Genomic DNA, 60,852 nt, shown 5'->3' on the forward strand with positions numbered 1-60,852 from the left:
TAGGGGCTGGAGGAGGTTACAGAGATAGGGAAGGGTGTACGGGCTGGAGGAGGTTACAGAGATAGGGAGGGGTGTAGGGGCTGGAGGAGGTTACAGAGATAGGGAGGGGTGTAGGGGCTGGAGGAGGTTACAGAGATAGGGAGGGGTGTAGGGGCTGGAGGAGGTTACAGAGATAGGGAAGGGTGTAGGGGCTGGAGGAGGTTACAGAGATAGGGAGGGGTGTAGGGGCTGGAGGAGGTTACAGAGATAGGGAGGGGTGTAGGGGCTGGAGGAGGTTACAGAGATAGGGATGGGTGTAGGGGCTGGAGCAGGTTACAGAGATAGGGAGGGGTGTAGGGGCTGGAGGGGTTACAGAGATAGGGAGGGGTGTAGGGGCTGGAGGAGGTTACAGAGATAGGGAGGAGTGGAGGAGGTTACAGAGATAGGAAGAGGCTGGAGGGGGTTACAGAGATAGGGAGGGGTGTGGGGGCTGGAGGAGGTTACAGAGATAGGGAGGGGCTGGAGGAGGTTATAGAGATAGGGAGGGGGTTACAGAGATGGGGAGGGGCCCCAAGGTGCTTCATAGCGAGAAACCATTCCATTGGTGGAAGGGTGGAGAACCAGAGGGATACAGATTGAAGGCGATTGGCAGAAAGGCGACACGAGGATAAACCTTTTTAGGCAGCGAGTGGTTAGGATCGGGGACGCGCTGCCCGAGAGGGCGATGGAGGCAGACTCAATCGTGGCTTTCAAAAGGGAGTTGGGTAAGTCCCTGAAGGAGAGAGATTTGCCGGGCTCCGGGGAAAGGGCGGGGGGAGTGGGACTGGCTGAGGTGCTCTTGCAGAGAGCCGGCACGGGTTCGAGGGGTCGAATGGTGGTCTCCTGTGCTGGACAAACACCAGCGCTACCTCTGCAAGATCCTACAAGTTCACTGCCCGGATCGGCGCGCCAACGTCAGTGTTCTCGCTCAGGCCAACGTTGCCAGCATCGAAGCACTGACCACACTCAGCCAGCCCCATTGGTTGGGCTGCATTGCATACCCAACACGAGACTCCCAAAGCAAGCTACTACACAGCCAGCGAACCCCAGATGGGCAGAGGAAACGTTACAAGGACACCTCAAAGCCTTTTTGATTTAAAAAAAAATGCAACATTCCCACTGCCACCTGGGAATCGCTGGCCCAAAGACCGCCCGAAGTGCTTCCGGGAGGGCGCTGAGCACCTCGAGGCTCTTCACTGGGAGCCCGCAGAAAACAAACGCAGGCAGCGGAAGGAGCATGCGGCAAACCCAGGCCCCACACCCTCCAACCATCATCAGTCCCGCCTGTGACAAGAGACGGGTGGATGTGTGGCCTGGGTTTGTTTTCTGTGTGCTCCCAGTGAAGAGACTCGAGGTGCTCAGTGCCCTCCCTGATGCTCTTCCCCCACTTTGGCAGATTGGGTGTAATGTTGGGAAAAAAATCAAACAGCGAGTTATTAATTAAATGGGGAAAGATTGCAAAGTGCTGCAGTACAGCGGGACCTGGGGGTACTTGTGCATGAAACACAAAAGGATAGTATGCAGGTACAGCAAGTGATCAGGAAGGCCAATAGTATCTTGGCCTTTATTGCAAAGGGGATGGAGTATAAAAGCAGGGAAGTCTTGCTACAGTTATACAGGGTATTGTTGAGGCCACACCTGGAGTACTGCGTGCAGTTTTGGTTTCCATATTTACGAAAGGATATATGGAAACTTGCTTTGGAGGCAGTTCAGAGAAGGTTCACTCGGTTGATTCTGGAGATGAGGGGGTTGACTTATGAGGAAAGGTTGAGCAGGTTGGGCCTCTACTCATTGGAATTCAGAAGAATGAGAGGTGATCTTATCGAAACGTATTAGATTATGAGGGGGGCTTGACAAGGTGGATACAGAGAGGATGTTTCCACTGATGGGGGAGACTAGATCTAGGGGGCATGGTCTTAGAATAAGGGGCCATTCATTTTAAACAAAGGAGAAGGAATTTCTTTGAGGGTTGTAAACCTGTGGAATTCGCTGCCTCAGAGAGCTGTGGAAGCTGGGACATTGAATATATTTAAAGCGGAGATAGACAGTTTTTTAGCCGATCAGGGGTTATGGGGAGTGGAGCTGAGTCCATGATCGGATCAGCCATGATCGTATTAAATGGCGGAGCAGGCTCGAGGGGCCTTATGGCCTACTCCTGCTCCTATTTGTTATGTTCTTATACCCTTCCAACAGCCCAACCCTGGGGGGAGGGCCGGCGGGTGCCATAAATAGAGGAGGCATCGGGCAGAAGTTGGAGTTGGAACTGAATCTCAACAGGATGTCGTGGGGGGTGGGGGATGTGAGACACGCTATCACGGGCCGGCCCTGATGCAGATCTAATTGGGTTCCTCAGCAGGAGATGTGACGCTTGGCTTGCGATGTTAGTAATCGAATGAGGAATGTAGGGGTAAATGAGGTTGAAAGGGTAGATCTGCCTTAGTTAACAGTGCAGAGTATGCTCAGTACAAAGTTCCTCTGATGTTCACTGAGCTTAAAGAACGAAAGACTTGCATTTATATAGTGCCTTTCATGATCGCCGGATGTCTCCACAAGCTTCACAACTAATGAAGTACGTTTGGAGTGTGGTCACTGTTGGAACATGCAGCCAATTTGCGCACAGCAAGCTCCCACAAACATCATCATCATCATAGGCAGTCCCTCACAAACAGCAATGTGATCATGGCCAGATAATCTGATACGTTGGTTGAGGGATAAATATTGGCCCCAGGACACCGGGGAGCACTCCCACCAGCTCTTCCAAATCGTGGCTGTGGGATCTTTTATATCCACCTGAGAGGGCAGATGGGGCCTCGGTTTAATGTCTCATTCGAATGATGGCACCTCTGACAGTGCGGTGCTCCCTCAGTACCGCCCCTCCGACAGTGCGGCGCTCCCTCAGTACCGCCCCTCCGATAGTGAGGCGCTCCCTCAGTACCACCCCTCCGATAGGGCGACGCTCCCTCAGTACTGCCCCTCCGACATTGCGGTGCTCCCTTAGTACCTCCCCTCCGAAAGTGCGGCACTCCCTCAGTACCTCCCCTCCGACACTCCCTCAGTACCGCCCCTCCCACAGTGTGGCGCTCCCTCAGTACCTTCCCTCCGACAGTGCGCCGCTCCCTCAGTACCGCCTCTCCGACAGTGCGGCGCTCCCTCAGCACCGCCCCTCCGACAGTGCGCCGCTCCCTCAGCACTGCCCCTCCGACAGTGCGCCGCTCCCTCAGCACTGCCCCTCCGACAGTGCGCCGCTCCCTCAGTACTGCACTGGAGTGTCGGCCTAGATCTATGTGCTCAAGTCCCTGGAGTGGGACTTGAACCCACAACATTCTGACTGAGAGGCAAGTGTGCTGCCCACTGAGCCACACCTGACACCGAGAGGAATTGGAGGCATTCGGTGTGGGCATCCTCGAACTCGCTGAAAACCAGCAGTGCCGCAAACCTGCCGGTGGTTATCGGAGAACAATTAGCTGTGGGATGCTGGGTGAGCGTGAGAAGCAGCAGAGGAGGAATCATTTTCAAATGATGTGGGAGCATTTTTTAGCCATTTTTGACTTCCCTCTCCAGTCATGCCCTGGAGCACGTTAACTCCAAAACTGGTTGCAGGAGAACTTGTGAGACAACTTGCCTTCAAGACGTTTCAACACCTTGGTGCCATCGTAAAGATTGCTCCCAATAAAGGCTGGGACTGCCCTCAGATCAAAGGTCGTTTCTTCAATGGATGGAGCAGGCACTAATGGATTACTTGTTAATTATGTCTTCCAAGAACTGTTTCCGAGAATGCAAGAAGTGTACAAGGAATTGACTAATATTTATACTGCTTGCCTTTCACTCATGATATTTTTGTGTGGGTTAAGATGGAATATAAGGGTAAATTCCATGATTACTCATTCCCAATGAAGTTTGGAGATTTGGGGCGATGTTGTTGCATCCTAATGCCCGAAGCCCTCGCTCTCAAATTGTATCTTCATGCAGTGTCAGCTGTGGCTCAGTGGGCAGCACCCTCGCCTTCTGACTCGAAATGTCGTGGGTTCGAGTCCCACTCCAGGGACTTCAGCACATACTCTAGGCTGACACTCCAGTGCAGTGCTGAGGGAGATGGTCCCACGCTGCCCGGCAGGAGCTGGCTGGGAAAGATCTGCTGGAACTGGGACGAGGTCCGAGCGCTATCGCCCGCTGACGACACTTCGTGTGCCTAGGTCTTAAACAAATTTCCTTCGCTGTTCGAACCAGGCATCAGGAAATTCCAAAGAGCAAAAGTGCAGATCCACCTAATTCCGGGGGGCGCGACCCATCCATCACAAGGCGAGAGCAGTACCGTACATGATGAGAGAAAGGGTAGAGATCGAGCTAGCACGCCTGCAAAGAGAGGGCATCATTTCGCCGATCAAGTTCAGCGAGTGGGCCAGCCCTATCATCCCAGTCCTCAAGGGAGACGGCACCATCAGAATCTGTGGTGATTACAAAGTAACTATCAATCGTTTCTCCCTGCAGGACCAATACCCATTACCAAAGGCCGATGACCTCTTTGCAACACTGGCGGGAGGAAAGACGTTCACGAACCTGGATCTGACCTCAGTCTACATAACGCAGGAACTGGAGGAATCATCGAAGGCTCTCACTTGCATCAACACGCACAGGGGCCTTTTTGTTTATAACCGATGCCTGTTTGGAATCCGCTCAGCGGCGGCGATATTCCAGAGAAACATGGAGAGCTTGCTGAAGTCGGTCCCGCGCACCGTGGTCTTCCAGGACGACATCTTGGTCACAGGTCGGGACACAGTCGAGCATCTGCAGAACCTGGAAGAGGTTCTTAGTCGACTCAACCGTGTGGGGCTCAGGTTAAAACGCTCGAAGTGCGTTTTCCTGGTGCCTGAAGTGGAGTTCCTAGGAAGGAGGATTGTGGCGGATGGCATCAGGCCCACCAACGCGAAGACGGAGGCAATCGAGAACGCACCGAGGCCACAGAACGTGACGGAGCTGCGGTCGTTTCTGGGACTCTTGAACTACTTTGGTAACTTCTTACCGGGTCTCAGCACCCTGCTAGAACCACTACATGTTTTACTACAAAAAGGGGGCGAATGGGTTTGGAGCAAAAGCCAAGAAAATGCCTTTGTAAAAGCGAGAAAATTGTTATGCTCAAACAAATTGCTTGTGTTGTATGATCCATGTAAACGTTTGGTACGAGCATGTGATGCATCGTCATATGGCGTCGGGTGTGTATTGCAACAAGCTAATGATTTTGGGAAACTGCAATCGGTTGCTTATGTATCCAGGGGTCTGTCTAAGGCTGAGCGAGCCTGCAGCATGATTGAAAAAGAAGCGTTAGCGTGTGTCTATGGGGTAAAGAAAATGTATCAACGCCTGTTTGGGCTAAGATTCGAATTGGAAACTGACCATAAGCCACTTATATCCCTGTTTTCCAAGAGTAAAGGGATAAATACTAATGCATCAGCCCTCATCCAGAGATGGGCGCTCACGTTGTCCGCATACAACTACGCCATCCGCCACAGGCCAGGCACAGAAAACTGCGCCGATGCTCTCAGTAGGCTGCCATTGCCCACCACGGGGGTGGAAATGGCACAGCCCACAGATCTAGCCGTGGTTATGGTTTGAGAGTGAGCAATCACCCGTCACTGCCCGGCAGATCAAAACCTGGACAAGCCAGGACCCCTTATTATCTCTCGTCAAAAGCTGTGTGCTTCACGGGAGTTGGTCCAGTGTCCCAGTCGAAATGCAGGAAGAGATAAAGCCGTTCCAGCGGTGCAAAGATGAAATGTCTATACAGGCAGACTGCCTTCTATGGGGCAATCGAGTAGTGGTCCCCAAGAAGGGCAGAGACACCTTCATCAACGACCTACACAGTACCCACCCAGGCATCGTAATGATGAAAGCAATAGCCAGATCCCGTGTGTGGTGGCCCGGTATCGATGCGGACTTAGAGTCCTGCGTTCACAGATGTAACACATGCTCACAGCTAAGCAATGCACCCAGGGAGGTACCACTAAGTTTATGGTCTTAGCCCTGCAAACCATGGTCTAGGATCCATGTCAACTATGCAGGCCCGTTCTTGGGTAAAATGTTCCTTGTGGTTGTAGATGCGCACTCCAAATGGATTGAATGTGAGATAATGTCGGCAAGCACGTCCGCTGCCACCACTGAAAGCCTGCGGCCATATTTGTCACGCACGGCCTGCCCGATGTCCTTGTGAGTGACAACGGGCCATGATTTACCAGTGCGGAGTTCAACGAATTCATGACCCGCAACGCGATCAAACATGTTACATCGGCCCCATTTAAACCAGCATCCAATGGTCAGGCAGAGAGAGCAGTGCAAACCATCAAGCAGGGTTTGAAGAGGGTAACCGAAGTCTTTTCTTGCAGGCCTCTCCAACCGGTGAGGCCTCCTTAAATATCTGTGCTCCCAAAGGATTATGGGATCCCTTAGGACTCCAGGGGATGAACCCCCTGGTGGCTGTATGGAGTATATACAAGTTTACATATATAACAGCACTGGAGAGGGTACAGAGGAGATTTACCAGGATGTTGCCGGGACTGGAGAGTTTTAGCGATGAGGAAAGATTGGATCGGCTGGGGTTGTTTTCTTTGGAACAGAGGAGGCTGAGGGGAGACCTGATTGAGGTGTATAAAATGATGAGGGGCCTGGATAGAGTGGATAGGAAGGACCTGTTTCCCTGGGCAGAGGGGTCAACAACCAGGGGGCATAGATTGAAAGTAATTGGGGGGAGGTTTAGAGGGGATTTGAGGGGAAATGTCTTCACCCAGAGGGTGGTGGGGGTCTGGGCTGGAACTCACGGCCTGAAAGGGTGGTAGAGGCAGAAACCCTCACCACATTTAAACAGTACCTGGATGTGCACTTGAAGTACTGTAACCTACAGGGCTACGGACCCAGAGCGGGAAAGTGGGATTAGGCTGGGTAGCTCCTGGTCGGCCGGCACGGACACGATGGGCCGAAATGGCCCTCCTCCCGCGCCGTAAATCTCTGTGATTCTATGATTAATTGTCACCGAGCAGTTTATTTAACGCTAATATATCTGAGCCTCTAGCTGCTTATATATAGCGGCAGAGGGCACAAAATTGTGCTTTGTGAATCTGAGGGGGTGTTAAACGACAAGAGGGCTGTGTAATAGAATGGCAGGAAAGGTTATACTGTCTGAATAAACTCTGAACGACCAATGCAACTTGAGGGCCTCCAATGTCATTTTAAACTAAAGTGAAACGTGAGCCATTTAGGTCAAGTTTGATCAGTGTTTGAAGACCAGGCCCTCAAATCTGGCACCAGGCTCATGGTCTACAGGGCTGTAGTGATACCCGCCCTCCTGTATGGCTCAGAGACATGGGCCATGTACAGTAAACACCTCAAGTCGCTGGAGAAATACCACCAACGATGTCTCCACAAGATCCCACAAATCCCCTGGGAGGACAGACGCACCAACATCAGCGTCCTCGACCAGGCCTAACATCCCCAGCATCGAAGCACTGACCACACTCGACCAGCTCCGTTGGGCAGGGGCCACATTGTCCACATGTCCCCCAGACACGAGACTCCCAAAGCAAGCGCTCTACTCGGAACTCCTTCACGGCAAACGAGCCCAAGGAGGGCAGAGGAAACGTTACAAGGGACCACCCTCAAAGCCTCCCTGATAAAGTGCAACATCCCCACCGACACCTGGGAGTCCCTGGCCCAAAGACCAGTCCGTCCTAAGTGGAGGAAGTGTATCCGGGGAGGGCGCTGAGCACCTCGAGTCTCGTCGCCGAGAGCGTGCAGAAACCAAGCGCAGGCAGCGGAAGGAGCGTGCGGCAAACCAGTCCCACCCTCCCCTTCCCTCAACCACTGTCTGTCCCACCTGTGACAGGGACTGTGGTTCTCGTATTGGACTGTTCAGTCATCCGAGAACTCACTTTTAGAGTGGAAGCAAGTCTTCCTCGATTCCGAGGGACTGCCCAAGATGATGATGGAGTTCACTAAATACAACCAAATACAGTCAGCAATGGTCACAAGTGGCCAAGCCCGGGGTCCCGGACCACCCCTCCCCAAAAACACACAGTGCTGTGTAAACAGAGGCCCACAAGACTCGCATGTCACCAGCATACAATGTACAAAAGCAACGTTCCCACCCGAGCTTGGAAGTACCCGAACCAGACGGGCGAGTCCTAGTGCCAAAGAAACGCTGAACAAAACAAGGAAAGAAAGACTGGCATTTGTATAGCGCCTTTCACAACCACCAGATGTCCCAAAGCACCTCACGACCAATGGAGTACTTTTGGAGTGTGGTCACTGTTGTAATGTGGGAAACGCAGCAGCCAATTTGGGCACAGCAAGCTCCCGCTGTCATGTGTTTAACCATCTTGCAATGACAATAGTTATGTAACTGTAACTCCTGCACACTGTACCTGTACCCTAGAAATGCACACCCTGACCACAGGGGGGGGGTGAGCTTGAGGGAGACACTCCTCACCTGGGTTTCCAGGTATAAAAGGGGAGGTCCCACCCAGGGTCAGCACTCCTTGGTCCTGGCAATAAAGGTGAAGGTCACAGAGTGACCGTGTCTGATGTATACATGCCTCGTGTGAGTTTGTAGTAAGGTGCAGGGACACTACATTTGGCGACGAGAAACGGGAATCACTGAACCACGAGGATGGCCACCGGTAGCGCAGAGGAACGTTACTGTGTGGGTGAGGACTGGGATGACTTCGTGGAAAGACTCCAGCAGAGCTTGGTCACGAAGGACTGACTGGGAGCGACAGCGGCTGACAAGCTGTGGTCCACAGACATATGCGCTGATGAAAGACCTGCTCGCACCCCAAAAGCCGGCGGACAAGTCCTTTGAAGAGCTCAGCCAGCTGATCAGTGAGTATCTCAAGCCGGCGAGTAGCGGACACATGGCCCGGCACCGGTTCTACACACACCGGCGTCGGGAGGGACAAAATGTCTCAGACTTAGTGGCGGAACTGCGGCGCTTGGCCAGTCTCTGTAAGTTCTCCAATGCCTGAAGAGGGGAGATGTTAAGGGACTTTTTCATCGAGGGCATTAATCATGCCGGCATTTTCAGGAAGCTCATAAAGACTAAGGACTTGACTTTAGAAGGGGCGGCGTTGATTGCTCAGACCTTTATGGCAGGGGAAGAGGAGACCAAGCTAATTTATGCGCGCAGCCCTGGTACAAACGTGGCGATGGACCAGGGAGTTAACATGGTGAACACAGCCCGCAGACAGGCAAGGGCATTTCGAAACCGCCCAGGCAGCATCAGGCTCTCGGGTGGGCCTGCAACAGGGACAATGGAAAGGGGATCGGCAATTCACGCCATCACAAGGAACAATGCGTCCCGCGATGGGACCATTAACACCCATCATCAGAAACAACCAAATGGGCAATCAGAGGGGAATGCCTGGTAACGGTCCTTTTGTTAACAACAATCTCAGCTCGTGCTGGAGGTGCGGGGGTAGACACACTGAGAAAAGCTGCAGGTTCCAGCAATATACCTGTAGGATTTGTAATGTCAGTGGACACTTGGCCAGGATGTGCAAAAAGGCAGCAGCGAGGCTAATCTGCGAGACAGAGGAACCAGACGAGGGGTCTGCAATGTAGGATGAGGCCTGGGGTAAAGCCATGGATGCTGAAGTTCAGTGGGTTCATGATGCTGAGGTTCAGTGGGTTCATGTGGCTGACGTCCAGAGCTCATTCATCATCATGGGTGGCGTTTTAGTGTAAGTCTTACCGAATAGCTTCCCGGTGCACATGGAGCTGGATACTGGAGCTAGCCAGTCCCTCATGAGCGCCCAACAATTTGAGAGACTATGGCCACACAGAGCTCGCAGGCCCAAACTGGAACGCATTGAGACGCAGCTACATACGTATACCAAAGAGATCATCCCAGTGCTGGGCAGTGCACACTTGGTGGTAACGCATAATGGATTACAGAACCGGCTGCCACTCTGGATTGTTCCGGGAAATGGCCCCGTGCTTTTGGGGAGGAGCTGGCGAGCTGAGATGAATTGGAAATGGGGGGATGTGCACGCCATTTTGTCCGTGGAGCGAAGTTCATGCTCACAGGTCCTGCAAAAATTCGGGTCACTGTTTCAACCTGGTGTCGGAATGTTCAAGGGCACCAAAGTAGTGATACGCCTCACTCCGGACGCCAGACCAGTGCACCACAAAGCCAGAGCAGTGTCGTATGTGATGCGTGAAAAAAATTGAATGTGAACTGGACAGGCTGCTCAGAGAGTGCATCATTTCGCCCGTTGAATTCAGGGACTGGGCAAGTCCCATTGTTCCCGTCCTCAAAGCGGGCGGCTCGGTTAGGATTTGTGACGACTACAAAGCCACCATCAACCGAGTGTCGCTGCAAGACCAATACCCGCTCCCGAGAGCGGAGGACCTTTTTGCCACGCTGGCAGGTGGCAAGCTGTTCACGAAGTTGGCCCTCACTTCGGCCTACATGGCTCAGGAACTGGCTGAAGAATCCAAGCTTCTGGCCACCATCACGACGCACAAAGAATTATTTATCTACAACAGGTATCCATTTGGCATACGTTCGGCGGCAGCCATCTTTCAGAGAAACATGGAAAGCTCGCTCAAATCCATCCCTGGAACGGTCGTGTTCCAAGACAACATTCTCATCACGGGTCGAGACACCGAGGAACACCTCCACAACCTGGAGGAGGTGCTACGCCGACTGGATCGGGGAGGCTTGCGGCTGAAAAAGGCCAAGTGTGTGTTTTTGGCTCCAGAGGCCGAGTTTTTGGGGCAGGAGGGTTGCCGCAGACGGGATCCGGCCCACTGAATCAAAAACGGAGGCAATCTGCTGGTCGCCCAGGCCCGGCAACACGTCGGAGTTGCGATCATTCCTGGGACTATTTTGGGAACTTTCTGCCGAACTTAAGCACATTGTTGGAGCCGTTACACATGCTCCTGCGTAAAGGTTGTGAATGGTTTTGGGTGGACTGTCACGAACGGGCTTTCAATAAGGCGAGGAACCTGCTGTGTTCCAACAAACCGTTGACTTTGTATGATACCTGTAAAAAACTGGTCTTAACATGCGATGCGTCATCCTACGGGGTTGGGTGTGTGTTGCAGCTGGGTAACGATGACGGCCGACTCCAACCAGTGGCTTACGCCTCCAGGTCGTTCTCCCAGGCAGAGCGTGGATACGGCATGGTCAAGAAGGAGGCACTCGCGTGTGTGTACAGTGTGAAAAAGATGCACCAGTACCTTTTCGGTAGTCAGTTCGAGCTAGAGTCAGACCACAAGCCGTTAACATCCCTGTTGTCCGATAGCAAGGCTGTCAACGCCAATGCGTCAGCTCGCATACAGCGCTGGGCCCTCACGCTGGCTGCGTATGACTACACCATACGGCACCGGCCAGGCACCGAAAATTGCACTGACGCGCTCAGCAGGCTCCCACTGGCCACCACCGAGGGGGCCTCGGAGCGGAGCGCCGAGATGGTCATGGCCGTTGAGGCTTTTGACACCGCGGGCTCCCCCATCACAGCCTTCCAGATCAAACTCTGGACCAACAGGGACCCCTTCCTATCCATGATAAAGAAATGTGTCCTGACTGGGGACTGGGCGCCTGCACACAGGGCCTACCCCGAGGAGGTCAGGCCGTTTCACAGACGGATGGACGAGCTCTCCATCCAAGCCGACTGCCTGCTATGGGGCAGCCGGGTAGTCATGCCCCAGAAAGGAAGGGAAGCGTTCATCAGGGAACTCCACAGCGAGCACCCAGGTATTGTGTTAATGAAGGCCATTGCCCGGTCACATGTATGGTGGCCGGGGATTGACTCAGACCTGGAACACTGGGTTCGCAGGTGCACGACATGTCCCCAGCTGGGCAATGCCCCCAGGGAGGCCCCACTCAGCCCGTGGCCCTGGCCCACCAGGCCATGGTCGCGTATTCACGTCGACTATGCGGGCCCATTCATGGGGAAAATGTTCCTGATCGTTGTCGATGCGTACTCGAAGTGGATCGAGTGCATCATATTAAACTCGTGCACGACATCCATCACTGTGGAGAGTCTGTGTACAGATTTCGCGACCCATGGCTTACCGGACATTCTGGTCAGCAACAATGGCCCGTGTTTCACCAGCCATGAATTCCAGGAGTTTATGTCAGGCAATGGGATCAAGCACGTCCAGACAGCGCCGTTCAAGCCGGCCTCCAATGGCCAGGCGGAACGTGCGGTCCAAGTCATAAAGCAGGGCATGCTACGCATCCAAGGACCCTCCCTTCAGTACCGCCTATCTCGCCTCCTGCTGGCCTCCAGGTCCCGGCCGCACTCGCTCACGCGAGTCCCGCCAGCAGAACTCCTCATGAAACGCACGCACAAGACGCGGCTGTCCCTCATTCACCCAGCTCTGGCAAACATTGTTGAGGGCAAGCACCAGTCCCAAACCGAGCTCCGTGATCGAGGCTCAAGAGAGAGGTGAATAGAAATAGATGACCCGGTATTTGTTCTTAACCCTGCTTTGGGACCCGTAATTGGCAAAGAAGGAAACAGGATCATGGCGGTCAGACTAAACAATGGGCAGGTATGCCGCAAACACTTGGACCAAGTAAAGACAAGGTTCAGTGCAGACACGGAGGAACCGGAAGAAGAGCATGATGAGATAGCACCCACACCACTGCCAGCGCACGAGCAACAAAGACAGCCCTCAGCATGCACAGTCCCTGCGGCCAGCCCGGACAGGCCAGAATCACCTCAGGTGACAGAGACGCGTGCTGAGGCTCAGCCACCACAGCCACAACTGCGGTGCTCCACGAGAGAGCGTCGACCACCTGATAGACTTAACCTCTGACACAAAAAGACTGAAGGGGGGAGGTGATGTCATGTATTTAACCATCTTGCAATGACATAGTCATGTAACTGTAACTCATGTACACTGTACCTGTACCCTAGAAATGCACACCCTGACCACAGGGGGTGAACTTGCGGGAGACATTCCTCACCTGGGTTTCCAGGTATCAAAGGGGAGGTCCCACCCAGGGTCAGCACTCCTTGGTCCTGGGAATAAAGGTGAAGGTCACAGAGTGACCGTGTCTGAATTATCCATGCTGCCCACTGAGCCACACCTGACACCGAGAGGAATTGGAGGCATTCGGTGTGGGCATCCTCGAACTCGCTGAAAACCAGCAGTGCCGCAAACCTGCCGGTGGTTATCGGAGAACAATTAGCTGTGGGATGCTGGGTGAGCGTGAGAAGCAGCAGAGGAGGAATCATTTTCAAATGATGTGGGAGCATTTTTTAGCCATTTTTGACTTCCCTCTCCAGTCATGCCCTGGAGCACGTTAACTCCAAAACTGGTTGTAGGAGATCTTGTGAGACAACTTGCCTTCAAGACGTTTCAACACCTTGGTGCCATCGTAAAGATTGCTCCCAATAAAGGCTGGGACTGCCCTCAGATCAAAGGTCGTTTCTTCAATGGATGGAGCAGGCACTAATGGATTACTTGTTAATTATGTCTTCCAAGAACTGTTTCCGAGAATGCAAGAAGTGTACAAGGAATTGACTAATATTTATACTGCTTGCCTTTCACTCATGATATTTTTGTGTGGGTTAAGATGGAATATAAGGGTAAATTCCATGATTACTCATTCCCAATGAAGTTTGGAGATTTGGGGCGATGTTGTTGCATCCTAATGCCCGAAGCCCTCGGTCTCAAATTGTATCTTCATGCAGTGTCAGCTGTGGCTCAGTGGGCAGCACCCTCGCCTACTGACTCGAAATGTCGTGGGTTCCAGTCCCACTCCAGGGACTTCAGCACATACTCTCGGCTGACACTCCAGTGCAGTGCTGAGGGAGCGCTGCACTGCGCTGTCGGAGGGGCAGTACTGAGGGAGCGCAGTACTGCGCTGTCGGAGGGGCAGTACTGAGGGAGCGCCGCACTGTCGGAGGGGCAGTACTGAGGGAGCGCCGCACTGTCGGAGGGGCAGTACTGAGGGAGCGCTGCACTGTCGGAGGGGCAGTACTGAGGGAGCGCCGCACTGTCGGAGGGGCAGTACTGAGGGAGCGCCGCACTGTCGGAGGGGCAGTACTGAGGGAGCGCCACACTGTCGGAGGGGCGGTTCTCACGGAGAGCCGCATTGTCAGAGGGGCAGTACTGAGGGAATGCTGCACTGTCGGAGGGGCAGTACTGAGGGAGCGCCACACTGTCGGAGGGGCGGTTCTCACGGAGAGCCGCATTGTCAGATGGGCAGTACTGAGGGAATGCCGCACTGTCGGAGGGGCAGTACTGAGGGAATGCTGCACTGTTGGAGGGGCAATAGTGAGGGAGCGATGCACTGTCGGATGGGCAGTAGTGGGAGGGGCGGTACTGAGGGAGCAACGCACTGTGGGAGGGGCGGTACTGAGTGTTATATATGTGGACTTGTATTTACTCTGTACAGCCACCAGAGGGCTCATCCACTGGAGTCCCAAGGGATCCCATAATCCCTTGAGAGCACAGGTATTTAAGGAAGCTTCACAGGTTAGAGAGGCACTCTGGAGACCTGCAATAAAAGACTGAGGTCACACTTTACTTTGAGCTCACAGTGTTCAGTCTGACTCTTTCTCCATACACAACAACTGGCGATGAGATACAGATAGCGAACCCAAAGATGCAGAGAACAGTGGGCATCCTGGAGAAATTCTCGGAGGGAGATGATTGGGAAACTTTTGTGGAGCGACTCGACCAATACTTCGTGACCAACGAGCTGGATGGAGAAGAGAACGCTGCCAAATGAAGGGCGATCCTCCTCACCATCTGTGGGGCACCAACGTATGGCCTCATGAAGAATCTGCTCACTCTAGCGAAACCCATGGAGAAAACATACAATGATTTGTGCACACTGGTCCGTGAGCACTTGAACCCGAGGGAAAGCGTTCTGATGGTGAGGTACCTGTTCTACACCTACAAAAGGTCTGAAGACCAGGAAGTGGCGAGTTATGTCGCCGAGCTAAGATGCCTTGCAGGACATTGCGAATTTGAAGGACATTTGGAGCACATGCTCAGAGACTTTTTTGTACTTGGCATTGGCCATGAAACTATACTTCGTGAACTTTTGACTGTAGAGACCCCAACCTTGAGTAAGGCCATAGCGATAGCCCAGGCGTTCATTGCCACCAGTGACAATACGAAGCAAATCTCTCAGCACACAAATGCTGCTACAAGTACTGTGAACAAAGTGATGTTGTTTTCAAATCGCAACGTACAGGGCAGGTCACACATACCTGCAGCTGCACATCCGCAGATGTCTCAGAGTCCACCATCAAGGGTGATGAATGTAAGGCCAGTAACACCTTGTTGGCGCTGCGGGGGTGATCAGCGTTTCCATTCATGCCGATTCAAAGCGTGCGTTTGCAAGGACTGTGGAACAATGGGACACCTCCAACGAGTGCGCAGGCGAGCTGCTAAGCCTGTTAAACCTGCAAACCACCATGTTGCAGAGGAGGACAGATCCACGGAGGATCACGACGAACCACAGCCTCAGACCGAGGAGGCAGAGGTACATGGGGTGCACACATTCACCATGAATTGTCCCCCGATAATGCTGAACGTTGAACTAAATGGACTCCCGGTGTCAATGGAGCTGGACACGGGCGCGAGCCAGTCCATCATGGGCAAAAAGACATTTGAAAGGTTGTGGTGCAACAAGACCTCAAGGCCAGTCTTAACTCCAGTTCGCATGAAACAAAGGAACTGATTCCTGTAATCGGCAGTGCTGCCGTAATGGTCTTCTATGATGGAGCGGTGTACAAGCTACCACTCTGGGTGGTACCGGGCGATGGTCCCACGCTGCTCAGCAGGAGCTGGCTGGGAAAGATATGCTGGAACTGGGACGAGGTCCGAGCGCTATCGCCCGCTGACGACACTTCGTGTGCCTAGGTCTTAAACAAATTTCCTTCGCTGTTCGAACCAGGCATCAGGAAATTCCAAAGAGCAAAAGTGCAGATCCACCTAATTCCGGGGGGCGCGACCCATCCATCACAAGGCGAGAGCAGTACCGTACATGATGAGAGAAAGGGTAGAGATCGAGCTAGACCGGCTGCAAAGAGAGGGCATCATTTCGCCGATCAAGTTCAGCGAGTGGGCCAGCCCTATCATCCCAGTCCTCAAGGGAGACGGCACCATCAGAATCTGTGGTGATTACAAAGTAACTATCAATCGTTTCTCCCTGCAGGACCAATACCCACTACCAAAGGCCGATGACCTCTTTGCAACACTGGCGGGAGGAAAGACGTTCACGAAGCTGGATCTGACTTCAGCCTACATAACGCAGGAACTGGAGGAATCATCGAAGGCTCTCACTTGCATCAACACGCACAGGGGCCTTTTTGTTTATAACCGATGCCTGTTTGGAATCCGCTCAGCGGCGGCGATATTCCAGAGAAACATGGAGAGCTTACTGAAGTCGGTCCCGCACAACGTGGTCTTCCAGGACGACATCTTGGTCTCAGGTCGGAACACAGTCGAGCATCTGCAGAACCTGGAAGAGGTTCTTAGTTGATTCAACCACGTGGGGCTCAGGTTAAAACGCTCAAAGTGCGTTTTCCTGGTGCCTGAAGTGGAGTTCCTAGGAAGGAGGATTGTGGCGGATGGCATCAGGCCCACCAACGCGAAGACGGAGGCAATCGAGAACGCACCGAGGCCACAGAACGTGACGGAGCTGCGGTCGTTTCTGGGACTCTTGAACTACTTTGGTAACTTCTTACCGGGTCTCAGCACCCTGCTAGAACCACTACATGTTTTACTACAAAAAGGGGGCGAATGGGTTTGGAGCAAAAGCCAAGAAAATGCCTTTGTAAAAGCGAGAAAATTGATATGCTCAAACAAATTGCTTGTGTTGTATGATCCATGTAAACGTTTGGTACTAGCATGTGATGCATCGTCATATGGCGTCGGGTGTGTATTGCAACAAGCTAATGATTTTGGGAAACTGCAATCGGTTGCTTATGTATCCAGGAGTCTGTCTAAGGCTGAGAGAGCCTACAGCATGATTGAGAAAGAAGTGTTAGCGTGTGTCTATGGGGTAAAGAAAATGCATCAACGCCTGTTTGGGCTAAAATTCGAATTGGAAACTGACCATAAGCCACTTATATCCCTGTTTTCCAAGAGTAAAGGGATAAATACTAATGCATCAGCCCTCATCCAGAGATGGGCGTTCACGTTGTCCGCATACAACTACATCATCCGCCACAGGCCAGGCACAGAAAACTGCACCGATGCTCTCAGTAGGCTGCCATTGCCCACCACGGGGGTAGAAATGGCACAGCCCGCAGATCTAGCCATGGTTATGGTTTGAGAGTGAGCAATCACTCGTCACTGCCCGGCAGATCAAAACCTGGACAAGCCAGGTCCGCTTATTATCTCTCGTCAAAAGCTGTGTGCTTCACGGGAGTTGGTCCAGTGTCCCAGTGGAAATGCAGGAAGAGATAAAGCCGTTCCAGCGGTGCAAAGATGAAATGTCTATACAGGCAGACTGCCTTCTGTGGGACAATCGAGTAGTGGTCCCCAAGAAGGGCAGAGACACCTTCATCAACGACCGACACAGTACCCACCCAGGCATCGTAATGATGAAAGCGATAGCCAGATCCCACGTGTGGTGGCCCGGTATCGATGCGGACTTAGAGTCCTGCGTTCACAGATGTAACACATGCTCGCAGTTAAGCAATGCACCCAGGGAGGTACCACTAAGTTTATGGTCTTGGCCCTCCAAACCGTGGTCTAGGGTCCATGTCAACTATGCAGGCCCGTTCTTGGGTAAAACGTTCCTTGTAGTTGTAGATGCGCACTCCAAATGGATTGAATGTGAGATAATGTCGGCAAGCACGTCCGCTGCCACGACTGAAAGCCTGCGGGCCATATTTGTCACGCACGGCCTGCCCGATGTCCTTGTGAGTGACAACGGGCCATGATTTACCAGTGCGGAGTTCAACGAATTCATGACCCGCAACGCGATCAAACATGTTACATCGGCCCCATTTAAACCAGCATCCAATGGTCAGGCAGAGAGAGCAGTGCAAACCATCAAGCAGGGTTTGAAGAGGGTAACCGAAGTCTTTTCTTGCAGGCCTCTCCAACCGGTGAGGCCTCCTTAAATATCTGTGCTCCCAAAGGATTATGGGATCCCTTAGGACTCCAGGGGATGAACCCCCTGGTGGCTGTATGGAGTATATACAAGTTTACATATATAACAGCACTGGAGAGGGTACAGAGGAGATTTACCAGGATGTTGCCGGGACTGGAGAGTTTTAGTGATGAGGAAAGATTGGATCGGCTGGGGTTGTTTTCTTTGGAACAGAGGAGGCTGAGGGGAGACCTGATTGAGGTGTATAAAATGATGAGGGGCCTGGATAGAGTGGATAGGAAGGACCTGTTTCCCTGGGCAGAGGGGTCAACAACCAGGGGGCATAGATTGAAAGTAATTGGGGGGAGGTTTAGAGGGGATTTGAGGGGAAATGTCTTCACCCAGAGGGTGGTGGGGGTCTGGGCTGGAACTCACGGCCTGAAAGGGTGGTAGAGGCAGAAACCCTCACCACATTTAAACAGTACCTGGATGTGCACTTGAAGTGCTGTAACCTACAGGGCTACGGACCCAGAGCGGGAAAGTGGGATTAGGCTGGGTAGCTCCTGGTCGGCCGGCACGGACACGATGGGCCGAAATGGCCCTCCTCCCGCGCCGTAAATCTCTGTGATTCTATGATTAATTGTCACCGAGCAGTTTATTTAACGCTAATATATCTGAGCCTCTAGCTGCTTATATATAGCGGCAGAGGGCACAAAATTGTGCTTTGTGAATCTGAGGGGGTGTTAAACGACAAGAGGGCTGTGTAATAGAATGGCAGGAAAGGTTATACTGTCTGAATAAACTCTGAACGACCAATGCAACTTGAGGGCCTCCAATGTCATTTTAAACTAAAGTGAAACGTGAGCCATTTATGTCAAGTTTGATCAGTGTTTGAAGACCAGGCCCTCAAATCTGGCACCAGGCTCATGGTCTACAGGGCTGTAGTGATACCCGCCCTCCTGTATGGCTCAGAGACATGGGCCATGTACAGTAAACACCTCAAGTCGCTGGAGAAATACCACCAACGATGTCTCCACAAGATCCCACAAATCCCCTGGGAGGACAGACGCACCAACATCAGCGTCCTCGACCAGGCCTAACATCCCCAGCATCGAAGCACTGACCACACTCGACCAGCTCCGTTGGGCAGGGGCCACATTGTCCACATGTCCCCCAGACACGAGACTCCCAAAGCAAGCGCTCTACTCGGAACTCCTTCACGGCAAACGAGCCCAAGGAGGGAAGAGGAAACGTTACAAGGGACCACCCTCAAAGCCTCCCTGATAAAGTGCAACATCCCCACCGACACCTGGGAGTCCCTGGCCCAAAGACCAGTCCGTCCTAAGTGGAGGAAGTGTATCCGGGGAGGGCGCTGAGCACCTCGAGTCTCGTCGCCGAGAGCGTGCAGAAACCAAGCGCAGGCAGCGGAAGGAGTGTGCGGCAAACCAGTCCCACCCTCCCCTTCCCTCAACCACTGTCTGTCCCACCTGTGACAGGGACTGTGGTTCTCGTATTGGACTGTTCAGTCATCCGAGAACTCACTTTTAGAGTGGAAGCAAGTCTTCCTCGATTCCGAGGGACTGCCCAAGATGATGATGGAGTTCACTAAATACAACCAAATACAGTCAGCAATGGTCACAAGTGGCCAAGCCCGGGGTCCCGGACCACCCCTCCCCAAAAACACACAGTGCTGTGTAAACAGAGGCCCACAAGACTCGCATGTCACCAGCATACAATGTACAAAAGCAACGTTCCCACCCGAGCTTGGAAGTACCCGAACCAGACGGGCGAGTCCTAGTGCCAAAGAAACGCTGAACAAAACAAGGAAAGAAAGACTGGCATTTGTATAGCGCCTTTCACAACCACCAGATGTCCCAAAGCACCTCACGACCAATGGAGTACTTTTGGAGTGTGGTCACTGTTGTAATGTGGGAAACGCAGCAGCCAATTTGGGCACAGCAAGCTCCCGCTGTCATGTGTTTAACCATCTTGCAATGACAATAGTTATGTAACTGTAACTCCTGCACACTGTACCTGTACCCTAGAAATGCACACCCTGACCACAGGGGGGGGGGGGGTGAGCTTGAGGGAGACACTCCTCACCTGGGTTTCCAGGTATAAAAGGGGAGGTCCCACCCAGGGTCAGCACTCCTTGGTCCTGGCAATAAAGGTGAAGGTCACAGAGTGACCGTGTCTGATGTATACATGCCTCGTGTGAGTTTGTAGTAAGGTGCAGGGACACTACATTTGGCGACGAGAAACGGGAATCACTGAACCACGAGGATGGCCACCGGTAGCGCAGAGGAACGTTACTGTGTGGGTGAGGACTGGGATGACTTCGTGGAAAGACTCCAGCAGAGCTTGGTCACGAAGGACTGACTGGGAGCGACAGCGGCTGACAAGCTGTGGTCCACAGACATATGCGCTGATGAAAGACCTGCTCGCACCCCAAAAGCCGGCGGACAAGTCCTTTGAAGAGCTCAGCCAGCTGATCAGTGAGTATCTCAAGCCGGCGAGTAGCGTACACATGGCCCGGCACCGGTTCTACACACACCGGCGTCGGGAGGGACAAAATGTCTCAGACTTAGTGGCGGAACTGCGGCGCTTGGCCAGTCTCTGTAAGTTCTCCAATGCCTGAAGGGGGGAGATGTTAAGGGACTTTTTCATCGAGGGCATTAATCATGCCGGCATTTTCAGGAAGCTCATAAAGACTAAGGACTTGACTTTAGAAGGGGCGGCGTTGATTGCTCAGACCTTTATGGCAGGGGAAGAGGAGACCAAGCTAATTTATGCGCGCAGCCCTGGTACAAACGTGGCGATGGACCAGGGAGTTAACATGGTGAACACAGCCCGCAGACAGGCAAGGGCATTTCGAAACCGCCCAGGCAGCATCAGGCTCTCGGGTGGGCCTGCAACAGGGACAATGGAAAGGGGATCGGCAATTGACGCCATCACAAGGAACAATGCGTCCCGCGATGGGACCATTAACACCCATCATCAGAAACAACCAAATGGGCAATCAGAGAGGAATGCCTGGTAACGGTCCTTTTGTTAACAACAATCTCAGCTCGTGCTGGAGGTGCGGGGGTAGACACACTGAGAAAAGCTGCAGGTTCCAGCAATATACCTGTAGATTTGTAATGTCAGTGGACACTTGGCCAGGATGTGCAAAAAGGCAGCAGCGAGGCTAATCTGCGAGACAGAGGAACCAGACGAGGGGTCTGCAATGTAGGATGAGGCCTGGGGTAAAGCCATAGATGCTGAAGTTCAGCGGGTTCATGATGCTGAAGTTCAGCGGGTTCATGATGCTGAGGTTCAGTGGGTTCATGTGGCTGACGTCCACAGCTCATTCATCATCATGGGTGGCGTTTTAGTGTAAGTCTTACCGAATGGCTTCCCGATGCACATGGAGCTGGATACTGGAGCTAGCCAGTCCCTCATGAGCGGCTAACAATTTGAGAGACGATGGCCACACAGAGCTCGCAGGCCCAAACTGGAACGCATTGAGATGCAGCTACGGACGTATACCAAAGAGATCATCCCAGTGCTGGGCAGTGCACACTTGGTGGTAACGCATAATGGATTACAGAACCGGCTGCCACTCTGGATTGTTCCGGGAAATGGCCCCGTGCTTTTGGGGAGGAGCTGGCGAGCTGAGATGAATTGGAAATGGGGGGATGTGCACGCCATTTTGTCCGTGGAGCGAAGTTCATGCTCACAGGTCCTGCAAAAATTCGGGTCACTGTTTCAACCTGGTGTCGGAATGTTCAAGGGCACCAAAGTAGTGATACGCCTCACTCCGGACGCCAGACCAGTGCACCACAAAGCCAGAGCAGTGTCGTATGTGATGCGTGAAAAAAATTGAATGTGAACTGGACAGGCTGCTCAGAGAGGGCATCATTTCGCCCGTTGAATTCAGCGACTGGGCAAGTCCCGTTGTTCCCGTCCTCAAAGCGGGCGGCTCGGCCAGGATTTGTGGCGACTACAAAGCCACCATCAACCGAGTGTCGTTGCAAGACCAATACCCGCTCCCGAGAGCGGAGGACCTTTTTGCCACGCTAGCAGGTGGCAAGCTGTTCACGAAGTTGGACCTCACTTCGGCCTACATGGCTCAGGAACTGGCTGAAGAATCCAAGCTTCTGGCCACCATCACGACGCACAAAAGAATTATTTATCTACAACAGGTGTCCATTTGGCATACGTTCGGCGGCAGCCATCTTTCAGAGAAACATGGAAAGCTCGCTCAAATCCATCCCTGGAACGGTCGTGTTCCAAGACAACATTCTCATCACGGGTCGAGACACCGAGGAACACCTCCACAACCTGGAGGAGGTGCTACACCGACTGGATCGGGGAGGCTTGCGGCTGAAAAAGGCCAAGTGTGTGTTTTTGGCTCCAGAGGTCGAGTTTTTGGGGCAGGAGGGTTGCCGCAGATGGGATCCGGCCCACTGAATCAAAAACGGAGGCGATCCGCCGGGCGCCCAGGCCCGGCAACACATCGGAGTTGCGATCATTCCTGGGACTATTTTGGGAACTTTCTGCCGAACTTAAGCACATTGTTGGAGCCGTTACACATGCTCCTGCGTAAAGGTTGTGAATGGTTTTGGGTGGACTGTCAAGAACGGGCTTTCAATAAGGCAAGGAACCTGCTGTGTTCCAACAAACCGTTGACTTTGTATGATACCTGTAAAAAACTGGTCTTAACATGCGATGCGTCATCCTATGGGGTTGGGTGTGTGTTGCAGCAGGGTAACGATGACGGCCGACTCCAACCAGTGGCTTACGCCTCCAGGTCGCTCTCCCAGGCAGAGCGTGGATACGGCATGGTCAAGAAGGAGGCACTCGCGTGTGTGTACGGTGTGAAAAAGATGCACCAGTACCTTTTCGGTAGTCAGTTCGAGCTAGAGTCAGACCACAAGCCGTTAACATCCCCGTTGTCCGATAGCAAGGCTGTCAACGCCAATGCGTCAGCTCGCATACAGCGATGGGCCCTCACGCTGGCTGCGTATGACTACACCATACGGCACCGGCCAGGCACCGAAAATTGCACTGACACGCTCAGCAGGCTCCCACTGGCCACCACCGAGGGGGCCTTGGAGCGGAGCGCCAAGATGGTCATGGCCGTTGAGGCTTTTGACACCGCGGGCTCCCCCATCACAGCCCGCCAGATCAAACTCTGGACCAACAGGGACCCCCTCTTATCCATGATAAATAAATATGTCCTGACTGTGGATTGGGCGCCTGCACACAGGGCATACCCCGAGGAAGTCAGGCCGTTTCACAGACAGATGGATGAGCTCTCCATCCAAGCCGACTGCCTGCTATGGGGCAGCCGGGTAGTCATGCCCCAGAAAGGAAGGGAAGCGTTCATCAGGGAACTCCACAGCGAGCACCCAGGCATCGTGTTAATGAAGGCCATTGTCCGGTCACACGTATGGTGGCCGGGGATTGACTCAGACCTGGAACACTGGGTTCGCAGGTGCACGACATGTGCCCAGCTGGGCAATGCCCCCAGGGAGGCCCCACTCAACCCGTGGCCCTGGCCCACCAGGCCATGGTCATGTATTCACGTGGACTATGCGGGCCCGTTCATGGGGAAAATGTTCCTGATCGTTGTCGATGCATACTCGAAGTGGATCGAGTGCATCATATTAAACTCGTGCACGACATTCACCACCGTGGAGAATCTGTGTACAGATTTCGCGACCCATGGCTTACCGGACATCCTGGTCAGCGACAATGGCCCGTGTTTCACCAGCCATGAATTCCAGGAGTTTATGTCGGGCAATGGGATCAAGCACGTCCAGACAGCGCCGTTCAAGCCGGCCTCCAATGGCCAGGCGGAACGTGCGGTCCAAGTCATAAAGCAGGGCATGCTACGCATCCAAGGACCCTCCCTTCAGTGCCACCTATCGCGCCTCCTGCTGGCCTACAGGTCCCACCTGCACTCGCTCACGGGAGTCCCGCCAGCGGAACTCCTCATGAAACGCACGCACAAGACGCGGCTGTCCCTCATTCACCCAGCCCTGGCAGACATTGTTGAGGGCAAGCGCCAGTCCCAAACCGAGCTCCGTGATCGAAACTCAAGGGGGAGGTGTATAGAAATGGATGACCCGGTATTTGTTCTTAACCATGCTTTGGGACCCAAGTGGCTTTAGGGCACAGTAATTGGCAAAGAAGGGAATAGAGTCATGGTGGTCAGACTAAACAATGGGCAGGTATGCCGCAAACACTTGGACCAAGTAAAGACAAGGTTCAGTGCAGACACGGAGGAACCAGAAGAAGAGCATGATGAGATAGCACCCACACCACTGCCAGCGTACGAGCAACAAAGACAGCCCTCAGCATGCACAGACCCTGCGGCCAGCCCGGACAGGCCGGAATCACCTCAAGTGACAGAGACGCGTGCTGAGGCTCAGCCACCAGAGCCACAACTGCGGCGCTCCACGAGAGAGCGTCGACCACCTGATAGACTTAACCTCTGACACAAAAAGACTTAAGGGGGGAGGTGATGTCATTTATGTAACCGTCTTGCAATGACATAGTCATGTAACTGTAACTCGTGTACACTGTACCTGTACCCTAGAAATGCACACCCTGACCACAGGGGGTGAACTTGAGGGAGACATTCCTCACCTGGGTTTCCAGGTATAAAAGGGGAGGTCCCACCCAGGGTCAGCACTTCTTGGTCCTGGGAATAAAGGTGAAGGTCACAGAGTGACCGTGTCTGATATATCCATGCCTCGTGTGAGTTTGTAGTAAGGTGCAGGGACACTACACCCACACACAGCAATGTGATAATGACCCGGATCATCTGTTTTTTGTTATGTTGATTGAGGGATAAAAATTGGCCCCAGGACACCGGGGAGAACTCCCCCTGCTCTTCTTCCAAATAGTGGCCCCGGGATCTTTTACATCCATCTGAGAGGGCAGACGGGGCCTCGGTTTAACATCTGATTCGCATGACGGCACCTCCGACAGTGTGGTGCTCCCTCAGTACTGCCCCTCCGGCAGTGCGGCGCTCCCTCAGTACTGCCCCTCCGACAGTGCGGCGCTTCCTCAGTACTGCCCCTCCGGCAGTGCGGCGCTCCCTCAGTACTGCCCCTCCGACAGCGCAGTACGGCGCTCCCTCAGTACTGCCCCTCCGACAGTGCGGCGCTCCCTCAGTACTGCCCCTCCGGCAGTGCGGCGCTCCCTCAGTACCGCCCCTCCGACAGTGCGCCGATCCCTCAGTACCGCCCCTCCGACAGTGCGGCGCTCCCTCAGTACTGCCCCTCCGACAGTGCGGCGCTCCCTCAGTACTGCCCCTCCGGCAGTGCGGCGCTCCCTCAGTACTGCCCCTCCGACAGTGCGGTGCTCCCTCAGTACTGCCCCTCCGGCAGTGCGGCGCTCCCTCAGTACTGCCCCTCCGACAGTGCGGCACTCCCTCAGTACTGCCCCTACGACAGTGCGGTGCTCCCTCAGTACTGCCCCTCCGACAGTGCGGTGCTCCCTCAGTACTGCCCCTCCGACAGCGCAGTACGGCGCTCCCTCAGAACTGCCCCTCCGACAGTGCGGCGCTCCCTCAGTACTGCCCCTCCGACAGCGCAGTACGGCGCTCCCTCAGAACTGCCCCTCCGACAGCGCAGTACTCCCTCAGTACTGCCCCTCCGACAGTGCGGCGCTCCCTCAGCACTGCACTGGGGGTGTCAGCCTGGATTTTCTTTTGTGCACTTGTCCCTGTGTTGTGTCCAGTGCCAGCGAGTGTTTTACTCAGTTCCAAGTGCCGTCACCTCTCGCTCTCTCTCTCTCTCTCTCTCTGAGCCTGGCTATTGGCGGGGGAGTTTGAGGAAGTGACCACAGCCTTGTGATGAAGCTATCAATAAACATGATCAAACACCATTGGGGGGAAAAGCAGCAATTGCTGCAGTCGCTCCTGCAACAAAAGTCGAGTTGGTTTTGGCCTGAAAGTCACTGTGCCCAGAAAAGTGAGCGAGAGGTGGAGAGGTATGCTAATGACTGGGCAGAAACCCGGAAGAGAGTGAAATAGGATCTCCCTGCCCCTTTGTGAGCAGCAGATTACAATACACCTTGTGCACTGTTGGAGGCTGCAGATCAGAGTCAAAGTCTTTCCTTGTCGCGGGCAGTGGTTTGAAAGTAACGCCGAAGATGAAGTGTTTTCTCTGCACCTTCGTGCTGGCTTGCGTCTGCTTCCGAGTGGCTTTGAGCGGTAAGTCGGCGGTAGAGAGGGACCCAGCGTTGTCTGCGCTCTCTCCAACAACACAAGCAAAAGTGCTGCGTTTGTTTGTTGGGGTTGTGTATGTGGGGGGGGGCGGTGTTTGCCTCGATTATTTGCAGCCTTGACGTTTATTGCTCAACAATCCTGTCGCAATTGGTATTAACAGGTCGTTCCCCTCTTCCCCATAAACTGCACCAAGTTCCCCCTGAGACCCAACGCTGCCTCTTTTAGATAAGAATTAGCAAAAGTCCTGGGGACGGAGGGGGAGGGAGGAAGGAATTAAGTAGAATATAAAATCTGCAAACGGCGCAGATCTGGAACAGAGAATGCTGCAATTGCAAGGTCGCCCAGGTTAAACCTGCGATTAACTCACCTTGACAAAGTATGGATAATGTGGAATACATTTGGGGAGGTGTTCGGCAGTGTATTGTGCAGTTGGAATACTTTGCATCCATTTCCTGCTTGATTTCCGAGCACGCGAGACCATCTGCCTTATATAATAATAACATTTATGTTAGTTCCCCTCAGTGTAAACAGATAAACTTGGCTGATTGCTCGGGGAGATCGGTGCACTGTTCTGTCACTGTCAAACCAAGCCGTTCAGCCCACAGAGGTTCCGACTGCAATATCTCGCTTGTAAATTGGTGATTCTTCAACCATGAGCTAAAGGCGACAATCCTAAAGAGGGTGCATGAACCGAGAGAGCTAGGGGTGTGCGTGTGTGTGTGTGTGGACAACTCACTGAAGCTGGCGGGGCAGGTTGAGAAAGCGGTTAAAAAAAGCTTACTGCATCCTGGGCTTCATAAACAGAGGCATAGAGTACATAGACACACAGAAAATAGGAGCAGGAGTAGGCCATTCGGCCCTTCGAGCCTGCACCGCCATTCAATATGATCATGGCTGATCATGCAACTTCAGTACCCCGTTCCTGCTTTCTCTCCATACCCCTTGATCCCTTTAGCCGTAAGGTTCACATCTAACTCCCTTTTGAATATATCTAACGAACTGGCCTCAACAACTTTCTGCGGTCGAGAATGCTACAGGTTCACCACTCTCTGAGTGAAGAAGTTTCTCCTCATCTCGGTCCTAAATGGCTTACCCCTTATCCTTAGACTGTGACCCCTGGTTCTGGACTTCCCCAACATCGGGAACATTCTTCCTGCATCTAACCTGTCCAGTCCCGTCAGAATCTTATACGTTTCTATGAGATCCCCTCTCATTCTTCTAAATTCCAGTGAATATAAGCCTAGTCGATCCAGTCTTTCTTCATATGTCAGTCCTGCCATCCCGGGAATCAGTCTGGTGACCTTCGCTGCACTCCCTTAATAGCAAGAATGTCCTTCCTCAGATTAGGAGACCAAAACTGTACACAATACTCTAGGTGTGGCCTCCCCAAGGCCCTGTACAACTGCAGTAAGACCTCCCTGTTCCCATTGGTGGAAGAGTGGAGAACCAGAGGGACACAGATTGAAGGCGATTGGCAGAAAGGCGACACGAGGATAAACCTTTTTACGCAGCGAGTGGTTAGGATCGGGGACGCGCTGCCCGAGGGGGCGATGGAGGCAGACTCAATCGTGGCTTTCAAAAGGGAGTTGGGTAAGTCCCTGAAGGAGAGAGATTTGCCGGGCTCCGGGGAAAGGTTGGGGGGGGAGTGGGACTGGCTGAGGTGCTCTTGCAGAGAGTGGGCACGGGCTGGAGGGGCCAAATGGCCTCCTGTACTGTAACCGTGCTGTGATTCACGGGGTGCTACCCTTGACCTCTGCGCTCCTCAGTACGAGAAAGGATTTAGTCAGTGGGGACCTGGCTCCCCCCTGTTCTGGAGTGAGCCTCCCTCACTCCCTCACTGTTGGGAACTGTTCGTGAGAACATGGAGTCGGGGCGTGGCCAGTCTCATCAGTGATGTCGTGACAGCTGATTGGCCAGGACACACTCCGGAATGGTCACGTGCCGAAAGGTCCTGGGCAACTTCAAGAGCTTGAGGAAGGGGGTGGAAGAGATTCATTAAAACCGGTGAAATAAATGTGAATGTTGCTTGGAAACAAAGAAAGTTACAGCGCAGAAGGAGACCATTTCGACCCATTGTGTCCGCGCCGGCCGACAAAGAGCCCCAACGGCCCTCGGTCAGCAGCCCTGAAGGTTACATATAAACCTATAAACGATGACGGAAAGGCAAAGGGCACCCAGCCCAACCAGTCCGCCTCACACAACTGCGACACCCCTTACACTGAAACATTCTACACTCCATCCCAACAGGAGCCATGTGATCTCCTGGGAGAGGCAAAAACCTGATAAAAAACCCAGGCCAATTTAGGGAGAAAAAATGTGGGAAAATTCCTCTCCGACCCATCCAGGCGATCGACACTAGTCCAGGAGATCACCCTGGTCGTATTCGATTCCCTGCAGTACTTACTATTATATCTGCTCCGTCCAACAAAAGGTCATCCAGTCTAATCCCAAATACCAGCTCGAGGTCCGTAACCCTGCAGGTTACTGCACTTTAAGTGCCCATCCAACCATCTCTTAAAAGTGGTGAGGGTTTCTGCATCCACTGCCCTTCCAGGCAGCTAGTTCCAGATCCCCACAACCCTCTGCATGAAGATGCCCCCCCCTCAAATCACCTCTGAACCTTCCACCAACCACCTTAAAACAATGCCCCCTGCAATTGAATTTGTGAAGAGGTTTTTCAGCACAGCAAAGCCAGCCCAACTTGCCAGATTTTGAGCTCGTACATCACTACGGCCCAGGTTAGAAAAACAAGATCAATTCCCCAGATGTTTTTTTTAAAAAAGTCTTCTGCCGTGTCGTGTTTCTGAATCTCCCTGAGGCACATCGCTATCTAGGGCAAGGAGCGCCACCCGATCTGTTGTCAGCCTTCTCGTGCTGTGTCACGACTTAACAGTGTGGTTCAGTGAGTAGCACAGTCGCCCCAGGGTCCAGAAGGTTGTGGGTTCAAGTCCCACTCCAGGGACTTGGGCACAAAATCCAGTGAAGTACTGAGGGAGCGCCGCGCTGTCGGAGGGGCAGTACTGAGGGAGCGCCGCACTGTCGGAGGGGCAGTACTGAGGGAGCGGCGCACTGTCGGAGGGGCAGTACTGAGGGAGCGCCGCACTGTCGGAGGGGCAGTACTGAGGGAGTGCCGCGCTGTCGGAGGGGCAGTACTGAGGGAGCGCTGCACTGTCGGAGGGGCAGTACTGAGGGAGCGCCGCGCTGTCGGAGGGGCAGTACTGAGGGAGCGCTGCACTGTCGGAGGGGCGGTACTGAGGGAGCGCTGCACTGTCAGAGGGGCTGTACTGAGGGAGCGCCGCACTGTCAGAGGGGCAGTACTGAGGGAGCGCCGCACTGTCGGAGAGGCAGTACTGAGGGAGCGCCGTACTGAGGGAACGCCGTACTGTCGGAGGGGCAGTACTGAGGGAGTGCCGTACTGTCGGAGGGGCAGTACTGAGGGAGTGCCGCACTGTCGGAGGGGCAGTACTGAGGGAACGCCGCACTGTCGGAGGGGCAGTACTGAGGGAGCGCCGCACTGTCGGAGGTGCCATCTTTCAAATGAGACATTAAACCGAGGCCCCATCTGCCCTCTCAGGTGGATGTAAAAGATCCCACGGCCAGTATTTGGAAGAAGAGCAGGGGGAGTTCTCCCCGGTGTCCTGGGGCCAATATTTATCCCTCAATCCACATCGACATAAACAGGTGATCCGGGTCATTATCACATTGCTGTGTGTGGGAGCTTGCTGTGCACAAATTGGCTGCCACGTTTCCCACAATACAACAGTGACCACACTCCAAAAAGTACTTCGTTGGCCGTGAGGCGCTTTGGGACGTCCAGTGGTCGTGAAAGGCGCTATCGAAATGCTAAATCATTCTTGCTACTTCCCCTGCGTTCGAGAATGCAGTCGGGAATTTATCTCAGGGTGGGGTCAGCTTGCCATGGATCCTGTGACTGCATCAGCTCGAGTGTAACCAGTTACGTTTCTGCTAAGTGTGTACTTAGCGACTCTTATTACAGGTACTTTCCAGAGGGGAAAAGGAACTGTAAACACTTTTGAAAACCCATATGACTCATCCAGTTATGTCAATACATGAGAATGTGCATAACTGCAGCAGCGATTGGAGTCAGGGTGGGGGAACGAGCAGGACCCATTCACTTTCGTAATGTCGCTGGTCGCGAGCTCCTGACAACTTGAGCTGGTTTTTAGCGGAAATATATTTAGAATGATAAAGTCCATTACGAAATAAATGTTGACAATACCGTGTTTTCAAGAAGCACGCTGGGGCAAGTCAGAGCTGACGAACTCACTTACCCTGCCAAGTTATCTAACTTGTTTGGTTGCTTTTTCTGTGCAAGCAAGTTGCCAAACAGTATCTTTTGTGCAAACAAATAAGCGCACATTGTTTTCAAGGTTTGTCTGCTATTGCACTTTACAAGCTAAAGGTTTGTTTTAGGACCAGCCTGATCATGAACCATCCAGCTCATAAACGTAAGAACATAAGAGATAGGAGCCTCGAGTCTGCTCCGCCATTCAATAAGATCACGGTTGATCTGATCTGATCATGAACTCAGCTCCACTTCCCCGCCCGCTCCCTGTTATATTTGCAGACTATAGATATACTCTCTGTATAGTTGCATAAGATGGAGACTTGTTACCTGATGTACTGTCAATAATGTTTACACTGTGTATATACTATGTTGGCACCACTAGAGGGTGCAACTGGTGGAGACCGGGGTTTCCTGCCCCTGTGGCAGAGGCTGTCCACCAGAGGGCACTGCGGTGGGAGACCTGAGGGTCACCTGCATAGGTGTGCAGGGCCCAGTATAAAAGGCTGCCCACCATGCTTGTTCCTCACTCGAGTTACGAATAAAGGACCAAGGTCACTACAGTTTGAGTACAACACATTGCCTCGTGGAGTCATTCATAAGTGCATTACACTCCCCATAACCCTTCACTCCCTTATCGCTCAAAAACCTGTCCATCTCCACCTGAAATATATTCAATGACCCAGCCTCCACAGCTCTCTGGGGCAGAGAATTCCACAGATTCACGAGAAGAAATTCCTCCTCCGTTTCAGTTCTAAATGGGGGACCCCTCACTTCTGAGACTATGCCCCCTGTTTTTAGATTCCCCCACGGGGGGAAACACCCTCTCTGCATCTACCCTGTCCAGCCCCCTCAGTATCTAACACGTTTCAATAAGATCACCACTCATTCTTCTAAACTCCAATCATAGGAACACAGGCACAGGAGGAGGCCCATTCAACCCCTCGAGCCTGTTACACAGGAACAGGAGGAGGCCCATTCAGCCCCTCGAGCCTGTTACACAGGAACAGGAGGAGGCCCATTCAGCCCCTCGAGCTTGTTACACAGGAACAGGAGGAGGCCCATTCAGCCCCTCGAGCCTGTTACACAGGAACAGGAGGAGGCCCATTCAGCCCCTCGAGCCTGTTACACAGGAACAGGAGGAGGCCTATTCAGCCCCTCGAGCCTGTTACACAGGAACAGGAGGAGGCCCATTCTGCCCCTCGAGCCTGTTACACAGGTCACCCCTCAGCCTTTATTCAAGGGAAAAGTGACCCAGCCTGTTCATCCTTTCCTGATATGCATACCCTCACATTTCTGGTTAACTGAAATTTATCAATCTCAGATTTAAAATTAACAATTAACCCTCTAGCATAAATTGCCATTTGCAGGAGAGAGTTCCAAACCTCTCCCACCCTGTGTGTGTAGAAATGTTTCCTAACTTCACTCCTGAAAGGCCTGGCTCTAATTTTCAGACTGTGCCCCTCGTCCGAGATTCCCCAACCAGTGGAGATGGTCTCTCTCGATCGAATCTATCTGTTCCCCTCAATATCCTGAAAACTTCCATCCGATCGCCCCTTAACCTTCTAAATTCCAGGGAATACATCCCGAGTTTGTGTAATCTCTGCTCCTAACTTAACCCTTGGAGGGCGAGTATCGTTCTGGTAAACCTACGCTGCACGCCCTCCCAGACCAATATATCCTGCCGAAGGTGTGCTGTCCGGAACTGCTCCCAGTGCTCCAGGTGTGGTCTAACCAGGGTTCTGTACAGCTGCAGCATAACCTCTACCCCCCTTGTATTCTAGTCCTCGGGATATAAAGGCCAGCATCCCATTAGCCTTCCTGATTATTTCCTGTACCTGTTCCTGACATTTTTATGATTGATGTACCTGGAACCCCCAAGTCTCTCTGGACCTCCCACTCTAGTCTCCAGCCTTCCACCATTTAGAAGGACTACTTTCGATCACAGGCTTAGGTGTGCAAGAAGAGGTCTCGAGCACTCTTGTTCATCTTAGCCAGTCCCTCGAGATCGAGGAAGACTTGCTTCCACTCTAAAAGTGAGTTCTCAGGTGACTGAACAGTCCCAATACGAGAGCCACAGTCCCTGTCACAGGTGGGACAGACAGTGGTTGAGGGAAGGGGAGGGTGGGATTGGTTTGCCGCACGCTCCTTCCGCTGCCTGCGCTTGGTTTCTGCACGCTCTCGGCGACGAGACTCGAGGTGCTCAGCGCCCTCCCGGATGCACTTCCTCCACTTAGGGCGGACTGGTCTTTGGCCAGGGACTCCCAGGTGTCGGTGGGGATGTTACATTTTATCAAGGAGGGTGGTCCCTTGTAACGTTTCCTCTGCCCACCTGGGGCTCGCTTGCCGCGTGGGAGTTCCGAGTAGAGCGCTCGCTTTGGGAGTCTCGTGTCTGGGGGACATGCGGACAATGTGGCCCTGCCCAGCGGAGCTGGTCGAGTGTGGTCAGTGCTTCGATGCTGGGGATGTTGGCCTGGTCGAGGACGCTAACGTTGGTGCGTCTGTCCTCCCGGGGGATTTGTAGGATCTTGCGGAGACATAGTTGGTGGTATTTCTCCAGCGACTTGAGGTGTCTGCTGTACTTGGCCCATGTCTCTGAGCCATACAGGAGGGCGGATAGCTTCCTGTGCACCAGCAAGGCCAAAGAAAAATACTTCAAGCACAGGAGCACATAAATGAGTAACCTTTCCTTGTTGTTTGAATTTCAGAGAGTCTGCAAGTGGTGATTAAAGAGCCCACAGGACCTATTGTGGAAGGAAGTGATGTAATCTTGCAGTGTGTGGGTAATGGATGGGACATGTCACAGAGCAAATTCCAGATGTACCACAAAGTGAGTTTCCTCATTACAACACAATAACTACCTGTATTTATAGCGAAACACCCCAAGGCGCCTCACAGGAGCGTTAGGAGATGAAAAATTTGACCCCGAGCCGCATAAGGAGAAATTAGCGCAGGTGACCAAAAGCTGGGTCAAAGAGGTAGGTTTTAAGGAGCGTCTTGAAGGAGGAGAGCGAAGTTTAGAGAGGCGGAGAGGTTTAGGGAGGGAGTTCCAGAGCTTGGGGCCCAGGCAACAGAAGGCACGGCCACCGATGGTGGAGCGATTATAATCAGGGATGTTCGGGAGGGCAGAATTAGAGGAGTGCAGACATCTCGGGGTGTTGTGGGGCTGGAGGAGGTTACAGAGATAGGGAGGGGTGTAGGAGCTGGAGGAGGTTACAGAGATAGAGAGGGGTGTAGGGGCTGGAGGAGGTTACAGAGATAGGGAGGGGTGTTAGGAGCTGGAGGAGGTTACAGAGATAGGGAGGAATTGTGGGGCTGGAGGAGGTTACAGAGATAGGGAGGGGTGTAGGGGCTGGAGGAGGTTACAGAGATAGGGAGGGGTGTAGGGGCTGGAGGAGGTTACAGAGATAGGGAGGGGTGTAGGTACTGGAGGAGGTTACAGAGATAGGGAGGAGTGTAGGAGCTGGAGGAGGTTACAGAGATAGGGAGGGGTGTAGGGGCTGGAGGAGGTTACAGAGATAGGGAGGAGTTGTGGGGCTGGAGGAGGTTACAGAGATAGGGAGGGTTGTGGGGCTGGAGGAGATTGCAGAGATAGGGAGGGGTGTAGGAGCTGGAGGAGGTTACAGAGATAGGGAGGGGTGTAGGAGCTGGAGGAGGTAAACGAGATAGGGAGGAGTTGTTTGGCTGGAGGAGATTGCAGAGATAGGGAGGGGTGTAGGAGCTGGAGGAGGTTACAGAGATAGGGAGGGGTGTAGGAGCTGGAGGAGGTAAACGAGATAGGGAGGAGTTGTTTGGCTGGAGGAGGTTACAGAGATAGGAAGGGGTGTAGGGACTGGAGGAGGTTACAGAGATAGGGAGGGGTGTAGGGGCTGGAGGAGGTTACAGAGATAGGGAGGGGCAAGGACCATAGATGGCTTTGAAAACAAGGATGAGCATTTTCAAATCGAGGCGTTCTTTAACCGGGAGCCAATGTAGGTCAGTGAGCACAGGGGGTGATGGGTGAGTGGGACTCGGTGCGAGTTAGGACACGGGGACAGTGAGCACAGGGGGTGATGGGTGAGCGGGACTCGATGCGAGTTAGGACACGGGGCAGTGAGCACAGGGGGTGATGGGTGAGTGGGACTCGGTGCGAGTTAGGACATGGGGCAGTGAGCACAGGGGGTGATGGGTGAGCGAGACTCGATGCGAGTTAGGACACGGGGTCAGTGAGCACAGGGGGTGATGGGTGAGCAGGACTCGATGCGAGTTAGGACACGGGGTCAGTGAGCACAGGAGGTGATGGGTGAGTGGGACTTGGTGCGAGTTAGGACACGGGGGCAGTAAGCACAGAGGGTGATGGGTGAGTGGGACTCGGTGCGAGTTAGGACACGGGGGCAGTGAGCACAGGGGGTGATGGGTGAGTGGGACTCGGTGTGAGTTAGGACACGGGGGCAGTGAGCATAGTGGGTGATGGGTGAGTGGGACTGGGTGCGAGTTAGGACACGGGGCAGTGAGCACACAGGGGGTGATGGGTGAGTGGGACTGGGTGTGAGTTAGGACACGGGGGCAGTGAGCACAGGGGGTGATGGGTGAGTGGGACTCGGTGCGAGTTAGGACATGGGGCAGTGAGCACAGGGGGTGATGGGTGAGCGGGACTCGATGCGAGTTAGGACACGGGGTCAGTGAGCACAGGGGGTGATGGGTGAGCAGGACTCGATGCGAGTTAGGACACGGGGTCAGTGAGCACAGGAGGTGATGGGTGAGTGGGACTTGGTGCGAGTTAGGACACGGGGGCAGTGAGCACAGGGGGTGATGGGTGAGCGGGACTTGGTGCGAGTTAGGACACGGGGGCAGTAAGCACAGAGGGTGATGGGTGAGTGGGACTCGGTGTGAGTTAGGACACGGGGGCAGTGAGCACAGTGGGTGATGGGTGAGTGGGACTGGGTGCGAGTTAGGACACGGGGCAGTGAGCACACAGGGGGTGATGGGTGAGTGGGACTGGGTGTGAGTTAGGACACGGGGGCAGCTGAGTTTTGGATCACGCACTTTAAAAAAAATTCATTCCTGGGATGTGGGCCGTCGCTGGCCAAGGCCGGCATTTATCGCCCAATCCCTCGTCGCCCCTTGTGAAGGTGGTGGTGAGCCGCCTTCTTGAACCGCTGCAGTCCGTGTGGTGAAGGTGCTCCCACAGTGCTGTTAGGGAGGGAGTTCCAGGATTGTGACCCAGCCACGATGAAGGAACGGCCGATATATTTCCCAGTCGAGGGATGGTGTGTGTGTGACTGGGAGGGGAACGTGGAGGGGGGGTGTTCCCATGGACCTGCTGCCCTTGTCCTTCGAGGCGGGTAGAGGTCGCGGGTTTGGGAGGTGCTGCCGAAGAAGCCTTGGCGAGTTGCCGCGGTGCATCTTGTAGACGGTGAAGAACTGTCACATAACCTTCTGTGTCTTGAGATCTTATTTAAGGAATCTCGTGCTATACCCATTGAGGACATGGAAAGCTCTTATATATGATAAGAAGGCATGTAAATGTATCTCATATTTGAGCGTTGAACCAGTTTCGTTAGAAGCCAACCAAACTCAAGGGAGAAGGGAATTTCATTCCCGAGGGAATAGAAGGATCTAAAGGCAGGGTGGGAAGGAGTAAGTACAGAGGGAGCTTTACTCTGTATCTAACCCCGTGCTGTACCTGCCCTGGGAGTGTTTGATGGGACAGTGTAGAGGGAGCTTTACTCTGTATCTAACCCCATGCTGTACCTGCCCTGGGAGTGTTTGATGGGACAGTGTAGAGGGAGCTTTACTCTGTATCTAACCCCGTGCTGTACCTGTACCTGCCCTGGGAGTGTTTGATGGGACAGTGTAGAGGGAGCTTTACTCTGTATCTAACCCCGTGCTGTACCTGGACCTGTACTGGGAGTGTTTGATGGGACAGTGTAGAGGGAGCTTTAATCTGTATCTAACCCCGTGCTGTACCTGGACCTGTACTTGCCCGGGGAGTGTTTGATGGGTGGTTATAACGGAACGTGGTACAGACCCAACATTAAAGATCTCTCGCCCTGACAAAACATCGACAATGGACAAACAGTGTTGAGCGAAAAATGTGGTTTTTGGAATCACTTCAACGTGGAAGTGGCATTTGACCTGAAATTCAGTTTTGCAAACTCGTTCTGGCTCCTTGAGCCAACCTTACATTTGTGTCCTCTCTGAATTGTAGTGGATTAACTCCTGGTTCTACATCGATACCACCACTCCGTTTCGCTGCTGGTATTACAGCTTCAACGTCACCAAGGAGAACGGGGAACTCTTCCTCCGAGTGAAGCAAATGTATAAATGGCACTCTGGCCCTTACCGCTGTGTGTCCAACAGCACTGATGGCGAGATCTTCTCCGAAAACATCACCGTCCCTCTTCAGTGTAAGTGGAACCCTTCCCTTTCACCCCTTATCTCTTGTCAAATCTCTCGTCTCTCTCTCTCTCTCTCTCTCCCCCTTCTCTCTCAATTTCCTCTTCCCACTGTCTTTTTTCATTTCATAGGATCCCATCGAACACACGGCCCAGAAACAGGCCGTTCGGCCCAACCAGTCCAGGCCGGTGTTTATGCCCCACTCGAGCCCCCTCCCGTCTTTCCCCATCTAACTCTATCACCATAACCCTCTATTCCCTTCTCCCCCGTATACTTGTCCAGCCTCCCCTTAAATGCCTCGATACTATTCGCCTCAACCCCTCCCTGTGGCAGCGAGCTCCACATTCTCACCCCTCTCTGGGTAAAGAAGTGTCTCCTGAATTCCCCATTGGGTTTCTTGCTGACGATTTTATATTGATGGCCTCTAGTTATGCTCTCCCCCACAAGTGGAACCATTCTCCCTGTATCCACTCTTTCAGCATTTTAAACACCTCCTATTAGCTCACCCATCAACCTTCTTTTCTCAAGAGAAAAGAGACCCAGCCTGTTGATCCTTTCCTGATATGTACACCCTCGCATTTCTGGTATCATCCTTGTAAATCTGCTCTGCTCCCTCTCCAGTGCCTCGATATCCTTTTTATAATATGGAGACCAGAACTGTGCACAGTGCTCCAAGTCTGGTCTAACCCAGTTATAAAGAGACCAGAACTGTGCACAGTGCTCCAAGTGTGGTCTAACCCAGGTATATAGAGACCAGAACTGTGCACAGTGCTCCAAGTGTGGTCTAACCCAGGTATATGGAGACCAGAACTGTGCACAGTGCTCCAAGTGTGGTCTAACCCAGGTATATAGAGACCAGAACTGTGCACGGTGCTCCAAGTGTGATCTAACCCAGGTATATGGAGACCAGAACTGTGCACGGTGCTCCAAGTGTGATCTAACCCAGGTATATGGAGACCAGAACTGTGCACAGTGCTCCAAGTCTGGTCTAACCCAGTTATATGGAGACCAGAACTGTGCACAGTGCTCCAAGTGTGGTCTAACCCAGGTATATGGAGACCAGAACTGTGCACAGTGCTCCAAGTGTGGTCTAACCAAGGTATATGGAGACCAGAACTGTGCACAGTGCTCCAAGTGTGGTCTAACCAAGGTTCGATACAGGTTTAGCAAAACTGTCCTACTTTTCAGTTCTATACCTCTAAAAATAAACCCTATTTTCCCTCTGTCACCATTTCTGCTCCTCTCGATCCCCTTTTTCTATTCGTTCACAGGAGATGGGCATCGCCGGCAATGCGGCATTTATTGCCCATCCCTCATTGTCCCTTGATCAGTACTGAGGGAGCGCCGCACTGTTGGAGGGGCAGTACTGAGGGAGCCCCGCACTGTCGGAGGGGCAGTACTGAGGGAGCGCCGCACTGTCGGAGGGGCAGTACTGAGGGAGTGCCGCACTGTCGGAGGGGCAGTACTGAGGGAGCCCCGCACTGTCGGAGGGGCAGTACTGAGGGAGCGCCGCACTGTCGGAGGGGCAGTACTGAGGGAGCCCCGCACTGTCGGAGGGGCAGTACTGAGGGAGCGCCGCACTGTCGGAGGGGCAGTACTGAGGGAGCCCCGCACTGTCGGAGGGGCGGTACTGAGGGAGTGCCGCACTGTTGGAGGGGCAGTACTGAGGGAGCGCCGCACTGTCGGTGGGGCAGTACTGAGGGAGCCCCGCACTGTTGGAGGGGCAGTACTGAGGGAGCACCGCACTGTTGAAGGGGCAGTACTGAGGGAGCCCCGCACTGTCGGAGGTGCAGTACTGAGGGAGCTCCGCACTGTCGGAGGGGCAGTACTGAGGGAGCGACGCCTGTCAGAGGGGCAGTACTGAGGGAGCGACGCACCCTCTGGGCGGATAAGATGTTACGCCAAGGCCCTGTCTGCTCTCTCAGCAGGGACGGAAAAGATCCCACGGTCACTATTTCACAGAAGAGCAGGGGGAGCTTTGTACCAATATTTATCACTCAGCCCACATCACCAAAAACAGATGATCCGGGTCATTATCGCGTTGCTGTGTGTGGGAGCTTGCTGTGCGCAAATGGGCTCCTGCGTTTCCTACATTACAACAGCGACTACACTTCCAAAAAGTACTTCATTGGCTGTAAAGCGCTTTGGGACGTCCGGTGGCCGTGAAAGGCGCTATATAAATGCGAGACTGTCTTTCTTATCGTTTTTTTTTGTTTTGCTTTCAAGATCTCAACGGGATTTCGCTCACTGAACCGAAAAACCTCTTCAGCCGTTACATGAGGGACCCCCGGGTTGTTCGGGTGATGAGGGGCAAAGACGTTGAGATCAAGTGCTCGGCGAGCAGCTCCGAGCCGCCAGTCTACCAGTGGAAGAGAGAGGTAGGACCCGTGTCTCAGCACACCACTGTGGCTGTGATGGGCAAGTGCCGATCTGGGGTGAAATTCAGCGGTGCCCGTTCTGGGGAGCGGTGACAGATGGAAGGGGCATTGAAGTCTCGCCCCTCTGGAAACAAATTTGGCTCGCCCTCCCGCCCCGCACGGACGTAAACGGACCGCTAAATCAAGCGTTCCACCTCCGTCTTAAAGCGCTAAAGGGCTTTCGCTGCAGGCTCTGCCCATTAAAAAGGCGCCGACCAAACAGGAGTCGGCCATTCGGCCCCTCGAGCCTGCTCCGCCATTTAATACGATCATGGCTGATCCGATCAGGCACTCAGCTCCACTTCCCCGCCCGCTCCCCATAACCCTTCACTCCCTTATCGCTCAACAATCTGTCTATCTCCACCTTAAATATATTCAATGTCCCAACCTCCACAGCTCTCTGGGGCAGAGAATTCCACAGATTTACAACACTCTGAGAGAAGAAATTCCTCCTCATCTCAGTTTTAAATGGGCGGCCCCTTATTCTAAGACCGTGCCCCCTAGTTCTAGTCTCCCCCATCAGTGGAAACATCCTCTCTGCATCCACCTTGTCGAGCCCCCTCATAATCTGATACGTTTCGATAAGATCGCCTCTCATTCTTCTGAACTCCAATGAGTAGAGGCCCAACCTCCTCAACCTTTCCTCATAAGTCAACCCCCTCATCCCTGGAATCAACCGAGTGAACCTTCTCTGAACAGCCTCCAAAGCAAGTATATCCCTCCTTAAATACGGAGACCAAAACTGCGCGCAGTACTCCAGGTGTGGCCTCACCAATACCCTGTATAGTTGTAGCAGGACTTCTCTGTTTTTATACTACACCCACCCTTGGATGGAGTATAACCTACCTGGGGAGCGGGGTATCAGACAGCCGGGCTGAGCGATCCAGGCAAGGAACGTCCCCCCCCCGCGAATAAACCGGTGTGCTAACACAGGGCGGGGCAAATGTGAATTTCGGGACTCCAGCGGGCGGGGCATCTAACGGGGGCGATGCGCGCGGCGATGACATCACAATCTCCGCGCCGCGGGACATCGGGGCGCAACGCCCAAGATCAGCCGCTGAACTCGCGCCCAATATGGCGGGAGGCCTTGTTAGCACCGCACCCGGGCGGTAAGGCATTTGCACCACCAGGGGGCGCTGACGTGAGGCGCTCATGCCCTGAATTTCTCGCCCAGGATCATGTTACAGAGCTGAGCGATCTCCAACGAGTAGCACTAATCAACGCACCTCGTTTAATAATTCAACTCCGGAACTGCGACTCAAATTCCGCTCAGGTAGATAGGATGTCCTCCTCCCCTTACTGTTCGAGTCCAGGGCTCCGCAACTATTTTAATTAATAGGTAAAGTTGAAAGCCCCCTTACTAAGTGCAGAGGAACAAAGGGACCTTGGAGTACATGTCATCATAGAATCGTAGAAGTTTACGGCGCGGGAGGAGGCCATTTCGGCCCATCGTGTCCGTGCCGGCCGACCAAGAGCTACCCAGCCTAATCCCACTTTCCCGCTCTGGGTCCGTAGCCCTGTAGGTTACGGCACTTCAAGTGTACATCCAGGTACTGTTTAAATGTGGTGAGGGTTTCTGCCTCTACCACCCTTTCAGGCCGTGAGTTCCACCCCAGACCCCCACCACCCTCTGGGTGAAGACATTTTCCCTCAAATCCCCTCTAAACCTCCCCCCCAATTACTTTCAATCTGTGCCCCCTGGTTGTTGACCCCTCTGCTAAGGGAAACAGATCCTTCCGATCCACTCTGTTTAAAGTGTTTTCCGATCAACTTACTGAGCTCTTCGAACGTCTTGTCCGCCTGCTTCTCTGTCGCTAGAAGGTCCTTCATCAGGGAGTGCGTCCTGGATCCACAAACCGTCAGGAGATGAGCCCTGCGTTTGTCGTCCGAATCCTGTCCCAACCATTCCCTAGTGACAAAACTTTGCTGTAGTCTCTCAATAAAGTCGTCCCAATCATCACCAACACAGTATCTCTCTTCTGTGCTGCTAGTGGCCATGCTCGCATGGTTTAAATCCCAGTTTCTCGTCGCCAATAATACGTCCTTACTACACAGTGTAAATACACACGAGGCCCATACTTGAGAGAAGGTCACTCTGTGACCAGTTACCTTTATTTGCCAGCACTGAAGTGATGAAGGTGGGTGGAGCTTCCCCTTTTATACCTGAAAGTCCAGGTTAGGAGTGTCTCCCACAAGTTCGCCCCCTTGTGGTCAATGTGCTCACGGTGTACAACTTAGGTCAGTTTACACATGGGTTACAATGATAGTAGAATACATGACAATATCCAGGCCCCTCATCATTTTATACACCTCAATCAGGTCTCCCCTCAGCCTCCTCTGTTCCAAAGAAAACAACCCCGGCCTATCCAATCTTTCCTCATCGCTAAAATTCTCCAGTCCCGGCAACATCCTGGCAAATCTCCTCTACACCCTCTCTAGTGCAATCACATCTTTCCTGTAATGTGGTGACCAGAACTGCACACAGTACTCCAGCTGTGGCCCAACTAGTTAATAAAGGCAAATATTCCTTATGTCACAGTTCCCTGAAGGTAGCAGGCCAGGTGGATAAGGTGGTTAAGAAGGCATACGGGATACTTGCCTTTATTGGCTGAGGCTTGGAATACAAGAGCAGTGGGGGTTATGCTTGAACTGTATAAAACACTGGTTAGGCCACAGTTGGAGTACTGCGTGCAGGTCTGGTCACCACATTACAGAAACGATTCGATTGTTCTGGAGAGGGTACAGAGGAGATTTACCAGGATGTTGCCGGGACTGGAGAATTTTAGCGATTGAGGAAAGATTGGATAGGCTGGGGTTGTTTTCTTTGGAACAGAGGAGGCTGAGGGGAGACCTGATTGAGGTGTATAAAATGATGAGGGGCCTGGATAGAGTGGATAGGAAGGACCTGTTTCCCTTGGCAGAGGGGTCAACAACCAGGGGGCACAGATTGAAAGTAATTGGGGGAAGGTATCGAGGGGATTTGAGGGGAAATGTCTTCACCCAGAGGGTGGTGGGGGTCTGGGGTGGAACTCACGGCCTGAAAGGGTGGAACTCACGACCAGAAACCCTCACCACATTTAAACAGTACCTGGATGTGCACCTGAAGTGCCGTAACCTACAGGGCTACGGACCCAGAGCGGGAAAGTGGGATTAGGCTGGGTAGCTCTTGGTCGGCCTGCACGGACACGATGGGCCGAATGGCCCTCCTCCCGCGCCGTAAATCTCGGTGATTCTACGATTACAGGGACACCAGAACCCACAAGTTACTAAATAAACTTTAAAGGAATCTTAATTGATCAAATTAGAATGTGGTTGCCCCGGGGGTGATGATGCACTCCAGTTCCTCCGGCGCCCACCTCTCGCGGAAGGCCGCGAGCGTACCGGTGGACACCGCGTGCTCCATCTCCAGGGACACCCCGGCTCGGATGTAACCGCGGAAGAGAGGCAGGCAGTCGGGGCTGAACGACCCCCTCGACCGCCCGCTGCCTGGACCGGTTAATGGCCCCACCTTGGCCAGGGCCCAGGAGCAGGCCCCACGAGGAGGCCCTCGGACCTGCCCCGCTCCCCTCCGCACAGGGTGCCCAAAGATCAGGAGCGTGGGACTGAAGGGCAGCCAGAACTTGAGGAGTGGCCCCTTCAAACAATGGAAGAGGGGCTGCAACCTCACACACTGAACGTACCCGTGGAACACGGACTCCTCCAGACCGCAGAAATCGCAGGCGGCCCGGGAGCCCGTGAACCGACTTAACAACCGATTGCACGGGACTGTCCCGTGCACCACCCTCCAGGCCAAGTCCCCGATACCTAGGGTTCTACATCACATTATCTGGGCGAGACTCAGATCTTGCTAGGGACCTTGGCCACCAAGCTTTGACACTAACTTGCTCACCACACCTTGGAAAGGATCGTATGTCTGGTGTGGTGATTGGCGCAGTACAGGCCACAGTTCTGACATTGTGTCTGAGTCGCATTGTTGGAACAGAGTGGAGGAAGATTTCCTAATCTGTCATGTAACTAACCTCATGGCAGGACAGTGTAGAGGGAGCTTTACTCTGTATCTAACCCCGTGCTGTACCTGCCCTGGGAGTGTTTGATGGGACAGTGTAGAGGGAGCTTTACTCTGTATCTAACCCTGTGCTGTACCTGCCCTGGGAGTGTTTGATGGGACAGTGTAGAGGGAGCTTTACTCTGTATCTAACCCCGTGCTGTACCTGCCCTGGGAGTGTTTGATGGGACAGTATAGAGGGAGCTTTACTCTGTATCTAACCCCCTGTACCTGCCCTGGGAGTGTTTGATGGGACAGTATAGAGGGAGCTTTACTCTGTATCTAACCCCCTGTACCTGCCCTGGGAGTGTTTGATGGGACAGTGTAGAGGGAGCTTTACTCTGTATCTAACCCCGTGCTGTACCTGCCCTGGGAGTGTTTGATGGGACAGTATAGAGGGAGCTTTACTCTGTATCTAACCCCGTGCTGTACCTGCCCTGGGAGTGTTTGATGGGACAGTGTCGAGGGAGCTTTACTCTGTATCTAACTCTGTGCTGTACCTGCCCTGGGAGTGTTTGATGGGACAGTGCAGAGGGAGCTTTAATCTGTATCTAACCCCGTGCTGTATCTGTACCTGCCCTGGGAATGTTTGATGGGACAGTGCAGAGGGAGCTTTACTCTGTATCTAACCCCGTGCTGTAAGAACATAAGAACATAAGAACAAGGAACAGGAGTAGGCCATCTAGCCCCTCGAGTCTGCTCCGCCATTCAACAAGATCATGGCTGATCTGGCCGTGGACTCAGCTCCACTTACCCGCCCGCTCCCCGTAACCCTTAATTCCCTTATTGGTTAAAAATCCAGCTATCTGTGATTTGAATACATTCAATGAGCTAGCCTCAACTGCTTCCTTGGGCAGAGAATTCCATAGATTCACAACCCCCTGGAAGAAGAAATTCCTTCTCAACTCGGTTTTAAGTTGGCTCCCCCATATTTTGAGGCTGTGCCCCCTAGTTCTAGTCTCCCCGACCAATGGAAACAACCTCTCTGCCTCTATCTTGTCTATTCCTTTCATTATTTTAAATGTTTCTATAAGATCACCCCTCATCTTTCTGAACTCCAACGAGTAAAGACCCAGTCTACTCAATCTATCATCATAAGGTAACCCCCTCATCTCCGGAATCAGCCTAGTGAATCGTCTCTGTACCCCCTCCAAAGCTAGTATATCCTTCCTTAAGTAAGGTGACCAAAACTGCACGCAGTACTCCAGGTGCGGCCTCACCAATACCCTGTACAGTTGCAGCAGGACCTCCAAGCTTTTGTACTACATCCCTATCGCAATGAAGGCCAACATTGCATTCGCCTTCCTGATTACCTGCTGCACCTGCAAACTAACCTTTTGGGACAACATGCTGTGGTGCAGAGGGACCTGGGGGCCTTGTACATGAAATTCTAAAAGAGTTTCATGTACAAGGCCCCCAGGTCCCTCTGCACCACAGCATGTTGTAATTTCTCCCCATTCAAATAATATTCCCTTTTACTGTGTTTTTTTCCAAGGTGGATGACCTCATATTTTCCGACATTGTATTCCATCTGCCAAACCTTAGCCCATTCGCTTAACCTATCTAAATCTCTTTGCAGCCTCTCTGTGTCCTCTACACAACCCACTTTCCCACTAATCTTTGTGTCATCTGCAAATTTTGTTACACTACACTCTGTCCCCTCTTCCAGGTCATCTATGTATATTGTAAACAGTTGTGGTCCCAGCACCAATCCCTGAGGCACACCACTAACCACCGATTTCCAACCCGAAAAGGACCCATTTATCCCGACTCTCTGCTTTCTGTTAGCCAGCCAATTCTCTATCCATGCTCATACATTTTCTCTGACTCTGCGTACTTTTATCTTCTGCAGTAACCTTTTGTGTGTCACCTTATCGAATGCCTTTTGGAAATCTAAATACACCACATCCATCGGTACACCTCTATCCACCATGCTCGTTATATCCTCAAAGAATTCCAGTAAATTAGTTAAACATGATTTCCCCTTCATGAATCCATGTTGCATCTGCTTGATTGCACTATTCCTATCTAGATGTCCTGCTATTTCTTCCTTAATGATAGTTCCAAGCATTTTCCCCACTACAGATGTTAAACTAACCTGCCTTCTGTCTGCCCCCTTTTTTAAATAGAGGCGTTACATTAGCTGCTTTCCAATCCGCTGGTACCTCCCCAGAGTCCAGAGAATTTTGGTAGATTATAACGAATGCATCTGCTATAACTTCCGCCATCTCTTTTAATACCCTGGGATACATTTCATCAGGACCAAGGGACTTGTCTACCTTGAGTCCCATTAGCCTGTCCAGTACACCCCTCTAGTGATGGTGATTGTCTCAAGGTCCTCCCTTCCCACATTCCCGTGACCAGCAATTTTTGGCATGGTTTTTGTGTCTTCCACTGTGAAGACCGAAGCAAAATAATTGTTTAAGGTCTCAGCCATTTCCATATTTCCCATTATTAAATCCCCCTTCTCATCTTCTAAGGGACCAACATTTACTTTAGTCACTCTTTTCCGTTTTAAATATCTGTAAAAGCTTTTACTATCTGTTTTTATGTTTTGCGCACGTTTACTTTCATAATCTATCTTTCCTTTCTTTATTGCTTTCTTAGTCATTCTTTGCTGTCGTTTCAAATTTTCCCAATCCTCTAGTTTCCCACTAGAGGAACCTTGGCCACCTTATACGCATTGGTTTTTAATTTGATACTCTCCTTTATTTCCTTGGTTATCCACGGCTGGTTATCCCTTCTCTTACCGCCCTTCTTTTTCACTGGGATATATTTTTGTTGAGCACTATAAAAGAGCTCCTTAAAAGTCCTCCACTGTTCCTCAATTGTGCCACCGTTTAGTCTGTGTTTCCAGTCTACTTTAGCCAACTCTGCCCTCATCCCACTGTAGTCACCTTTGTTTAAGCAACCTGGGAGTGTTTGATGGGACAGTGTAGAGGGAGCTTTACTCTGTATCTAACCCCGTGCTGTACCTGCCCTGGGAGTGTTTGATGGGACAGTGTAGAGGGAGCTTTACTCTGTATCTAACCTCGTGCTGTACCTGTACCTGCCCTGGGAGTGTTTGATGGGACAGTGTAGAGGGAGCTTTACTCTGTATCTAACCCTGTGCTGTACCTGCCCTGGGAGTGTTTGATGGGACAGTGTAGAGGGAGCTTTACTCTGTATCTAACCCCGTGCTGTACCTGCCCTGGGAGTGTTTGATGGGACAGTGTAGAGGGAGCTTTCCTCTGTATCTAACCCCCTGTACCTGCCCTGGGAGTGTTTGATGGGACAGTGTCGAGGGAGCTTTACTCTGTATCTAACCCCGTGCTGTACCTGTACCTGCCCTGGGAGTGTTTGATGGGACAGTGTAGAGGGAGCTTTACTCTGTATCTAACCCCGTGCTGTACCTGCCCTGGGAGTGTTTGATGGGACAGTGTAGAGGGAGCTTTACTCTGTATCTAACCCCCTGTACCTGCCCTGGGAGTGTTTGATGGGACAGTGTCGAGGGAGCTTTACTCTGTATCTAACCCCCTGTACCTGCCCTGGGAGTGTTTGATAGGACAGTGTCGAGGGAGCTTTACTCTGTATCTAACCCCGTGCTGTACCTGTACCTGCCCTGGGAGTGTTTGATGGGACAGTGTAGAGTATAGAATAACAGATACCAGGGAGTGAGTTACAGAAGATGATCTAATCGAGGGGTCCCGGGGGGGTTAATATTTTGAATTCCCGGGTGTGAGTTCGAGACAATGATCTAATCGAGGTTTAATCCCCGTTCCCGCAGGATGATGCATGGATCTACCTGAACAGCAGCCTTCGAATTGTGAACATCAAACCGGAGCAAGGAGGGACGTACACCTGTAAAGCATCGCATCCTTCCATCCCGAGCCTCACCCAGTCCAAGTCTGTGGCGATCGAGGTTGTGGAACGTGAGTCTGTATTGCCGCATTTATTAACCTGTGACTCTACCCAGCCATTGAGTCTCCCACAGCCCATGTACACTCTCCCCTCCCACAGCCCATGTACATGCTCCTCTGTCACTGACTGTCCCCTCCACCCATTCAACCCCCTCCCACAGCCCATGTACACTCTCCCCTATCACTGACTCTCTCCCCCCACCTGTTCAACCCCCTCCCACAGCCCATGTACACGCTCCTCTGTCACTGACTGTCCCCCCCACCCATTCAACCCCCTCCCACAGCCCATGTACACTCTCCCCTATCACTGACTCTCTCCCCCCACCTGTTCAACCCCCTCCCACAGCCCATGTACACGCTCCTCTGTCACTGACTCTCTCCCCCCACCCGTTCAACCCTCCCACAGCCCATGTACACTCTCCCCTATCACTGACTCTCTTCCCCCCACCCGTTCAACCCTCCCACAGCCCATGTACACGCTCCTCTGTCACTGACTGTCCCCTGCACCCATTCAACCCCCTCCCACAGCCCATGTACACTCTCCCCTATCACTGACTCTCTCCCCCCACCCATTCAACCCTCTCCCACAGCCCATGTACGCTCTCCCCTGCTTGTCTGTAGCTGGACAACTGCTTTTGCTTTTTATTTCTTCATTCACGAGATGTGGGCCGTCGCTGGCCAAGGCCGGCATTTATCGCCCGTCCCTCGTCGCCACTTGAGAAGGTGGTGGTGAGCCGCCTTCTTGAACCGCTGCAGTCCGTGTGGTGAAGGTGCTCCCACAGTGCTGTTAGGGAGGGAGTTCCAGGATTGTGACCCAGCCACGATGAAGGAACGGCCGATATATTTCCCAAGTCGAGGGATGGTGTGTGTGTGACTGGGAGGGGAACGTGGAGGGGGGGTGTTCCCATGGACCTGTTGCCCTTGTCCTTCGAGGCGGGTAGAGGCCGCGGGTTTGGGAGGTGCTGCCGAAGAAGCCTTGGCGAGTTGCCGCGGTGCATCTTGTAGACGGTGCACACCGCAGCCACGGTGCGCCGGTGGTGGAGGGAGTGAGTGTTGGAGGTGGTGGAGTGAGTGTTGGAGGTGGTGGAGGCAGTGAGTGTTGGAGGTGGTGGAGGGAGTGAGTGTTGGAGGTGGTGGAGGGAGTGAGTGTTGGAGGTGGTGGAGGGAGTGAGTGTTGGAGGTGGTGGAGGGAGTGAGTGTTGGAGGTGGTGGAGGGAGTGAGTGTTGGAGGTGGTGGAGGGAGTGAGTGTTGGAGGTGGTGGAGGGAGTGAGTGTTGGAGGTGGTGGAGGCAGTGAGTGTTGGAGGTGGTGGAGGCAGTGAGTGTTGGAGGTGGTGGAGGGAGTGAGTGTTGGAGGTGGTGGAGGGAGTGAGTGTTGGAGGTGGTGGAGGGAGTGAGTGTTGGAGGTGGTGGAGGGAGTGAGTGTTGGAGGTGGTGGAGGGAGTGAGTGTTGGAGGTGGTGGAGGGAGTGAGTGTTGGAGGTGGTGGAGGGAGTGAGTGTTGGAGGTGCTGGGGAGCGTGGCCCATCGAGCGGGTGGCTTTGTCCTGGATGGTGTCGAGCTTCTCGAGTGTTGCTGGAGCTGCAACTCATCCAGGCAAGTGGGGAGTGTTCCCTCACACTCCTGACTTGTGTCTTGTTGATGGTGGGAAGGCTTTGGGGAGTCAGGAGGTGAGACACTCGACACAGAATACCCAGCCTCTGACCTGCTCTTGTGGCCACAGTATTTATGTGGCTGGTCCAGTTAATCTATGTCTATCCATGGCACCCAGCATAATCTCATTTAATAGCCCCTGCCTCTTGTAAAGCAGGGAAGTCTTGCTCCAGTTATACAGGGTATTGGTGAGGCCACACCTGGAGTACTGCGTGCAGTTTTGGTTTCCATATTTACGAAAGGATACACTTGCTTTGGAGGCAGTTCAGAGAAGGTTCACTCGGTTGATTCCGGGGATGAGGGGGTTGACTTATGAGGAAAGGTTGAGGAGGTTGGGCCTCTACTCATTGGAGTTCAGAAGAATGAGAGGTGATCTTATCGAAACGTATCAGATTATGAGGGGGCTCGACAAGGTGGATGCAGAGAGGATGTTTCCACTGATGGGGGAGACTAGAACTAGGGGGCATGGTCTTAGAATAAGGGGCCGCCCATTTAAAACTGAGCTGAGGAGGAATTTCTTCTCTCAGAGGGTTGTAAATCTGTGGAATTCTCTGCCCCAGAGAGCTGTGGAGGCTGGGACATTGAATATATTTAAGGTGGAGATAGACAGATTTTTGAGCGATAAGGGAGTGAAGGGTTATGGGGAGCGGGCGGGGAAGTGGAGCTGAGTCCATGATCGGATCAGCCATGATCGTATTGAATGGCGGAGCAGGCTCGAGGGGCCGAATGGCCGACTCCTGCTCCTATTTCTTATGTTCTTATGTAACTCTCGACTCTTTCCCCCCCCCCCTCCTCTCAGAACCGCTAACCTCCTTCCAGCTGAACGAGATGAACTTGATCCTGGCCATTGCCATTCCAGCCGGTGTGCTGGCCCTGACCATAGTTGGCATCATCGTCTACATGTACAACAAGAGGAATCAGATGAAGGGAATGCAGCATCTGTGAGTATGACGGAATCTCGACACTCGGAATAAAGTTCGCCAAAGGGCATCGAGACCTCTACCAACAACGTGTATTTGTACAGAGTATGAAATAGTAAAGCACCCCCAGGCGCTTCATCAGACAAAGCTTGACCCCGAAGAGATACAGCTTGAACCTCCATAATCCAGAACTCCCTTATCCGGAACCACCTCTCGTCCAGAACCATTCCCGGCCACCTGGTGGCGCATGTACAGACCTCCGACATGAACAAATTGAAGTCCTTCTTCACTGCCTGACCCCGCGATCGCTGGCCTGACCCCGCGATCGACCCCCTCCCCGCGATCCCCCTCCGCCCCACCCCCACGATCTCTCTGCCGCACTCCCAGCCCCAAGCCAGCCAGCCCCGATATCCCCCTTGCTCAGTACCTGTGCCGTCCAATTTAACGTGACCACCCCTCGTCCGGAAAAAATCCCTTATCCGGAACAGGCTGCGTCCCGAGGGTTCCGGATAAAGGAAGTTGGACCTTGGCACAGGCAACCAACAGCTTGGTCTAAGACACGGCTTTTAAGGAGCATCTCGAAGGAGGGAAGAGCGAAGCGGAGAGGTTTAGCATCTTGGGATGTCTCCCTCGGTAAAAGGTGCTGTATAAATGTACGTTGCGGTTGGTTCATGACCGCAGAAAGATCATTTGCAAAACTATACTGGGTCCCGGAGGTAGCTTTCCCTGTGTCTGAGATATCAACCCGAGTCCATCACGTATACTTAATGTAGTCGCTCACCATTTCAGATCCTGTCCCTCTGGTTCGTCACTCGGGACATGATTATTATAATTACTTTTTGTCCGTTTGCCGGCCGACCCCAGTCTTAACTTAACGGCGCTTACATTTTGTATTTAAAGGGGTGGGGTCCTGGGAGGTGGCACTGCCTCAGTGAACATGTTCAACTGCAAACATAGCGCCTGCAATGCAACTGAGGGTGGGACATGTCCACAGGGGAGAGATGGGGGTGCGTGAGGTCTCGCTGAGGGTGGGACATGTCCACAGGGGAGAGATGGGGGTGCGTGAGGTCTCGCTGAGGGTGGGACATGTCCACAGGGGAGAGACGGGGATGCGTGAGGTCTCGCTGAGGGTGGGACATGTCCACAGGGGAGAGATGGGGGTGCGTGAGGTCTCGCTGAGGGTGGGACATGTTCACAGGGGAGAGACAGGGGGTGCGTGAGGTCTCGCTGAGGGTGGGACATGTCCACAGGGGAGAGACGGGGGTGCGTGAGGTCTCGCTGAGGGTGGGACATGTCCACAGGGGAGAGACGGGGGTGCGTGAGGTCTCGCTGAGGGTGGGACATGTTCACAGGGGAGAGACAGGGGGTGCGTGAGGTCTCGCTGAGGGTGGGACATGTTCACAGGGGAGAGACGGGGGTGGGTGAGGTCTCGCTGAGGGTGGGACATGTTCACAGGAGAAGATGGTTTTAAAAAAAAAAACATTAGTTCCTGGGATGTGGGCCGTCGCTGGCCAAGGCCGACATTTATCGCCCGTCCCTCGTCGCCACTTGTGAAGGTGGTGGTGAGCCGCCTTCTTGAACCGCTGCAGTCCATGTGGTGAAGGTGCTCCCACAGTGCTGTTAGGGAGGGAGTTCCAGGATTGTGACCCAGCCACGATGAAGGAACGGCCGATATATTTCCCAGTCGAGGGATGGTGTGTATGTGACTGGGAGGGGAACGTGGAGGTGGGGGTGTTCCCATGGACCTGCTGCCCTTGTCCTTCGAGGCGGGTAGAGGTGGCGGGTTTGGGAGGTGCTGCCGAAGAAGCCTTGGCGAGTTGCCGCGGTGCATCTTGTAGATGGTGCACACCACAGCCACGGTGCGCCGGTGGTGGAGGGAGTGAGTGTTGGAGGTGGTGGAGGGAGTGAGTGTTGGAGGTGGTGGAGGGAGTGAGTGTTGGAGGTGGTGGAGGGAGTGAGTGTTGGAGGTGGTGGAGGGAGTGAGTGTTGGAGGTGGTGGAGGGAGTGAGTGTTGGAGGTGGTGGAGGCAGTGAGTGTTGGAGGTGGTGGAGGGAGTGAGTGTTGGAGGTGGTGGAGGGAGTGAGTGTTGGAGGTGGTGGAGGCAGTGAGTGTTGGAGGTGGTGGAGGGAGTGAGTGTTGGAGGTGGTGGAGGGAGTGAGTGTTGGAGGTGGTGGAGGGAGTGAGTGTTGGAGGTGGTGGAGGGAGTGAGTGTTGGAGGTGGTGGAGGGAGTGAGTGTTGGAGGTGGTGGAGGGAGTGAGTGTTGGAGGTGGTGGAGGGAGTGAGTGTTGGAGGTGGTGGAGGGAGTGAGTGTTGGAGGTGGTGGAGGCAGTGAGTGTTGGAGGTGGTGGAGGCAGTGAGTGTTGGAGGTGGTGGAGGGAGTGAGTGTTGGAGGTGGTGGAGGGAGTGAGTGTTGGAGGTGGTGGAGGGAGTGAGTGTTGGAGGTGGTGGAGGGAGTGAGTGTTGGAGGTGGTGGGGAGCGTGGTCCATCGAGCGACCGGCTTTGTCCTGGATGGTGTCGAGCTTCTCGAGTGTTGTTGGAGCTGCAACTCATCCAGGCGAGTGGGGAGTGTTCCCTCACACTCCTGACTTGTGCCTCGTCGATGGTGGGAAGGCTTTGGGGAGTCGGGAGGTGAGACACTCGACACAGAATACCCAGCCTCTGACCCTCTCTTGGTCCCACGGTATTAATGTGGCTGGTCCAGTTAAGTTTCTGGTCAATGGCGACCGCCCCAGGACGTTGATGGCAGGAGATTCGGTGACGGTAATGCCGCTGAATGTCAAGGAGCCGGTGGTTAGACTCTCGCTTGTTGGAGATAGTCATTGCCTGGCACTTGTGTGCCCGAATGTCACTTGCCTTATCAGCCTGAGCCGCTGATGATTCGGTTTGTTGAACATCCAAAAGGCCTCGATTGAAGCCGGCTTGTCGTGCATTCTGCTAAAACCTGTCTTTTCTCGCTCTGCCCTGCTCCCCACAGGAACGATGCCACCACCAAGACTCCGATCTGGAAAGGGAGTGCTTCTTCTATCCCGTTTGCTGTTGCTGACTCTGTCCCTCTGGTTATGTGAGTTGCTGACCAGGTATGTGCCTTGTTTTACTTCGTAGGAGCATAAGAACATAAGAAGTAGGAGCAGGAGTCGGCCATTCGGCCCCTCGAGCCTGCTCCGCCATTTAATACGATCATGGCTGATCCGATCATGGACTCAGCTCCACTTCCCCGCCCGCTCCCCATAACCCTTCACTCCCTTATCGCTCAAAAATCTGTCTATCTCCACCTTAAATATATTCAATGACCCAGCCTCCACAGCTCTCTGGGGCAGAGAATTCCACAGATTTACAACCCTCCGAGAGAAGAAATTCCTCCTCATCTCTGTCTTAAATGGGCGGCCCCTTATTCTGAAACTATGCCCCCTCGTTCTAGATTTCCCCACGAGGGGGAAACATCCTCTCTGCATCCACCTTGTCGAGCCCCCCCAGAATCTTACATATTTGAATAAGATCACCTCTCATTCTTCTAAACTCCAATGGGTACAGGCCCAACCTGCTCAACCTTTCTTCATAGGACAACCCCTTCATCTCAGGAATCAACCGAGTGAACCTTCTCTGAACAGCCTCCAATGCAAGTGTATCCCTCCTTAAATATGGAAAGCAAAACTGCACGCAGTACTCCAGGTGTGGCCTCACCAATACCCTGTATAACTGTAGCAAGACTTCCCTGCTTTTATACTCCATCCCCTTTGCAATAAAGGCCAAGATATCATTGGCCTTCCTGATCACTTGCTGTACCTGCATACTATCCTTTTGTGTTTCATGCACAAGTACCCCCAGGTCCCGCTGTACTGCGGCACTTTGCAATCTTTCTCCTATTTAATAAATGGAGGGTGCCCTATGAGATGAGAGACCGTGCATATACTCCATGTCGGGAAGGGAGGCCTATCTTGTCTGGATCTCTCACGTGCTCAGTTTTGACTCGTTTTAGTTAAAAGGATGAACTTCTACTTTCTAAAGAATAACTATCTAAAAACTCTTTTTTTTTCCCCCCAATAGACAGGAATCCTTTGAAGAGAGGTGAACCTGATCAATGCAAAGTTTTCATCTTTTTCAAATGCTTTCTAAGTTGCGATTCACCTGCGGGAACCATAGATTTTATTAATTGCTTAGCCTTAAGTCTCTATTGTGTCTTTTCCTGTGAGATGCGCGGGGGCGGAGGGGGGGGGAGAGAGAGCTGCATTTTTTGACACTTAAACCGAATCAGGAATCATTCCGAAACTCTACTGAAAGATGTGTAGGAAATCAGAAATCAAAGCACAAGGATCGCAGGAGTTCAAACCAACATCTGTAACAAGCAGGCCTGTTGTTTCAGCTTGCGGCCACCAGGGAGCGCCACTGTTGTTTGGAGCAGCGCAGCCTGTTGGCGGGCATGGGGTACTGCACTGCAAATACTGACCGTACTCCCGGGGACGCCCTGCAAATACTGACACGCTCCCGGGGACTCCCTGCAAATACTGACACACTCCCGGGGACTCCCTGCAAATACTGACACACTCCCGGGGACTCCCTGCAAATACTGACCGTACTCCCGGGGACTCCCTGCAAATACTGACACACTCCCAGGGTCCCCCTGCAAATACTGAAACGCTCCCGGGGACTCCCTGCAAATACTGACACGCTCCCGGGGACTCCCTGCAAATACTGACACACTCCCGGGGTCCCCCTGCAAATACTGACACGCTCCCGGGGACTCCCTGCAAATACTGACACGCTCCCGGGGACTCCCTGCAAATACTGACACGCTCCCGGGGACTCCCTGCAAATACTGACACGCTCCCGGGCACTCCCTGCAAATACTGACACACTCCCAGGGTCCCCCTGCAAATACTGACACACTCCCGGGGTCCCCCTGTAAATCCTGACACACTCCCGGGGTCCCCCTGTAAATCCTGACACACTCCCGGGGTCCCCCTGCAAATACTGACACACTCCCGGGGACTCCCTGCAAATACTGACACACTCCCGGGGTCCCCCTGCAAATACTGACACACTCCCGGGGTCCCCCTGTAAATACTGACACGCTCCCGGGGACTCCCTGTAAATCCTGACACACTCCCGGGGTCCCCCTGCAAATACTGACACACTCCCGGGGTCCCCCTGCAAATACTGACACACTCCCGGGGACTCCCTGTAAATCCTGACACACTCCCGGGGTCCCCCTGCAAATACTGACACACTCCCGGGGTCCCCCTGCAAATACTGACACACTCACGGGGACTCCAATCCAATTTGCAAAGTGTCGTGTGGCCTGCAGAGCGCTCCGGAAAGCGATCCACAGCAAGTTGCGAGTGCAGCAGGTCCCAATGCCTCCAGGCGATACCCGGTTTGATAACCCGGTTAATGCAGACATGATGAGCCCTGAAATGGACACTGTGAGCCCTGATGCGTAAACATATATTTTGATTCAGCTAGCTTCGTCTATTATTCATTGCAGCCTCTTTGGGGATTAGAATCGAACAATCTGTACCGTCACAGTAACGAGTGATGTCGAGCATTGTGCTAATTTTCATTGTTTCATTTTTATTAATAGTTAAAGTGATCCTCTGCTGAGTTATGAAGGGGTTAGCATTACATTTCTACATGGAGCATTACTTGTGTATAATTTAGAAACAAAAAACTTTGTCTGCAAATTTACCGACCACTCCAGAGACTTGAGCACACATGTCTCGGGTGACACTCCCAGTGCCAGTACTGAGGGAGTGCCGCACTGTCGGAGGGGCAGTACTGAGGGAGCGCCGCACTGTCGGAGGGGCGGTACTGAGGGAGTGCCGCACTGTCGGAGGGGCAGTACTGAGGGAGTGCCGCACTGTCGGAGGGGCAGTACTGAGGGAGCGCCGCACTGTCGGAGGGGCGGTACTGAGGGAGCGCCACACTGTCGGAGGGGCGGTACTGAGGGAGCGCCACACTGTCGGAGGGGCAGTACTGAGGGAGCGCCACACTGTCGGAGGGGCGGTACTGAGGGAGCGCCACACTGTCGGAGGGGCAGTACTGAGGGAGCGCCACACTGTCGGAGGGGCGGTACTGAGGGAGCGCCACACTGTCGGAGGGGCGGTACTGAGGGAGCGCCACACTGTCGGAAGGCCAGTCACACACCTTCCCTTTTGCTCTTACCCCTGTCCCCTCCACCTTTCCCTCACCCTGCACTTGCTTAAAACCAGTTACGAGCAATAATGATTTGGAGGTTTCGGGAGGTGCACTGCTTGTGTGAATTGTAACGGTGTAACTGGCCTACACTGGATAAAGGACTTTTTAAATATCTTTGGCACTTTCCTTTAAATAAAAGAGTTCAATAAACTGATTGAAATGTTGCCGATTTGAGGGCTTTTTATTCCCTTTGAAAGAATACCGGTTCTGAAAAGGACGACTCTCCTCCCTGAAGGTGCTGACTCGGACTGGGGTGCAGGTTCCGTGGGCACTCGCTGGGACAAGGATACTTCTTCACGTGTATGGGGCTCATCGGGGAGTGTTGACGGGCAGAGTATGTGTAGTCGGACCCAACACGCAAAGACACATGTACGTTTACACACGCACAGTTACACGCACACATAGGAGTGCAGGAACAGGAGGAGGCCCATTCAGCCCCTCGAGCCTGTTACACAGGAACAGGAGGAGGCCCATTCAGCCCCTCGAGCCTGTTACACAGGAACAGGAGGAGGCCCATTCAGCCCCTCGAGCCTGTTACACAGGAACAGGAGGAGGCCCATTCAGCCCCTCGAGCCTGTTACACAGGAACAGGAGGAGGCCCATTCAGCCCCTCGAGCCTGTTACACAGGAACAGGAGGAGGCCCATTCAGCCCCTCGAGCCTGTTACACAGGAACAGGAGGAGGCCCATTCAGCCCCTCGAGCCTGTTACACAGAAACAGAGGAGGCCCATTCAGCCCCTCGAGCCTGTTACCATACCTCCCCTCCCCACCGCCCCACACCCCCTACCCTGGGCAGGTAATCCGTCCGGCTGGCTTTCAACTATCTGGGGCTCACCTGCTTTCCTGGGCTAAATATGATGCAGCAACACTGGGAGCCGGCATATCCCAGTTACAGGTACAGCACGGGGTTAGATACAGAGTAAAGCTCCCTCTGCACTGTCCCATCAAACACTCCCAGGGCAGGTACAGGTACAGCACGGGGTTAGATACAGAGTAAAGCTCCCTCTGCACTGTCCCATCAAACACTCCCAGGGCAGGTACAGATACAGCAAGGGGTTAGATACAGAGTAAAGCTCCCTCTACACTGTACCTGTAGCACTCCAAGCCTTGCGATGTACATTATATGGGGAGAGCTGTAGCACTTTGTTCTCTGTGACCCTCTGTATAACACATAGCCCATCATCGTCATCATAGCCAGTCCCTCGGAATCGAGGAAGACTTGCTTCCACTCTAAAAGTGAGTCCTCAGGTGACTGAACAGTCCAATACGAGAGCCACAGTCCCTGTCACAGGTGGGACAGACAGTGGTTGAGGGAAGGGGAGGGTAGGACTGGTTTGCCGCACGCTCCTTCCGCTGCCTGCGCTTGCTTTCTGCACGCTCTCGGCGACGAGACTCGAGGTGCTCAGCGCCCTCCCGGATGCACTTCCTCCACTTAGGGCGGGACTGGTCTTTGGGCCAGGGGACTCCCAGGTGTCGGTGGGGATGTTGCACTTTATCAGGGAGGCTTTGAGGGTGGTCCCTTGTAACGTTTCCTCTGCCCACCTGGGGCTCGCTTGCCGCGAAGGAGTTCCGAGTAGAGCGCTCGCTTTGGGAGTCTCGTGTCTGGGCCAGTGTCACACTCGCTGTCGAGTATACCCCTCACTGTGACCCTCTCTGTGTGATTACTGAGAGAAATGAGACAGGTACACATTTACAATGTCTTTATTACACATGCAGTGAAGGTGAGCACATTATATATACAGTACAGTCTATATCGTTACATGAACAACCTGATTATAATGCTGCTGAACGTTCGATTAATAGTAATACTATATTGCAAGGGCAGAGTCCTTTGGACTCAGAGTCTGTGAGAGACATTTTAACCCCAGTTGAACTCGGGAGAGGGAGTGTGAATATGTGACTGTAGCTTATAAACGTTCTGTTAATGAAGCTGTTAATGAATCTAGAACTAGGGGGCAGAGTTTCAGAATAAGGGGCCGCCCATTTAAGGTGGAGATGAGAAGGAGTTTCTTCTCTCAGAGGGTTGTAAATCTGTGGAATTCTCTGCCCCAGAGAGCTGTGGAGGCTGGGTCATTGAATATATTTAAGGTGGAGATAGACAGATTTTTGAGCGATAAGGGAGTGAAGGATTATGGGGAGCGGGCGGGGAAGTGGAGCTGAGTCCATGATCGGATCAGCCGTGATCATATTAAATGGCGGAGCAGGCTCGAGGGGCCGAATGGCCGACTCCTGCTTCTATTTCTGATGTTCTTACGCAACCACAGGTTTGGACATTGGGGTAAAGATTCAGTCAGTGCTGAGTTCGTTGTCCAGTGTGAGTTTGGGAGCTTCCTGTTCCTGGTTCATGTGCCGTGAACCCTGTCACAGAACGATAAGAGCACAGGAGGATCCCACTGGGCCCCCCCGAGCCCGTGCTGTGCCGGCTCTGTGACAGAGCGACCCAATCAGTCCCACTCCCCCCCTACTCTTTCCCCACAGCCCTGGCACATTTCCCCCTTCCAGTATTTACCCAATTCCCCCGGTTTGACAGTCACTATTGAACCTGCTCCGACCGAGCTTTCAGGCAGCGCGATCCCGATCACAACAACTCGCTGCGTACAAACATTCTCCTCATCTCCCCCTCGGGTTCCTGTGCTGGACCAGCCGTTCATGTGGGAGGACAGAATCCACATGAACTGTGACCCCCCCACCCAGCCCATGACCGGTCAGCCCACGGACACTAACCATGGAAGGTCACACAGGAAGAGTGGGCAAATTGCCCATCAACACCAACAAATCACTGCATTTATATAGCATTTTTAACATAGTAAAACGTCCCCAAGGGGCTTCACAGGAACGATTATCGAACAGAATTTGACACCAAGCCACATAAGGTAATATTAGGGACAGGTGACCAAAAGCTGGGTCAAAGAGGTCGGTTTTAAGGAGTGTATTAAAGGAGGAGAGAGAGGCGGAGAGGTTCAGGGAGGGAGTTCCAGAGCTTGGGGCCCAGGCAGCTGAAGGCACGGCCACCGATGGTGGAGCGATTTATAATCAGGGATGTTCAAGGGGGCAGAATTAGAGGAGTGCAGAGATCTCGGGAGGTTGTGGGGCTGGAGGAGGTTACAGAGATAGGGAGGGGTGTAGGGGCTGGAGGCGGTTACAGAGATAGGGAGGGGTGTAGGGGCTGGAGGAGGTTATGGAGATAGTGAGGGGTGTGAGGAGGCCATGGAGGGATTTGAAAAACTGGATGACAATTTTAAAATTGAGACTTAACCAATGTAGGGCAGTGAGCACAGGGGGTGATGGGTGAGTGGGACTGGGTGTGAGTTAGGACACGGGGCAGTGAGCACAGGGGGTGATGGGTGAGTGGGACTGGGTGTGAGTTAGGACACGGGGCAGTGAGCACAGGGGGTGATGGGTGAGTGGGACTCGGTGCGAGTTACGACACGGGGCAGTGAGCACAGGGGGTGATGGGTGAGTGGGACTGGGTGTGAGTTAGGACACGGGGCAGTGAGCACAGGGGGTGATGGGTGAGTGGGACTCGGTGCGAGTTAGGACACGGGGACAGTGAGCACAGGGGGTGATGGGTGAGTGGGACTCGGTGCGAGTTAGGACACGGGGACAGTGAGCACAGGGGGTGATGGGTGAGTGGGACTCGGTGTGAGTTAGGACACGGGGCAGTGAGCACAGGGGGTGATGGGTGAGTGGGACTCGGTGTGAGTTAGGACACGGGGGTCAGTGAGCACAGGGGGTGATGGGTGAGTGGGACTCGGTGTGAGTTAGGACACGGGGGCAGTGAGCACAGGGGGTGATGGGTGAGCGGGACTGGGTGCGAGTTAGGACACGGGGCAGTGAGCACAGGGGGTGATGGGTGAGCGGGACTCGGTGCGAGTTAGGACACGGGGGCAGTGAGCACAGGGGGTGATGGGTGAGTGGGACTCGGTGCGAGTTAGGACACGGGGGCAGTGAGCACAGGAGGTGATGGGTGAGTGGGACTCGGTGTGAGTTAGGACAGAGGGGCAGTGAGCACAGGGGGTGATGGGTGAGTGGGACTCGGTGCGAGTTAGGACACAGGGGCAGTGAGCACAGGGGGTGATGGGTGAGTGGGACTCGGTGTGAGTTAGGACACGGGGCAGTGAGCACAGGGGGTGATGGGTGAGTGGGACTGGGTGTGAGTTAGGACACGGGGCAGTGAGCACAGGGGGTGATGGGTGAGTGGGACTCGGTGCGAGTTAGGACACGGGGACAGTGAGCACAGGGGGTGATGGGTGAGTGGGACTCGGTGCGAGTTAGAACACGGGGACAGTGAGCACAGGGGGTGATGGGTGAGTGGGACTCGGTGTGAGTTAGGACACGGGGCAGTGAGCACAGGGGGTGATGGGTGAGTGGGACTCGGTGTGAGTTAGGACACGGGGGTCAGTGAGCACAGGGGGTGATGGGTGAGCGGGACTCGGTGCGAGTTAGGACACGGGGGCAGTGAGCACAGGGGGTGATGGGTGAGTGGGACTCGGTGCGAGTTAGGACACGGGGGCAGTGAGCACAGGAGGTGATGGGTGAACGGGACTCGGTGCGAGTTAGGACACGGGGGCAGTGAGCACAGGGGGTGATGGGTGAGCGGGACTCGGTGCGAGTTAGGACACGGGGGCAGTGAGCACAGGGGGTGATGGGTGAGTGGGACTCGGTGCGAGTTAGGACACGGGGGCAGTGAGCACAGGGGGTGATGGGTGAGCGGGACTCGGTGTGAGTTAGGACACGGG

The 60,852-nt window shown here is 53.4% G+C and overlaps 1 protein-coding gene across 1 annotated transcript; it reads left to right on the forward strand.

Annotated features, from left to right (window-relative positions):
* Positions 1-25,981: 25,981 nt before the first annotated feature.
* LOC139240396 (cell surface glycoprotein MUC18) lies at positions 25,982-56,277 on the forward strand. Its single transcript, XM_070868894.1, has 8 exons — positions 25,982-26,288; positions 33,318-33,439; positions 36,800-36,998; positions 39,214-39,365; positions 47,216-47,360; positions 49,799-49,940; positions 52,896-52,998; positions 53,966-56,277. Exons 1-7 carry the CDS (start codon positions 26,228-26,230, stop codon positions 52,984-52,986), a joined length of 912 nt encoding a protein of 303 aa, XP_070724995.1. The 5' UTR covers positions 25,982-26,227; the 3' UTR covers positions 52,987-52,998; positions 53,966-56,277.
* The last annotated feature ends 4,575 nt before the right edge of the window (positions 56,278-60,852 follow it).

The sequence above is a fragment of the Pristiophorus japonicus genome, chromosome 31 (assembly GCF_044704955.1).
Source record: "Pristiophorus japonicus isolate sPriJap1 chromosome 31, sPriJap1.hap1, whole genome shotgun sequence".
NCBI classification, from domain to species: Eukaryota; Metazoa; Chordata; class Chondrichthyes; family Pristiophoridae; genus Pristiophorus; species Pristiophorus japonicus.

Bases quoted from the DNA above. Each gene is read 5' to 3' on its own strand.
- LOC139240396 (XM_070868894.1), top strand. From the start codon at position 26,228: ATGAAGTGTTTTCTCTGCACCTTCGTGCTGGCTTGCGTCTGCTTCCGA. The intron at 36,999-39,213 runs GTAAGTGGAACC...TTTGCTTTCAAG, and splicing joins CATCACCGTCCCTCTTCAGT to ATCTCAACGGGATTTCGCTC. The intron at 47,361-49,798 runs GTGAGTCTGTAT...CCCTCCTCTCAG, and splicing joins GGCGATCGAGGTTGTGGAAC to AACCGCTAACCTCCTTCCAG.